Source organism: Oncorhynchus nerka, linkage group LG23, assembly GCF_034236695.1.
Source record: "Oncorhynchus nerka isolate Pitt River linkage group LG23, Oner_Uvic_2.0, whole genome shotgun sequence".
NCBI classification, from domain to species: domain Eukaryota; kingdom Metazoa; phylum Chordata; class Actinopteri; order Salmoniformes; family Salmonidae; genus Oncorhynchus; species Oncorhynchus nerka.
Window position 1 is genome coordinate 26,137,120 of NC_088418.1, and position 60,948 is coordinate 26,198,067.

The window sequence follows — 60,948 nt, forward strand, 5'->3', positions numbered from 1 at the left end:
AATAGCACACTAAAATAACAATAACAAGGCTATACTGGCTATAACAAGTCTATAACAAGGCTATACAGGAGTGAGTGTACGGCAGTACGAGGTAGTTGGGACGATTGAGGTAATGTGTAGATTTGGTTAGGTGATTGATTGATTGATAAAAGAAGAAAGTCCAGGGAGCCATTTAATGAACTGTTCAGCAGTTTTATGGCTTTGGGGTAGAATCTGTTCAGGAGCCTTATGGTCCCAGACTTGGAGCTCCGATACTGCTTGACGTGCAGGAGCAGAGAGAAAAGTCTGTGGCTTGAGTGGCTGGAGTATTTGACCATTTTTAGGGCCTTCCTCTGACACCACCTGGTATAGCAGGAAGCTTGGCCCAGATGTACTGGGCCGTACGCACTACCCTCTGTAGCGTCTTGCGGTCGATGCCGAGCAGTTGCCATACCAGGCGGTGATGCTTTCAATGGTGCAGCTGTATAACTTAATGAGGATATGTGGGCCCATGCCAAATCTTTTCAGCCTTCTGAGGGGGAAGAGGTGTTGTCATGTCCTCTTCGCGACTGTGTTTGGACCATGATAGGTCGTTAGTGATGTGGACACGGCAGTCTCTGCTACAGCACCATCGATGTGAATGGGGGCGTGCTCGGCCCTGCGTTTCCTGTAGTCCACGATCAGCTTCTTTGTAGACTCCTGGTATCATATGAACACACAAGTCGTGGACATTTTGTAGAATTGCAGGACATAAGCTTTAAAATGTCATTTTCTCTTTGCTCAATGGCATAATGTGTAGAATGGCAGAAAATGAGCTTCAAAACTGCTCATTTTTCTCTCTGCCATCAAGAAGGGTGTCTGGGGTTTGCCACCAAGGACATTTGTGTGACCGGATCATCTCAAATAGTACTTGAGTACCTCTGATATTTTTATATATTTTTTACCTTTATTTAACTAGACAAGTCAGTTAAGAGCAAATTCTTATTTACAATGCCGGCCTACCGGCGGGTGAACTGCCTCGTTCAGGGGCAGAATGACAGATTTTTACCTTGTCAGCTCGGGATTCTATCCAGCAACCTTTCGGTTACTGGCCCAATGCTCTAACCACTAGGCTACCTGCCGCTATAGGCCTACAACACATAAATGGCTCCTAGCCTCCCATGCATAAGGCTACTTTCTGTCCCAAACACTAAAAGTGAATATTAAATCATATTAAATAGAAATGTTTGAATGACATCTAGATAAATAAATAAAAAAATAGAAAAAACGAATAGAAAATCACAACTATAATAACCTTGTTGGGGATTAGAATGTTATGTGGATTCTTTTGGGTGCGTCCCATATATAATTTTGCCTCCGAGATAGCAATTTGTGACTAAGAATGGACACCAGGGGGCGCCATTTACAAATAGTTTCTTCATCCACTGTCACAATACTAAGCCTCCTTGTCACCAGTCTGGCCTCCACCCACTCTGAACAGAAAAGCATGTCACGTCCAAAACGCAGTATTTTTTCTTGAGTGGTATAGCTGATAATTTAACAAAAGGTTTTGTACATTTTTAGAGAGGTTTTGCTGAGTGTATCTGGATCTAGAAATGGCCTTCTTTCAAACTCCTTTTCCGTTTAATTATTAAAGTGTTGTGGTGAGGATGATGCACGGCTATGTGCTCTGACCGTCTGCCTGTGAATACCGCCCTGCACAGGCAGAAACACACACGTACACATGCTCATCGGAAACTCCTGTAACTGGAGCCGAACGGTACAGTAGCACTTGATCCTTACTTGACACCACATACATTAAAAATGTTAGTTATTTAGCAGACTCTTCTTTTTCGTACTGGTCCCCCGTGGGAATCGAACCAACAACCCTGGCGTTGCAAGCGCCATGTTCTACAAACTGAGCCACACGGGACAGGAACACGCAACAACACACTGTAAGATGGGCGTCGAGATCTATTAGGCATGCACGGGGAGAGAAAAAAACACCAAATATGACAGTCTCAGTATCCAGTTTGTGTCTGGATGATTCAAGGTAAACCCCTCAAGTGTGTGTAAATATATGAAAATAAACACTCAAATGATTGAGTGATCAATGATTGTTACTCTCTGTTTGTCCATATAGCTGAAGCCGGAGATGGAGAGGTATGAGTGGGTGGTGATCCGCCACCCGGAGCTGGCTTCCTCCATCAAGGCCCAGAGCAGTGAGGACCCTGCTGAGGACGAGGCTCCCACCGACGGGCAGAGCTCTGATGACAACAGCCTCCCCGTGGAGAGGCCGGCCGCTGACCCCTCCAACCGCCTGTCACCCTTCCTCTCGGCCCGACACTTCAACCTCAACTCCAGAAACACCTCCATGTTCATGGCCGGCAACGTTGACTCCATCATAGTGGGTGAGTGGAAATCAGTCCTTCTTAACCAGCGTCTCTTGTTCTTAATCAAACAGACTGTCCAGAGTGAGTAGATTGTCCTCATCAATGACTGATGTCGACCTGACAACGTTGCATTTAAACTAACATCTAGGAACTGAGGATCCCTGTGGCCCTTACCTGTGCCTCTCTTCTCCCTCAGCGTCTTTTTACATTTTTTATTCATCTCTCAGATCCAGTGCACTCGCCTAGATACAGCTCATTTTTCTGTCTTAACTCCTGCTGTTCTGTCTCCTGCCAGGGGGAGGAGAGGGCAACGCGCTGTACATCGACGGTGAACTGAACCACGGGCGCACAGCCCGCTGCACCACCTTCGACAACCCTCCGCTCTGCTCCACCGAGAGCTTCCAGGTGGCCCTGCTGGAGGTGTGGGGCTTCCAGGACGCCATGGCCTCAGATAGATAGACACATACACACACACACACACACAAACCCCACCAAAGGCCTGATGAAGGTACCTGCAATATCAGAACAAACCCCTTTCCATCCAGTAAATTAATTTATCCTTTGAATTCTATACATAAATGTGAAATATTTGTAATTATTAATGTAAAACAAGTATCGTATTCTGAAAGTATCTTTTATTTGTGGTAATTTTTTTTTTACAGATGTTTAATTGTTGTATTACTCTTTTTGTTGACTCATTCGGGGGATTATAAGGACGAAAAGCAGCTCTGTTGTTTTAAAAAGGCTTTGTCTGGTATTTTTATCAAATGCCATGGATTTACACACTCAAGTAACTTGTTTCATTTCTATAGTCACTTCATATCCACTCATTCATTTGTGCAATCTGGTTAGGCGCTTAACCAACTGCCAAAATCGTAGTTAGTAGGCCTGTAAGTCTAAGAACATATGCCGTTTACCCAGCTGTCAGAGAACTGGGGTCTATGAAAATGAATTGCACAAAGCGAAGTGTGTATTTGGTGAAGAATGTTGAATTGTGGGGTCTTTGCAATCAAAATAGCAGAGTTCAAGTAATGCAGTCGTGACCTAAGTCGTGCCAGGTTTCATTGTCTTTCATCAAGCCCCGTTGTGCTTTTCCCTCTGACTGTACATGTCTGGGAGTTATTACTCTATATCAGATTAACTGTGGTTCTGTTGGTGGATACTTGTGTAAACTTGACGTTTCAGTGTAGCCTGGTCCCAGATCTCATTGTGCCATCTTACTGAACCATCTCCTATGGTTATTCATTGTCGTAGCAAACATGACAATTGGCTATACGGTACAAACAGATCTGGGACCAGGCTAGTTTCAGTCTGGTTGTTGTGCAGACCATATTCTCGCCAGATGTACTCTTGCTTCTGCACACAGCAGTAAATTAGAAAAAAATACCCCTTTTAAAGTATGCGAATATCGTACTTTGATTGTTTTGTTTTTTTGATACTGTAAAAGTGTGCGACGAAGACCATATCCACGTCCCTCCCATTTAGGTTCACAACCTGTAGTTAAACTATGTGTCAGTAATGCAGCATTCATCTGTCTTTCTCTATCCGTCCCTCTCCTTTAACTCTGAAACGTTATCATCCAAAAAGGAGCAGAAAATGTCAGTTATTTGGCAGAGACTCAACTGTATATCATTGAATATCTTTGTCGTGTTGAAGTCCTCCAGTGAAGTATCGATAAAAATAAAAAAAATACAGATGTATCAAATATGTGAAAGTAATACACTTTGAAACAAGTAATATATGTCTGTCATGTTTTATTGTTCATTATTTTTCACTTTCATTGTTTTTTTTTGATAGCTTTGCACGCATGTGCCCCTACCCATTCGACTGTTCTTTCTCCATGACTTCGGGGTGAAAGGAGGGTAGTAGTCTTGAACCCTGTCACATAAATGTGTCAGTTGCCTTTCACAGTCCCAGAATCGAACCATTAGCCTAGCCTGACGACTCGCCCTCTATTCTGCCACTTCTCTGTGGTTCGCGACAGGCTTTAGTCTGAGACTGCCATCATTGAAGTCGTTTGTGGTGACGAGGGGTGTTGTACAAAAAAAAGTCAACAGCGACTGGATCAGCGCTAGCCAATAAGAATATCACAGCCAATGGTGAAATTTCAAACCGCTGCATTTACCCAAGTGTGTTCTGGCTCAACCCATCAGATTCTGGACCAATTAGGCAGCCCCGAATGTATTCACATTCGGTGAAGGGTCAGGGAGGTACTCAGATCCAGACACACTGGGCGAGTTTGCGTGGTAAGGCGGAAGTCGAATATAGTCAAAGGAAGGTATACGACAATGGCAGACATGTTGTTGGCCTTCTTTTATGCCGATGAAATTGATGCCAGTGAAATTCCACTTCTACACAAAGCTGAACGTGATCAACATGATCCAAGGAATGAATATCCTGATAAGGAAATTAGATACCAGCCCCAAGCTCTTTCACAAGTCTTGTTCTATATTTCTGTGATGGTTTTTCACAAAATATTACCTGGTAGTGAGTGCATAGGCTACTAGAATGAAAACATATCAGTATTTTTGCAGCATATGGGATTTGCTCTGTTTGTCATTACTTCATGCCCTTGTACCTTCCTCATTATTTGTGATTGTGCAACATGGAATTGTAACAGATGTCATTAAATGGAGTCCACAAAGCTTCTTACTGTATGGTAATTGATTGCATGTTAGCGTCACTACAGGCTGTAGTGTATTTCTTTCATTCTCAACATTTGTTGCTTTTGTCAGTAAGCATGTAAAGAACAGAATTTGATTCAATCACATATAGACAAAACACTCACTGTACAGAAAGGTATTAGACTACATGTACTGTACATCAGTTCACATAAGTTACTGGGTAAACAATATGCACTTGGTGTTGATTCCCTGGGGTACTTGCTCATTGATAGCCGATTTCCCGGACAGATTAAGCCCCTAAAATATTGTAGCCTACAATATGCATTCAATTTTATTCACACTTAATAGACAATCAACAAATTTGTTTGACATTATTACAAACCAGACAAATTGTAGGCTATAACATCTAGATTGTAACGAGTGCGCTGCGAGTCGGGAAGCAAGTTCAGGGAGTGAGTGTTTTAATAAATAAAAGAAACCATGAACATGAAACACACCGAAGTGAAAACAGAGTTGGTAACACCTGAGGAAAGAACCAAGGGGAGTGACGGATATAGGGAAGATATAGGATGTTGACATCAGCAAACCGCTCGCCCACACAACGCCATACACATGGTCTGTGGTTGTGAGGCCGGTTGGACATACTGCCAAATTCTCTAAAACAATGTTGGACGTGGCTTATGGTAGAGAAATGAACATTAAATTATCTGGTAACAGCTCTGGACATTCCTGCAGTCAGCATTCAAATTGTGCGCTCCTTCAAAACTTGAGGCATCTGTGGCATTGTGTTGTGTGACAAAACTACACATTTTAGAGTGGCCTTTTATTGCCTTTTATTGTCCCCAGCACAAGGTGTACATGTGTAATGATCATGCTGTTTAATCATCTTCTTAAATTTGCCACACCTGTCAGGTGGATGAATTATCTTGGCAAAGACGAAATGCACAACATTTGAGAGAATTAAGCTTTTTGTGCGAATGGAACATTTCTGGGATGTTTTATTTCAGCTCGTAAAACATGGGACCAACACTTTCCATGTTGCGTTTATATTTTTGTTCAGTGTACATTAGCTATATTGTCGCAAGTAGGATATTTCATTTATATATGTTAGAAATGTGGATCACATGTAGGTCTATGTAATCAGATTGGAAGGATGAAGATGTAGTTAAGATCTAAATAGTCATCCACCCAAAACAGTAAACATACATTGATAATAACCAGTGGTGACCTCAACCATTTATGAGCATGTAGCATATTTTTTTAAATGTATTTAACTAGGCAAGTCAGTTAAGAACAAATTCTTATTTACAATAATGGCCTACCCTGGCCAAACCCTAACCCGGACGACGCTGGGCCAATTGTGCGTCACCCTGTAGGACTCCCAATCATGGCCGGTTGTGATACAGCCTAGAATCGAACCAGGGTCTGTAGTGACAGCTCTAGCACTGAAATACAGTGCCTTAGACAGCTGCGCCACTCGGGAGCCCCAAAAAAACCTCCACAAAAAAACAGAAGGTTGCCTCCCCTAATGCCTTTGTTCCGACTTCAAGATGCAGTTGGCTAGGAGCAACTGCAGAAATTTTCAGTCGACTGCAAGCGAAAGTTTATGACCTTTGATCAGAGGGTTGTTGTAAAGTTCATGCAGTTATGTAGTCACAAGTTGGATCATTTTTATACCCATAATACAACACAATTTGAAAGGCGGTGACCAACGTTGGTCAACATCTTGACAAAAGGGATCTGCTCGAATGCGCCCATTGCGTAGCGTTTAGCCGGAGCAAGGAGTAAGGTTAGCCAGGCAACCATTAGCCCCTCTAAATATGAATGGTTATAACATACAGTCAAGAAACAGTCTTCTTCTAACATATTTGAGCAAAGTCTTAACTGAGTTTAAAAACAAATGTTCAACAGAAAACATTATTGTTGGGGGTCATTATGATGTTGCTCATGATGACTGGGTGGATAAATATCCAATTTGGCATCAGCCTATTGTTTTAACTTAATACTTTCTGCTCTAACTTTAAACGTTATGATATTTGGCAATCTCAGAATAAAACTTTATAACATTTGTGTTGGTTTAACTCTACAACTAGTAGAGACAATTCAAATCTCTAATTGATTATTGCTTGGTATCTTCCAATCCTCTGAATCTTGTCAGTGAATGTGATATTTCCTCAGCTCCGCTGACAGACCATTGTTCCATCCTTCTTTCTTTGGAGTTAATGATAAGAGCTTTTTTAAACCATACTGGAAATGTAACTATTTTCTTTCAAAGAATTAGTATTTCTGTTTACAGTCTAAAGATCTTATCAGTGAGATCGATCTCAATTCTGCACTTTCTGCTATTAGCAAATGGGTAATGATTAAATAAATAAATAAATGGTCTTGCCATCACTTATAAAATGCTAGCTCCAAACAGATTCTCCCAAACAGATGGATATTATTGTTGATATTAACAGGCTGAGCAATAAACTTGGTTAAAATGTAGATGAAAAAAACGAGCTTGCAAAACGCCAGTGTGAACTGGATTACATACAGTGCATTCGGAAAGTATTCAGACCCCTCGTCAATGTACACACAATACCTCATAATGACAAAGCAAAAAGCAAAAACGTTTTTTTAGAACATTTCGGAAATGTTCTAAAAATAAAAAACTGAAATATTACATTTACATAAGTATTCAGACCTTTTATTCAGTACTTTGTTGAAGCACCTTTGGCAGCGATTACAGCCTAGAGTCTTCTTGGGTATTACGCTACAAGCTTGTCCTTCTAGAAGGTTCTCCCATCTCCACAGTGGAACTCCGGAGCTCTGTCAGAGTGAACATCAGGTTTTTGGTCACCTCCCTAACCAAGGCCCTTCTCCCCCTATTGCTTAGTTTTGCCAGGCGGCCAGCTCTAGGAAGAGTCTTGGTGGTTCCAAACTTCTTTCATTTAAGAATGATGGATGCCACTGTGTTCTTGGGGACCTTCAATGATGCAGACATTTTTTGTTACCCTTTCCCACATCTGTGCCTCAACACAATCCTGTCTCGGGGCTCTACAGACAATTCCTTCAACTTCCTAGCTTGGTTTTTACTCTGACATGCACTGTCAAATCAAATCAAATGCTGTTAGTCACATGTGCCGAATACAACAGGTAGACCTTACAGTGAAATGCTTACTTACGAGCGCCTAATCAACAATGCAGTTTAAAAGAAATACGGATAAGAATAAGAGATAAAAGTAACAAGTAATTAAAGAGCAGCAGTAAAATAACAATAGCAAGACTATATACAGGGGGGTACCGATACTGAGTCAATGTGCGGGGGCACTGGTTAGTTGAAGTAGTATGTACATGCAGGTAGAATTATTAAAGTGACTATGCATAGATGACAAGGTCTCTGACCTCCTCCCTATAGGCTGTCTCGTCGTTGTTGGTGATCAGGCCTACCATTGTTGTGCCATCTGTAAAAGTAATGATGGTGTTGGAGTTGTGTCTGGCCGTGCAGTCATGAGTGAACAGAGAGTACAGGAGGGGACTGAGCACGCACCCCTGAGGGGCCCCTGTGTTGAGGATTAACGTGGCGGATGTGTTGTTACCTACTCTTACCACCTGGGGGCAGCACGTCAGGAAGTCCAGGAACCTGTTGCAGAGGGAGGTGTTTAGTCCCAGGGTCCTTAGCTTATTGATGAGCTTTGAGGGCACTATGGTGTTGAACGCTGAGCTGTAGTCAATGAATAGCATTCTCACATAGGTGTTCCTTTTGTCCAGGTGGGAAATGGCAGTGTGGAGTGCAATAGAGATTGCATCATCTGTGGATCTATTGGGGCGGTATGCAAATTGGAGTGGGTCTAGGGTTTCTGGGATGATGGTGTTGATGCGAACCATGACCAGCCTTTCAAAGCACTTTATGGCTACAGACGTGAGTGCTACAGGCCTGTAGTCATTTAGGCAGGTTACCTTAGTGTTCTTGGGCACAGAGACTATGGTGGTCTGCTTAAAACATTTTGGTAGTACAGACTGGCCCTGCGGCCTTATGAATGTTGACCTGTTTAAAAGTCTGTGGAGAGCGTGATCACACAGCCTTCTGGAACAGCTGGTGCTCTCATGCATGTTTCAGTGCTATTTGCTTCGAAGCGAGCACAGAAGTAGTTTAGCTCGTCTGGTAGACTCGTGTCACTGGGCAGCTCTTGGCTTTGCTTCCCTTTGTAGTCTGTGATGGTTTGCAAGCCCTGCCACATCCGACGAGCGTCAGAGCCGGTGTAGTACGATTCGATCTTAGTCCTGTATTGAGATGCTTTGCCTGTTTGATGGTTCATCGGAGGGCATAGCGGGATTTCTTATAAGCTTCCGGGTTATAAGAGTCCCGCTCCTTGAAAGCGGCAGCTCTAACCTTTAGCTCAATGTGGATGCTGCCTGTAATCCATGGCTTCTGGTTGGGGTATGTACGTACGGTCACTGTTGGGACGACGTCATCGATGCACTTATTGATGAAGCCAATGACTGATGTGGTGTACTCCTCAATGCCATCAGAGGAATCCCGGAACATATTCCAGTCTGTGCTAGCAAAACAGTCCTGTAGCTTAGCATCTGCTTCCTCTGACCACTTTTTTATTGATCTAGTCACTGGTGTTCCTGCTTTAATTCTTGCTTGTAAGCAGGAATCAGGCGGATAGAATTATGGTCAGTTTTGCCAAATGGAGGGCAAGGGATAGATTTGTATGCGTCTCTGTGTGTGGAGTATAGGTGGTCCAGAGTTCTTTTTCCTGTGGTTGCACATTTAACATGCTGATAGAAATTTAGTAAAACGGATTTAAGTTTCCATCAACTGTGGGACCTTTTTTAGACAGGTGTGTGCCTTTCCAAATCATTTCCAATCAATTGAATTGACCACAGGTGGACTCCAATCAAGTTGTAGAAACATCTCAATGATAATCAATGGAAACAGGATGCACCTGCGATCAAATTCGAGTCTCATAGCAAAGGGTCGTAATACTATGTAAATACGGTATTTCTGTTTCTTGTTTTTTATACATTTAAAAAATTCAAAAAAACGTTTTTTCGCTTTGTCATTATGGGGTATTGTGTGTAGATTGATGAGGGAAAAAAATGTATTTAATCCATTTTAGAATAGGGCTGTAACAACAAAATATGGAAAAAAGGGAAGGGGTCTGAATACTTTCCGAATGCACCGTATTGATATAATTAATCTTGTCCTAGAGAGATTTACACGGTTATCAAAACGTCACACCAGGGTAAGCTTGCACAAAAAAACAGCTCTTATTTTAAGTATTACTAAAATCACCTATGGGAAAAATGAATGGCGGAAAAACTATTACCACCATTTCCCTTACCGCTAGGTTTTATGGGTATAATGACTCATACTGTGGTATTGTATGATTGCTTTGGTTTATCAACAACCTTGTGGCTATTGTAATCTTTTGACTGTAGAAAAACAGGGATATCTAAAGTTTTCCCTGGTGAGGCAGACAGCGTGTGAGTGAGGGTCAACTGTGCAGGTGCCTTGTCTATTTGGTCTGGAACTGAATACCCATACATGCATTCTAAATAGTAGGCCTTTTGGGTATGTAAAAATAGAACATTTTATAAGTATGTGAAACTTCGAAAGTTGAGTATGCTTTAAAGATCTAATGCCTCTCCTTGATGACCTTTTACCCTTTTCAAAAGGAGGCGAGAAAAGACAGAGGAGAGAGGAAGCAGGTATTGAGCAAACCAATTGAGAAAAGGACAGCGATTGGATTCTACCTCTCTGGTTAGGTACTCTTGTACTTCCTCGGCGGGAGAAGGCTATCGAGGACCTAAGGACACCTCTTGGTTGAGTATTTTGTTGTCTGTAATGTGTCTGTATCTACAGCTGAAGTCGGAAGTTTACATACACCTTAGCCAAATACATTTAAACAAATTTTTTCACAATTTCTGACATTTAATCCTAGTAAAAATTCCCTGTCTTATGTCAGTTAAGATCACCACTTTATTTTAAGAAGGTGAAATGTCAGAATAATAGTAGAGAGAATGATTTATTTCAGCTTTTATTTCTTTCATCACATTCCCAGTGGGTCAGAAGTTTACATACACTCAATTAGCATTTGGTAGCATTGCCTTTAAATTGTTTAACTTGGGTCAAATGTGTCAGGTAGCCTTCCACAAGCTTCCCACAATAAGTTGGGTGAATTTTGGCCCATTCCTCCTGACAAAGCTGGTGTAACTGAGTCAGGTTTGTAAGCCTCCTTGCTCGCACACGCTTTTTCAGTTCTGCCCACACATTTTCTATGGGATTGAGGTCAGGGCTTTGTGATGGCCACTCCAATACCTTGACTTGGTTGTCCTTAAGCCATTTTCCACAACTTTTGAAGTTTGGAAGACTAATTTGCGACCAAGCTTTAACTTCCTGACTGAGGTCTTGAGATGTTGCTTCAATATATCCACATCATTTTCCTACCTCATGATGTCATCTATTTTGTGAAGTGCACCAGTCCCTCCTACAGCAAAGCACCCCCACAACATGATGCTGCCACCCCGTGCTTCATGGTTGGGATGGTGTTCTTTGGCCTGCAAGCCTCCTCCTTTTTGCTCCAAACATAATGATTGTCATTATGGCCAAACAGTTCTAGTTTTGTTTCATCAGACCAGACAAAATTTCTCCAAAAAGTACGATCTTTGTCCCCATGTGCAGTTGCAAACAGTAGTCTGGCTTTTTATGGCGGTTTTGGAGCAGTGGCTTCTTCCTTGCTGAGCGGCCTTTCAGGTTGTGTTGATATAGGACTTATTTTACTGTGGATATAGATACTTTTGTACCTGTTTCCTCCAGCATCTTCACAAGGTCCTTTGCTGTTGTTCTGGGATTGATTTGCACTTTCGCACCAAAGTACGTTCATCTCTAGGAGACAGAACGAGTCTCCTTCCTGAGCGTTATGAGGGCTACATGGTCCCATGGTGTTTATACTTACGTACTATTGTTTGTACAGATGAACGTGGTACATTCAGACGTTTGGAAATTGCTCCCAATGATGAACCAGACTTGTGGAGGTCTACAATTATTTTTCAGAGGTCTTGGCTGATTTCTTTAGATTTTCCCATGATGTCAAGCAAAAGGCACTTAGTTTGAAGGTATGCCTTGAAATACATCCACAGGTACACCTCCAATTGACTCAAATGATGTCAATTAGCCTATCAGAAGCTTCTAAAGCCATGACATAATTTTCTGGAATTTTCCAAGCTGTTTAAAGGCACAGTAAAGTTCATGTATGTAAACTTCTGACCCACTGTAATTGTGATACAGTGAATCATAAGTGAAATAATCTGTTAAGTCTGTTAACAATTGTTGGAAAAATTACTTGGGTCATGCGCAAAGTAGATGTCCTAACCGACATGCCAAAACTATAGTCTGTTAACAAGAAATTGGTGGAGTGGTTGAAAAACGAGTTTTAATGACTCCAACCTAAGTGTATGTTAACTTACGACTTCAAATGTATGTAATGGTATATGTATCTATGTAAAGAAAATAGGGACAACAATGGAAATACACTACATGAGAAAAAATACGTGGACACCCCTTCTATTTTGTGGATTCAGCTATTTCAGCCACACCCATTGCTGACAGGTGTACAAAATCGAGCATACAACTATGCAATTTCCATAGATAAATATTGGCTGCAAAATGGCCCGTACGGTGACTTTCAAAGTGGCATCGTCATAGGATGCAGTGCCACTTTGAAAGTCACTGCTAGAGCTGCCCCGGTCAACTCTAAGTGCTGTTTTTGCTCATGGAAACGTCTAGGAGCAACAACAGCTCAGCCGCGAAGTGGTAGGCCACACCAGATCACAGAACGGGACCAACGAGTGCTGAAGCATGTTGCGATTAAAAATGGTCTGTCCTGTTGCAACACTCACTACCCAGTTCCAAACTCATTGGCTGGAGTGGTGTAATGCTTGCCTGCTATTGGACACTGGTACAGTGGAAACAAACTGTCTGGAGTGATGAATCATATGCTTCACCATCTGGCAGTCCGACAGACGATTCTGGGTTTGTTGGATGCCAGGAGAACGCTACCTGCCCCAATGCATAGTGCCAATTGTTAAGTTTGGTGGAGGAGGAATAATGGTCTGGTGCTGTTTTTCATGGTTTGGGCTAGGCCCCTTAGTTCCAGTGAAGGGAAATCTTAAAGCTACAGCATACAATGACATTGTAGACGATTCTCATTTTGGAAATGAGATGTTTGACGAGCAGGCGGTAGGGAGGGATGTATTTTCTGTTTGCCAAGATTGACATAGTCTATTTATTGTTGTGTTGGTAACACAAACCATGGTATTGAAGTCCCCGAAGTCAGTACGCTTTGTTCATTGGTTGTGTGATTTATTGGCACAGAAACCTGTTAGTGGAAAATTTGTTGCATATATTTTATATATTTAAAAATATGGAATCAAAATGTTGAAAATCTGATTTCCACCTAGCTGATCATTGTCTGCAGCCGGCTCTGAATGTAGTGCAATGAAACGGGCAGGGAGAGTGAGCTCGTCTGTGGTGGTCGGCGAATGCTCAACCCGTAGCCCTGCGTGGCATGGTCTGTGCCACAAAAGCATGCTAAAGAGGCAAAGACAATATCCACGTTTAGAAACACAGGGTTGCTAAAGTTATTGTTATTTGTGGTCATAAACATTATTTTTTAGCTAATTCTATGTGGGGGGGGTGTTCAATGAATTTCCTCCCAGTACATTTTGTTCTGGCCCTAATTGGTGCAATATCAGCTGACGCTAGAAGTTAGTCATAGGACTCACTGACAGTGTATTGAATCTATTTTCTATTTTTAATCTGTCTCGTGTGGACTGTCATGACAATGCCCTTTATGTCTGGAAAATTACATGTGGTGAAAATGAGTAAGATGGAACAGTTATACATTTGAACTAAAATTATATCAATACTCACTGTTCAATAGCCTGTGAGTCTAGGCTATGCCTATGATACAATTAGTACTTCATCCAAAATGTAAATATTATTAGGATGGATTCACAAATATAAAATCAAGTGGGTATTGACAATTGTCAAGGTTTTATATTTTTAAAAAGAGAGAAGAGGCCACTGCTGAAGAATACAACATAAAATGTCACATTTTAAAAGCTTTCCGGTTTAACACACAGAATCAATTCAAACCGTCACCCCATACAAAATGCATCACAATCCATTTGTTTTCAATGGGTGGAGTTCTTTTTAAACATCCAGAGGGGAAAGACAGACAGACAGACAGACAGACAGACAGACAGACAGACAGACAGACAGACAGACAGACAGACAGTATGTAGTAGAGTTTAAGTAAGTCTTTCCCTAAGTGGCATTGACTTCCCCTTCTTGGCAAGGCCATGCTGTTCATTCAGGATTCTCACCCTACTAATCGCACATGCACTCCTATTTTTAGCCCCTCCTTTGGGTGTTGGACGGTGCGGATCCTGAAATTCACGCTTTCCAGCCTCAACCAACCAGTAAGACAGATAAGACGCTTAAGTGTTTAACACTACACTGTGTCTGTCTCCATGGCTGCTGCCCAGGCCCCTCCCCTAGACGAGGAGTGGATGAGGGATTAACGTCCAAACCAAGGGGTCTGTCAGATATGTGTTTTGGCTCACAGGGAGAGACAGTGTTACAGGCGTGTTTCCGTTTTCCATGGATGCCTTTTGTCAATAATAAATTGCATCACTAACTGTGCTTTTGCTGTTTTGTTTTATCAGTAATATGAGTTCTGATAACTGGTATATTTGGTATAACCAGAGTCCTTGATTAGCCCATATGGTGCTACTGAAATAGAAATAAATAGAAAAGCAAAGGTAAGGCTACTGTACTATACTTAGACTGTACTCAAATGCACTGTGCAGATACAAATATTCTACTGTCACTCTCAGTTGCGTGAATACAATAAACCACATCCTGAAAGGATGAAATCTCATAGATTTGAAAGAAGGGACGTTTCGTCTTAAACATCTATTTTATGAAATGTGAGTAATTTTTACTGCCCCCAGTGGCATTATTGGATTGTATGAGGGATATATTTTGGGTTGCATTCTCACACTAACCCAACATTCACAACGGATCAACACAGCACTGTTTTTTTTAAATTCCACCTTCCCCTGTTTCTGTAAGGATGCAGACTGTGTGAGGGGATGACATAGATTCGCCTTATAAGACACTGTTTAATGATTACTAATGGTGGTCTTAGGCTCTTATAGCTGCCAAAGCATCACCCAGGTGGGTACTACACTTTCGGTGTTGGATGTTCCAGCCTACCTACAGAGGAGGAGTAGCCGTGATCTTCCTAGACAGAGGTTCCTGATGAAAAGCCTGTCTGATTGATGTTCTCCCTCCTGGCTGTACCATTGACGCCACCACTCAATTGAACTCCTATATTGAACTGCATTATCATGTAGGTGTGGAAGACCTTCTTCCATGAACTGTCAGCTCCCTGAATTCGCTATTTTTTGTTTTTCAAAGCGCTAAATAAATAAATACATAATTATTATTTATGGGCCAGGTGCTAAACCTGAGAAGCTTAGCTCAGCTACTTCCTTAACATTATGTTTACAGTCCTGAAATTGCCTCTTGCGTTATAGTATCAAAAATAAAAATATGCACATCCTTTGTGCAAATTAATCTACCCAATCAAAAGGCATTTAAAATGTCACATGCACCGAACACAACAAGTGTAGATTTTAACGTGAAGTGTTTACGTACGAGCCCTTTCCCAACAATGCAGTTAAAAAGTACGAAGTACGAGGATATATATAGTACAGGCTATACACAAGGAGTACCAGTACCGAGTCAGTGTACTGGGGTACAAGGTAGTTGGGGTGATTGATTGAGGCAATATGTACTTGTAGGTTTGGTTAGGTGATTGATTGATTGATTGATTGATTGAAGTACTATGTACATGTAGGTAGGGGGTGAAAAGCAGAAAGTCCAGCTAGCCATTTAATCAACTGTTCAGCAGTCTTATGGCTTTGGGGTAGAGCCTTTTGGTCCCAGACTTAGCACTCTGGTACCACTTCCTGTGCGCATAGCAGAGAGAACAGTCTGTGACTTGGGTGGCTGGAGTCTTTGACAATTTTTAGGGCCTTCCTCTTACACCGCCTGGTATTGAGGTCCTGGATGGCATGGAGCTCGGCCCCAGTGATGTACTGGGCCGTACGCACTGCCCTCTGTAGCGCCTTGCGGTCGGATGCCGAGCAGTTTCCATACTAAGTGGTGATGCAGTCAGTCAAGATGCTCTCAATGGTGCAGCTGTATAACTTTGGCCCATGCCAAATCTTTTCAGCCTTCTGAGGGGCAAGAGGCCCTCTTCACGACTGTGGTGTTGTGTTTAGACCATGATAGGTCCTTAGTGATGTGGACACAGAGGAACTTGAAGTTCTGTCTCCACTACATCCCCATTGATGTGAATGGGGGTGTGCCTGGCCCTTCATTTCCCATAGTCCACAATCAGCTCCTTTATCTTGCTGATGTTGAGGGAGAAGTTGTTGTCCTGGCACCACACTTCCAAGTCTCTTACCACCTCCCTGTAGGCTGTCTCATCGTCGTAGGCTGTCTCATCGTCGTTGGTGACCACCGTCGTGTCATCAGCAAACTTAATGATGGTGTTGGAGTCATGTGTGGCCTCGCAGTCGTGGGTGAACAGGGAGTACGGGAGGGGGCTAAGCACACACCCCTGAGGGGGCCCCGTGTTCCGATGTGTTGTTGTTGCCTACCCTCACCACCTGGGGGTGGCCCTCCAGAGTCCAGTATCCAATTTCAGAGGGAGGTGTTTAATCCCAGGGTCCTTAGTTTAGTTATGAGATTGGAGGGCACTATGGTGTTGAACCCTGAACTGTAGTCAATGAACAGCATTCTCACATAGGTGTTTGTTTTGTCCAGGTGGGAAAGGGCAGTGCGGAGTGCAATAGAGATTGCGTCATCTGTGGATCTGTTGGGGCAGTATGCAAATTGGAGTGGGTCCAGGGTGTCTGGGATGATGGTGTTGACGTGAGCCATGACCAGCCTTTCAAAGCATTTCATGGCTACAGATGTGAGTGCTACGGGGCAATAGTCATTTAGACAGGTTACTGTGGTGTTCTTGGGCACGGGGACTATGGTGGTCTGCTTGAAAAATGTGGGTATTACAGACGGGGTCAGGGAGAGGTTGGAAATGTCAGTGAAGACACTTGCTAGCTGGTCAGCGCATGCTCTGAGTACACGTCCTGGTAACCCATCTGGCCCAGCAGCCTTGTGAATATTAACCTGTTTAAAGGTCTTACTCATATCGGCTACGGCGAGCGTAATCAGACAGTCGTCCGGAACAGCTGGTGCTCTCATGCATAGTTCGCTTGAAGCGAGCATAGAATTAATTTAGCTTGTCTGGTAGGCTCACATCACTGGGCAGCTTACGGCTGGGGTTCCATTTGTAATCTTCTGTCTTCAAGAGAGCGAGAGTTGCACCCCTTCTGAAAAAACCTACACTCGATCCCTCCGATGTCAACAACTACAGACCAGTATCCCTTCTTTCTTTTCTCTCCAAAACTCTTGAACGTGCCGTCCTTGGCCAGCTCTCCCGCTATCTCTCTCAGAATGACCTTCTTGATCCAAATCAGTCAGGTTTCAAGACTAGTCATTCAACTGAGACTGCTCTTCTCTGTATCACGGAGGCCCTCCGCACTGCTAAAGCTAACTCTCTCTCCTCTGCTCTCATCCTTCTAGACCTATCGGCTGCCTTCGATACTGTGAACCATCAGATCCTCCTCTCCACCCTCTCCGAGTTGGGCATCTCCGGCGCGGCCCACGCTTGGATTGCGTCCTACCTGACAGGTCGCTCCTACCAGGTGGCGTGGCGAGAATCTGTCTCCTCACCACGCGCTCTCACCACTGGCGTCCCCAGGGCTCTGTTCTAGGCCCTCTCCTATTCTCGCTATACACCAAGTCACTTGGCTCTGTCATAACCTCACATGGTCTCTCCTATCATTGCTATGCAGACGACACACAATTAATCTTCTCCTTTCCCCCTTCTGATGACCAGGTGGCGAATCGCATCTCTGCATGTCTGGCAGACATATCAGTGTGGATGACGGATCACCACCTCAAGCTGAACCTCGGCAAGACGGAGCTGCTCTTCCTCCCGGGAAGGACTGCCCGTTCCATGATCTCGCCATCACGGTTGACAACTCCATTGTGTCCTCCTCCCAGAGCGCTAAGAACCTTGGCGTGATCCTGGACAACACCCTGTCGTTCTCAACTAACATCAAGGCGGTGGCCCGTTCTTGTAGGTTCATGCTCTACAACATCCGCAGAGTACGACCCTGCCTCACACAGGAAGCAGCGCAGGTCCTAATCCAGGCACTTGTCATCTCCCGTCTGGATTACTGCAACTCGCTGTTGGCTGGGCTCCCTGCCTGTGCCATTAAACCCCTACAACTCATCCAGAACGCCGCAGCCCGTCTGGTGTTCAACCTTCCCAAGTACTCTCACGTCACCCCGCTCCTCCGCTCTCTCCACTGGCTTCCAGTTGAAGCTCGCATCCGCTACAAGACCATGGTGCTTGCCTACGGAGCTGTGAGGGGAACGGCACCTCAGTACCTCCAGGCTCTGATCAGGCCCTACACCCAAACAAGGGCACTGCGTTCATCCACCTCTGGCCTGCTCGCCTCCCTACCACTGAGGAAGTACAGTTCCCGCGCAGCCCAGTCAAAACTGTTCGCTGCTCTGGCCCCCCAATGGTGGAACAAACTCCCTCACGACGCCAGGACAGCGGAGTCAATCACCACCTTCCGGAGACACCTGAAACCCCACCTCTTTCAGGAATACCTAGGATAGGATAAAGTAATCCTTCTCACCCCCCCTTAAAAGATTTAGATGCACTATTGTAAAGTGGCTGTTCCACTGGATGTCTTAAGGTGAACGCACCAATTTGTAAGTCGCTCTGGATAAGAGCGTCTGCTAAATGACTTAAATGTAAATGTAAATGTAATCCGTGATAGTTTGCAAGCACTGCCACATCCAACGAGCATCAGAGTCGGATGATTTGTCGGAGGGCGTAACAGGATTTTTTTAAGCGTCCGGATTTGTGTCCCGCTCCTTGAAAGTGGCGGCAGCTAAATGAGGAGGTTACTTGTAATCCATGGCTTCTGGTTGGGATATGTACGTACGGTCACTGTGGGGACTACGTTGTCGATGCACTTATTAATGAAACCGGTGACTGATGTGGTAAACCCCTCAATGCCATAGGATGAATCCCGGAACATATTCCAATCTGTTCTTGCGAAACAGTCCTATAGATTAGCGTTCACTTCATCGGACCACTTTCCTTATTGAGCGCATTTCTGGTACTTCCAGTTTGAAAATGTGCTTGTAAACGGAGGATGCCAAATCTGATCATAAGAGAGCTTTGAGAGCTTTGTATGTGCTTTGTATGTGTGTAGAGTAGAGGTAATCTAGAGTTTTTTCGCCTCCAGTTGAGACATGTCGGTAGAAATGAAGTAAAATGGATTTGGATTTCAGTTTCCCTGCATTAAAATCCTTGTCAGCTAGGAGCACCGCATCTGGGTGAGAATTTTCTTGTTTGCTTATGGACTTATACAGCTAGTTGAGTGTCAGCATTGGTTTGTGGTGGTAAATAAACAGCTAAGAAAAATATACATGAAAACTCTCTTGGTAAATCGTGATGTATACAGCTTATTATGAGGTATTCTAACTAAGGCGAGCAGGACCTCGAGACTTCCTTAATATTAGAGATTGCGCACCAACTGTTGTTGATAAAGAGTCACACCGCCCCTCCCCTCAGCTTACCGGGCGCATCTGTTCTGTCCTGCCGATGTTTAGAAACAATAATTTCCCATGGGGCGGCAGGATAGCGTAGTGGTTAGAGCGTTGGACTAGTAACCGGAAGGTTGCAAGTTCAAACCCCTGAGCTGACAAGGTCGTTCTGTCGTTCTGCCGCTGAACAGGCAGTTAACTCACTCTTCCTAGGCTGTCATTGAAAATAAGAATTTGTTCTTAACTGGCTTGCCTAGTTAAAGAAAGGTAAAAAAAATAAAAAATTCCTTGTTCAGCCACGACTCTGTGAAACATAGGATATTACGGTTCTTCAGATCACGTTGATAGGATAGTCTCGAACGGAGCACAGTCACTTTGAATCATGCCCTTGTGAGAATGTTTCACATGGTTCCCTATTTTGCGAGTTCCCCCTATCCATGAAAGTCACTGTCTTTTCTCTGATTAATCTCTACTGTCAGAGACGCTCGATGAACGTGGATCCACCAATCCTGACATTCACCAACACACACATGTGAGCGTGAGTTCATATGACAAAATGTTCAGGCAGGGAGTTGCTGAGTATGCATCACAGATATGCTATCGTGATAAACCTGCCTTAATGGGGGAGAGGTTACCTTTAGCTGCCTCATCAAACATCACAGTAATGAGATTCCTGGATCAATATCTGTTCAGTCACCCGTGAGAAAATAAAACAGGACACAAATCATATCCATTCAACTATGACCTTTATGTTTTTGATGCATCCTCTTCGTGTGCATCTGTAGCACAAAATAATGTATTTCTCTGCAAGATAATGATCATTGTGAACCTCAAATATGTCAGGTAGCATATGGGCCTATAGTATGATGCCAGTCGAGGAAAACGTAAACTAGAGAGAGGCCTGTGATGCTGGTGTAGAAATGACATCACGGGTAAAGGGGCTTGGTGGGGGGAGGGGTTGCTCTGACAGCCTGCCTGCCTGTGAGGAGAATGGGGATGTAGAGGGGGATGGATGGAGGGATGGAGGAAGGAGGTGGGACTCTGCACAATCTCTCTCTGACTCACACACTCAGCGTCACTCCCTTGCTGTGTCCTCTTGCTGTCCCTGGCTCTCTGAGCCTGCAGTTGCTGGGAGCGATATAGTGGGATTCTCGGCTCCCTCCCCCACCACACAATCTCTGACACTCACGCTCCACATGACTTCTGCATATCACAGCTTACTGTAAACGACCATCTCCTGCATGTTAACCAGGTGCAAAATGAACAAATTAATTCACAACGGAATTATACGTCTTGAATTTGTGTTATTGTATCATGTGCAAATAACTTTAAGAAATGCATGATTTCAAATACATTATGTCTGTTTTGGAATTTAGTCACTCAATATCTAGGCTACTCTTAATGAATACAAAATGCATTGAGCCTCACTTCCAACAATGCAAATAAGAAGCATATTGTTGTTGAGCAATAGTGAGATGTATTTCACTTAATTTTCAAGGAGAAAGGCATAACCCCTGAGCATCCACACCCTTCTTCCACTCATTTCATTCCTCATTTTGAAGGAGGGTGAATGCCTAGATAGCAAAGGGAAAGGGTGCGTTCCTCGGCCCAGGCGTTGCTGGCGTATGCCAGATCTTACGACGCCTGGATAGGTATTTTACGCTTCAGCTAAATAGATCACAGGCTATAGCAGTCTGTCAGTCGATGACACCAGTGATGACGTGCATGCAACCGTTGGTTGAAGCATGCAACTTCTGAGCATGGGAACGCGACGGTTGTCACTAGTTACCACAGCCACAAAGTCAACATTTCTATCACATTTTTGGTCGGCATTTAATGTTAAGGTTAGGCATAAGTTTAGAAGTGTGGTTCAGGTAAGGTTATGTTTAAAATCAGATTTTCAGAAGGTAAATTGTAGAAATATGCGGGGTTTAGACATTTGTGGCTGTGGTAACTAGTGACGACCGAACGCCACCAAAGCCTGCAGCGGAGCACACCAAAAGAGATTAAAATAGGGGATGACCTTCAAAAAATGAAATACAGAATCTGGAGATAAACCATTTACTTTGCATGGGTTTAGTCGTAAATGTATACAATTGTTTTTGTCATTTTAATTATGTTAGATTTGTTTGTTGTTGTAATTTTAATTATGTTTGATTTGCTGCAGTAAATCATTATTAGAGTTACTTGTGAGCGCCTCCCCTACACACAGTTGATGATGGGTTTTATCCATATGACCAGTCAGGTGATCTTTTCCACTTCGCCATTTTGTGCTGCTGCTACGCCGGGTATTTATCTGAAGATTCGTGACTAGTCCATTTACATTGCTAGTTAGCTAGGTGTTATTGTACCTTTCCCAGTTTACAGCTAAAGACCGTTGCCTTCGATAGGTTTAGTACCTAAACCATTGGGAAACATAGTAATAGCCGTTTTGTATTATTTAGTTTACTGTGTGAGAAAGAATGTCGTCCGAAAGCCCCGAATACTCTCCGTTCTTCGCAGTGATGGGTGCCTCTGCGGCTATGGTTTTCAGCGGTAATTATCACACAATTCAAATACTATCTTTATTAGCTAGCTGCATTTAAATTATACATTGTATGTGTAATTTGTCAATTTTAACAGCATAATTCTCGTTATTGCTTGAAACCAGCTAACGTTAAAGGAGCCCAGGCATAAACTGTCATTGACGTAACGTTATTTGACATTTTAATTAACTTTAGCTAACTAATATACTTGTCCAGTATTTTGCTAAACTGTCATTACCAATAACCACACCTTCAGATCAACGCATTTGAAGTGAGAGTTCGTTCTTTCTCAATTTTGGGCGCTTTTCGTTTTACGCTTTGCGACATGCGCCACACTAAGACACTACCAGATTTGAGCGTAACGTTACTGGCATCTTCGGCGAGTTGGTCATTATGAAGGCAGGAGGCCTATTGATGGTGAATATTGACCATCCGTGTCAGATGTTGAGTATAAACAACTGATACTATGAAGAATACCAGCTCAAATTGGTTATAGATTTGTGCAATGTAACGTTAGGCATAACCAGCAGGGGAGCACGCTCATGCGATGACAACCTAGGGAATGGAATGCCATCGTTTTGTCCACGTCATACGAACAATTCCATGTATATTCGGGTGATTTTAAAAGTCCACTGCATAGGAATTGGGCGCTTGTGGACCAATTCATGTGTATAGGCCTCAGATAATTGAAATGGAAATAAACTGCACGAGACACCTTAGATTCAAGGAAAATGGCATTTGCATCAATATCACATGACAATCACACGATTGGACTTGTGATTTGGAATGTTAAAGTAGCAAAGGATTTAGGAAGTGCACTTGTGGTGTAGACCTATAAACAATATACCACTATAACATCATTAATATAGAACATTTAATCAGATTTATGATACATTTGCATGTCTAAGAATACAAATTGGCAACTAAGTGCAATAATTTGATCTCTGGCTCATGTTCTGGATGGCCTCAGGTCCAAGTGAAGGTGTAGAAACGACGGTCTAGTGATCTCTCATGACAAATGAGAACAGGGAAGACGATGATGTATCAGTATGGTCTTAGGATTTGTTTTATTGTCCTGTTATGTCTGATGTGTTCACTCAAGCATTTTGCATAATATACTTCCTAACAGCATACAATTACCAACCAACTGTGCCATTGACTGCAATATACATGGTTTGGACTATCACTAGGCCAAAATTAGCAATCAATGTTTAAACATCCACTCCAGCAATCTTTAAAAAAAAAAATCCAGTGGAAAAACAATATGGCACTAAATACAGTAATGTACACACTTAGACATGTTCTTATCACCTCCTGCTATGATCTGTAAGTGTTAATGTGTAGCTCATACATGCAGAATTACTGTCTCACCTCAATTAGCCACAATCTCTAGTTTGAGAACAACAGTTTTTCTGGAAGCTGTGGTGCCATTTCCCCCCCCCCCCCCAATGTGGGCCCAGCCCCCTAGCAGTTCGAGTTCAAGCAATGAGCTTCAACCTCTCGCCATATGAGTGACAGCTAGCAAGATGCACGTTGCACCCACAGCAGAGCGAGACAGGTCAATGATGTAGTTCAAAGTATCACTTTTGTACTAAATAATTATGTGGACACCCCTTCAAATTAGTGGCTTCGGCTAGTTCAGCCACACCCGTTGCTGAACGGTGTATAAAATCGAGCACACGGCCATGCAATCTCCATAGACAAACATTTGCAATGGCCTTACTGAAGAGCTCAGTGACTTCCAATGTCGGACCGTCATAAGATGCCACCTTTCCAACAAGTCAGTTTGTCAATTTTTTTGCCCTGCTAGAGCTGCCCGGTCAACTGCAAATGCAGTTCATGTGAAGTGGAAACATTTAGGAGCAGCAACCTTACAGAACGGGACTGTTGAAGCGCATAGCAAGTAAAAATGGTCTGTTCTCAGTTGCAACACTCAGTACCGAGTTCCAAACTGCCCCTGGAAGCAACGTCAGGACAATAACTGTTCTTCGGGAGCTTCATGAAATGGGTTTCCATGGCCGAGTAGCCGCACACAAGCCTAAGATCACAATGCCAAGCGTCGGCTGGAGTGGTGTAAAGCTCGCAACCATTGGACTCTGGAGCAATGGAAACACGTTCTCTGGAGTGATGAATCTCGCCTCACCATCTGGCAGTCCGACAGACGAATCTTGGTTTAGTGGATGCTACCTGGGCTCGAGCCAGGAACACATCGACAACAGCCACACTTGAAGCAGCTTTACCCATCGCTCCACAAAAGCCGTGGCCCTTGCAGAGCAAGGGGAACAACCACTCCAAGCATCAGAGCGAGTGACGTTTGAAACGCTATTAGCGCGCACCCCGCTAACTAGCTAGCCATTTCACATCGGTTACACCAGCCATTAGGCTGATAGGCTTCAAGTCATAAACAGCGCTGTGCTTGCGAAGAGCTGCTGGCAAAACGCACTATAGTGCTGATTGAATGAATGCTTACGAGGCTGCTGCTGCCTACCATTGCTCAGACTGCTCTATCAAATCATAGACTTAATTATAACATAACACACAGAAATACAAGCCTTTGGTCATTAATATGGTTGAATTGGGGAAACTATTTCAGTGAAATACGGAACCGTTCTGTATTTTATTTAACGGGTGGCATCTGTAAGTCTAAATATTCTTGTTACATTGCACAACCTTCAATGTTGTGTCATAATTACGTAACATTCTGGCAAATTAGTTCGCAATGAGCCAGGCTATCCAAACTGTTGCATATACCCTGACTCTGCGTGCAATGAATGCAAGAGAAGTGACACAATTTCACCTGGTTAATATTGCCTGCTAAACTGAATTTATTTTAGCAAAATATGCAGGTTTAAAAATATACTTCTGTGTATTGATTTTAAGAAAGGCATTGGTGTTTATGGTTAGGGACAGTCGTCCAACGATTGTTCTTTTTTTCGCAAATGCGCTTTTGTTAAATCATCCCGCAGCGTTGCATCGATTATATGCAACGCAGAACATGCTAGATAAACTAGTAATATCATCAACCATGTGTAGTTATAACTAGTGATTATGATTGATTGTTTTTTTTATAAGATACGTTTAATGCTAATTAGCAACTTACCTTGGCTTCTACTGCATTCGCGTAACAGGCAGACTCCTCGTGGAGTTCAATTAGAGGCAGGTGGTTATAGCGTTGGACTAGTTTGAATCCCCCGAGCTGACAAGGTGAAACTCTGTCGTTCTGCCCCTGAACAAGGCAGTTAACCCACCGTTCATAGGCCATCATTGAAAATAAGAACGTTTTCTTAACTGGCTTGCCTAGTTAAATAAAGGTATAACAAATTAAATAATCTGCGCCCAAAAATACAGTTTTCCCGATTGTTATGAAAACTTGAAATCGGCCCTAATTAATCGGCCATTCCAATGAATCGATCAACCTTTAGTTCCAACATCTAGTGGAAAGCATTTGCAGGACAGTGGAGGCGGTTAAAGCAGTGACAGGGGGACCAACTCTATATTAATGCCCATGATTTTGGAATGAGATGTTTGATGAGCAGGTGTCCCCATACTTTTGGTCATATAGTGTAGGTGATGTAGTACTCCATTTTCGGGGACCACTTTAGGCTCGTGAGCTTTTTCAGAACTACTGACTAAAGTATACGAAAGTACCAGAGAAATGTAAGGATAAAAACATGTTTTGAGCATTTGTATTTTTATTTCATTTCAAGGAGTAGGCCATTCAAGTCGTTGGTCTGATGGTGCCTTCTGTTATCGGCCTTCCTCTTGTTTGCGGGAACAATAGAGAACCCCCCCCACACACACACACACACTAAATTAGGTGAAAAGCAGACACTAGTAGGACTTTAAATTAGACTATTTCACAAAGTACTGTTTCTCCTTTTTATAAGTTTTTGTGCCCTTTATCAAATGACATTGTGTTCTTTTAGCAAGGCTTAGGCTGCATGTGGCAAAGCTGATTTTGGACTGATGCAGCATGTTCTAGAAATAATTGACTCTGCTAAATTGTCATGTTATATAGGGCATGACCTAGTGGGGATTTTAAATCATGCAGCTTTTGCTAGTAGGGCTGGCACATGGTTATGGATGAAGACGGTCGTGAAAATAATAAGTCTTAACCGTTAAAATAATATAGATGAGTTTTTAAAAAAAAAATTACCAACTGCTGACTGAAGACAGGACAGCCAGGCATTAGTGCTGTTGAGTCTGTTTCTGCTGTATCATGGATTCTTAATGTGATAACTTTGTTGTGTCCTGCTGAAACAAGCAACAAATTATTATTTTCATGACGGTCTTCATCCATAACCCCCCCCCCCCCAACAATGTAGCAGCTCACTGATGTGTAATGAATAGAACAGGCTCAGCGGTCTAAGGCACTGCATCTCAGTGCTAGAGGTGTCACTACAGACTCTGGTTCGATTCCAGGCTGTATCACAACCGGCCGTAATTGGGAGTCCCATAGGGCAGCGCACAATTGGCCCAGTATTGTTAGGGTTTGGCCGGGGTAGGCCGTCATTTTAAATAAGAATTTGTTCTTACCCTAGAGAGGTTATGTGGGACGCCAGCGTCCCATCTGGCCAACATCCAGTGAGATTGCAGAGTGCCAAATTCAAATACAGAAAATTCAGAAAACAAAACATTTTTTACATAGGTTTAAAGATAAACTTCTTGTGAATCCAACCACGGTGTCAGTATTTTAAAATGCTTTACGGCGAAAGCATACCTTATGATTATTTGAGAACCTAGCCCAGTTGACAAATTATTACTAACAGTAACCAGCCAAGCAGAAGCTTTACAAAACTCAGAAATAGAGAGAAAATGAATCCCTTACCTTTGATCTTCATATGGTGGCACTCAGAAGACATTCATTTACTCTAAATGTTCCTTTTGTTTGATAGTCTCTTTATATCCAAAAACCTCCATTTTGTTCCCGTTTTCTTCAGTTATCCACAGGCTCAAACGCAGTCAAAACAGGCAGACAAAAAATCCAAATTGTATCTGTAAAGTTCATAGAAACATGTCAAATGATGTTTATATTCAATCCTCAGGTTGTTTTTAGCCTAAATGATCTATAATATTTCAACCGGACAATGTCATCAATATAAAAGGTAAACAAGAAATGCACTCTCTCGGGATTGCGCATGGAAAAGCTCTGACATGTCAGGGTCCACTCATTCAGACTGGTCTTACTCCCTCATTTATAAGAATACAAGCCTGAAACCATTTCTAAAGACTATTGACATCTATTGGAAGGCATAGGAACTGCAAATTGAGTCCTAAGTCAGTGGATACTGTTAATGGCATGGAATAGAAAACTACTAAACCCCCCCAAAAAACTTCCTGAATGTTTTTAGAGTTTTCTATCCAAATAAGCATATAACTGGTGGATATCTTCTGGGCCCGAGTAGCAGGCCGTTTAATTTGGGCATGCTTTTCATCCAAAATTCCGAATGCTGCCCCCTACCCTAGAGGTTAACTGACTTTCCAAGTTAAATAAAATGAAATGGAATGTATTTTTTTTTTGTAATGTCAGTTGAGTTGAATGAACAGCTGATGAAGTCACTGCACTGGCAGTGGTGACCGATGTCCTTGCATGTCAGATAGCACAGTGATGCCATCTGACGTAAGACAATGACAAGTCACAGCACTTATTGACGTGTACACTTCCTGCTTTTACTTCCTGCTTTAACTTCATTCTTTGCACCTTCTGGGTACTCTCGCAATGGCTGCCTTCATTGACTTGAATGGGGATGCCTATTATATTTATTATTATAATTATATCATTCCGGAGACCATTTGGCTGGCCAATTACCTTCATCCAAAATTCAATTCTGTCAAAGCCCTAACTGCTAGTAGCTGGAGGGTATTGCCTTCATCTAAAATTCAATTTCTGTCACCTTCCAGCTACTAGCAGTTAGGGCTGTATGTGGCACTATTGGCTCCTGTACTGTGTGGTGGGGTGGCATGATGCCACCTGTCTGTCAACCTGGGCATTTGTATTGAGTAATAACCAGCATCTTAACCATTTAGGCCTAACTGCACAATTGAGAGCAGGTGTATGACAGCTCATATTTGGGGAAATGTTGTCTTTTTTTATTTTTTCACAACCAAAGTGAATTGGTGACTCGAGCCTTACTGGCTGTATTGTAGTTCAGCTTTGGTATTGAAAATGAAGCCATGGCCTTTAGAAAACATGGTTCTGTAATAATGTGGATGAAGGGTGGCCTCAGTTATACTCCTGTCTAGTGCATTAAGTAAGTCTACTTGTACTCCTTTTCGCAGCCCCAAAGTTCAGAAATGTGTATGACCCTCTCACCTAATGTTTCTGTCAACACTCCATACATGTGGAAACTGATTGCCCTCAAATAGACCATAACAAATATGTGTAGGTTTGTAGGAAGCACACTGGCTAGAGGCTAACCTAACTGGAGTCGTAAACATGTTTAGTGCTGACTCTGTGCTCCTATGGATAGTGACGGCACAGGGCAGTGCGGGTAGTGCGTGATCTGTGACGGGCAGGGTGGGAAGGAGTGACAGATGGGGAATTAGCCAGCTGAGAGGGCTGCTGGTGGGTGGCGCACCCAGTGGAGGGGGCTGATTAGGGACACCGGTGATAATGGCCCAGCAGCATTAAGCATCTTACAAGGTTTATATCCTACAGGAAACGTGAGCCTGCCATCTTGTGGTGTCTGCACCATACTTGACCATACTGCACTAGAGATTGAGAAACAATATGTAAATAGACATTTTATCTATTGATTTTAAATGTGTTTTTGATCTACTGGTTTGTGTTTGTAAACCATTGCCTATATTGTGCTTCATGATCATTTTAAAGTGCATGCAGCAGCGTCTGAAGACCGTCTCACACTTATTTCACTGTTGCCGTTCCCAGTTATTTTCTTTCATGTCTTAACTCTGTGTGAAGGGTCTGCTTTGGCACGGTGGAAGCACGATGAATGAATCCAAAATATTGGTTAGAAGTCTCACTTGTAACAGAGGCATCATGAACAGCCTTAGAACATCACCACCATGAGTTGTACTGTAGCATTTTAACAATCGATAGCCTAATTTAATAACTGGTTGTTGTGGCTATTTTTCATTAAACGACTTGTTACTTTCTGGTGATAAACTGAGGTCGCTGCATAGGGCTCTGACGATCATGGAATTTTGGATGACTATAATTGGCCAGTCAAATGACCGGTCTGTAATAACCGTTCAAATAGCATACACATTTTAAATGCAGATTTTCTCCTTTCCATGTGCTGCCATAGGAGGAGATTGGGCGTCAAGTCAATGATGACATGATGGGTGGACTGGCGACCATTGAGTGTACCCATAGGCGCAAAGAAGGAATTGGACTAATGGGTTTACTAGTTGAATTGCCATGGTTAGAGGTTCCAAGCCCATTCTATTCATCGTTTGCTACTACACCGTGCTCATTTCGGCAAGGGACAACAAAGTTTAATCACAGAAATTGTCTCAACTGCACTAATACCCGGCTGTCCCGTCTTCAGTCAGATGTTCGTTCCCAAAAAATAAACGGTTATTTTATTTTCATGATGGTCAGTTGTACTGTCATTGTGCCAGCCCTAGTGGCTGTTCCAAGTTGCTCGTCCTCAGTTACGCTTGCGTCATATCGACTGGTTAGTAGCGTTTTGGGCTGTTATGTCTGCAGCCTTCACTGCTTGAGGCCTCTGCTCTTGGTTGGTAGTCAGTACAGGCTCTGACTGGCTGTGACGAGCATGATAGCGATATCCTTCAATGGCACTGGCTGACCCAGTCTACCATAGTGAGCTGTGCTGTACATTATCTCAGTGCACACCCTAACCCTCCTAACAACTACTAGCTTGTTCATGGCACTGGAGGAGATGCTTGACTTCAGAATTTATAGTGTTACATAGCCCAAAGTAGGAGCATAAGCGTAATTTTAAAATGCTTGACTATTGCAGACGACGAGTTAAAATTTAGCCTTGTTATCTACTGGTGTATCTCCTAAAAGCCTGGTGTTGTATAAAAGTCATCCTTTTTAACTGAGGTGGATTGTGTCCTCCCTACTCTCAAAGCTAATCTTTTTGTGTAATGAGTCAACCTATTTTGATTATTTACTAGCATTTTTGTTGTCTAGTTTTGTTCTATTACTGCTCAAATGGCATTTTCTGTCGGTTGGTTCAATAGATTTAGGAGTAGCTTTATATTTTTCCATAACATCATGGAGAGTACATTATTCTAATGGTCTTATTTACTCCATTTGACCATTTTTGATCCCTCACATCACTACTAAACCCAGATTCAGCTCCACCACATTTTGTTCAGTGTCTATAGACATAGTTTAGGGATTGTTTGCTCAAAATATTTAATTAGATGGACCAGTATGTTCTCTTTATTTATTTTTTAGGCTAAATAAATGGGTGCTATATTGCAAAGCAGATGTAGATGCTTGGGCAATATCCATGGCTTCACTGCAATACTGTCCACTACGGTTTCATCAAGGTAGTTTACAGTTAATGTGCTGTTTAAGACTAAGAGTTGGCTATATTATGCTTCGTATTAAAGTACTGATAAAGGGCTGTTTGAGCATATTTTTCACTGAACATCAGTTTGATTACTTCCGTCTCCACAGTATCTTTACATTGCAGAGCGTCTGAGGACTCAGAGTGTAGTAACATTAATGAGTGATCTGGAGGGGGGAGAAAAAAAAGAAAGCTCTTTACCTCTGCAGAGGATTAGGATTAAAGCACAGGGGTTGTCTCATGCCACCCATTGCAGCAGTCCTCAAACGCAACATTTAATCTTCAGAGAATAAAGCCATGGGACCTGGTCTCCACTAACCTGCATGTTTATTTACATTTTTTTATTTACATTTTTACCTTCATTTAACTAGGCAAGTCAGTTAAGAACGTTCTTATTGTCAATGACGGCCTAGGAACAGTGGGTTAACTGCCTTGTTCAGGGGCAGAACAACAGATTTTTTTTTTTTTACCTCGTCAGCTCGGGGATTCGATCTTGCAACCTTTCGGTCCAACGCTCTAACCACTAGGCTACCTGTAGATCTGGGTCGTGTTCAGTAAAGCACACCATAGCAAAAAAAAAATCAAGCTCCCCAATTCGAACACTGATTGTAGTTTACTAATTCTCTAATTTCACTCAACTATTTCTCTACTGAACACGACACTGGTGGGTATAGTCTCTCGATCTACGGTTGTGTTGGTCTTCCTTAATCAAAGAGCGGGCATAAGGGCCAGCTGTTTGGAGAGGGTAATTCATTGTGCTTCAACATGGAAGTCATTACATTAACCATACACCACCTCAGGTCAGAGTGGGAGCTGCAAGATGGTGCTTTAGTGGTTGTGGCATGAATGATCTACTGTATAGAACCGTTCAGCGGTTGGAAGTGGTCTTGTCTTGGTCTCTGAGGTGCTGTTGTAACATAAAGCCCTTCTGTCTATAGAGTTCCCTCTCAAGTGAAATTGAGAAGTGCTTGGCTATTTCGTAAAACCAATCACCAAGACACATTTAATGGGGAAACTCGAAACCAATATGCAGTAAATGCATTTGGGTATTGGTACTACCTTGTCTTAGAAATTGGCTAGTGTGCGGCACTGGCTGACCTTTCGAATTTTGTAAATTGTTTCTGGTTTGACATTCTGAACATGACTGAATGCCTCACTCTGCTATCAGAGATGTAGGTCCAGACAGCATCTACTTTAAGTCACTCATACTCAGGGGCTGAACAACTCTTCTCTATATGGCCTGAGTGATTAAACCTTGCATCGACGGCGTCAGTCTTGTGATGAATAAGTGAATGTAGAGGGAGTAGTGGCCTGACAGGTGGCTGACTGCCATGTGCACATTTTAAGGATTGGCCAGCCACTTCCTCCTCTCTAGAGATTATATCCACTTCCTCATTCTTTCCCGTTGTCGCATAGAGATGTATAGAGGTCACAATGTTGTATCTGTCCTATTAGGGTGTCTGAGCGCACGGGCAGTGCCATTGAGATGGATGCATCATTTGCGATCTCTATGCTACAAAGGGGAAAGAATGAGGGAGTGGATAGAATCTTGTTTTTATGATTATCAGTGAAATTTATAAAATGTTGGTTACTATGTATGCAAGACTATAACTGACCAAACACCCAGCTTTTGAGGAGCTGGTTACTGCACTGGCAGACTTCCAGCAATTGTGCTAAGCTAATGATATGCTAACGTCACACTCAACTGCATGCAGAGACACATTGTATCCATGAGTTTGTCTGACTCTGAGATTTAGGTAATTTATCTACTTTCCCAATCTTGCAGTATTTTTTTTTTATATGCACCATTGCATTAATAGTGAAATGTCCATATGGCTCTCTGCCTCATGGTCTGTCGTCACGCGCCGCCTGTCTGTGCTGACTGCGTTCTGCGGGGCCCCTACCGGTTAGTGCTGTCATAGAAATAGAATGGACAGACTCAATTTCTATGATTGGTGCTGGTTTGTGTCCCTTCTGCTGCTGGTTGCCTCTGGAGGGATGTGGCATCCTGCTGTCCTCTGATGTCAGAAGCTTCCTGTGTGAAGAGCCTAATGAGTTTTTCAGGCAGGGAGGCGGTGTGATTTAGAACACTGCAGCTCTGGCACAGAGCCATGAAAGGGGTTAAACTGAACTCCATTCCCTGTTGGGCGCTACGGGTTGAGGCGAGTAGAATTAGCCTGAACCGTAGCTGTAAAGGGGAATGGCTGGTTTGAGAACCGCAGTCGAGCACATCAGTGGCAAGCTACTATTTTGGGGGGGAAAACGTTATGCTGGTAATTTCGTCATACACAGGCAGAATTTCCCAGTTTGTAGCCATGTTGACCTTGTTTGTAAAGGGAACAGAAACTTCAATTTCAGTTCCTCATGTTGCTCAACCCTGTATTCTACTGTATTTGTACATTGATCTAATCACAGAATGAAGTAGAACACTGCATTATATCTAATACTCTACCTCCTTTCCCCTCCACCAGCCTTAGGAGCAGCCTATGGGACGGCTAAGAGTGGCACAGGGATCGCTGCCATGTCGGTGATGAGGCCGGAGCTCATCATGAAGTCGATCATCCCCGTGGTCATGGCGGGTATCATAGCCATCTACGGCCTAGTAGTAGCGGTGCTCATTGCCAACAACATCTCCGAGAAGGTCACCCTCTACAAGTAAGCCTAACTTCTCATGACATCTCTTATATCTAGAAATGTGCTTGAGTTGCATTTCCTCTTTCCCAATACTACAATGTGAGGAACTTAGAACAGGTTGGGAGGCAACTGGTCCGTCAATCCATAACACCTGACATTGACATAAGATCAAATCTTTATACTGTTTTATTGCCAAATGTCTTATTGAAAACATCTCTGCTTGCTTTTGTCATTGTTCATTCTGCATCACATAGTAACCCTGTAAATTGTATTGATCCTATTGTAATCCTCTCTCTGCTGTAGGAGTTTCCTCCACCTGGGTGCTGGCCTGAGTGTGGGCTTGAGCGGGCTGGCAGCTGGCTTTGCCATCGGCATCGTAGGTGACGCAGGCGTGAGGGGCACGGCCCAGCAGCCCCGGCTTTTTGTGGGCATGATCCTCATCTTGATCTTCGCCGAGGTCCTCGGACTCTACGGTCTCATTGTGGCCCTCATCCTGTCCACGAAATAAACCACCAACTTCTCCACCAAAATATGTCCTATATGTTGCTGCTGGAGAAAAGAGTAAAAACAGAAATAAAATGTAAAGGAAAAAAAAAAGGAAAATGTATGACAAAGTTTAAAAAAGAGACGAATGTGGAAAATAATTACATAATTAAAAATGGCTCCGTAAATATGGTCTTATCTCTACAATGTGTACAGTCCAGATTTGATAGTCAAACTTCTTGTAAATGCGCAATGTAGTGATTTTGTCTGTCGTGTGTGTAAATGTATGGAGATTCTTCCTCCCCCCTGGTTTAACGACATTCAGGTGCGCCAGGTTTCTTGCTGGTTTCTGCCTCGTCTTAGATCCTCACCAAAGGGCCCCACTGCATTTTTATTCTCCGCATTCAGTTGGGAGTTCACATGATTTCTGTGTTGTCTATGGGGATCTATTTGTAAAGAGAATTGTATGGACTTAGCTTTGTTTTTTGTTTTTCCACTGGTTTTATTTATAAAGAATTGTTCAATGAATCTGTTTTTAAATGGAGCAAAAATGTTATTCCCTAGAAGATATATATATATATATATATATACACATACATACAAATATCTATAGATTTAATGCACTGTGGGTTAATTGTGATAAGTGGTTGGAATTCCTCGATGTATTAACGTACTTGGTTTAAAATTAAGATTGCCTTTAGTGTGTGACTGGTGGAGTGGGAGTTGTGTAGTTTAATCATTACAAACATTCTTGAAACACTTCAATGTTTTCCTGTAGTACTGCTGTTTTGATTGCATTAAAGGTGTGTGTGTGACCCGTGTTGGGTCTCACAAGTGTAATTTCCAAAACTGTCATCTCCAGCTTCTTCATCCACCTCATCTGTAGATGTATGCATTCTCACCACAACTCTCCCATTAAACGTGCATGGAGCTATGGTTTTTGGTCCAATTCCTTGTACGTCGCCATACTCGCTGTGCCATCGTGTAATTCAAATAGGTAGCCAGGTTGTTTAATTGTAGAAATGTCACAAGTATCGCAGGTGAATTTCCTTGATTTGGGTTATTTTAAAGGTGATTGTTAATGTAACTCCAATGTGCTACACTGAACAAAAATATAGATGCAACATGCAATTTAAAATATTTTACTGAGTTACAGTTCATAAGAATTGGTCAATTGAAAGTCAATAGGCCCTAATCTAAGGATTTCACATGACTGGGGAAACCGATGCCTCTGGTCACATAGTGGTTTAAAAATACAAACTCCTTTGCATAGTTCATTGTGCCCTGCGGGACGTTGTCCCACTCTTCAATGGCTGCGAAGTTGCTGGATATGGGTGGGAACTAGAACATGCTGTTCACATCAATCCAGAGCATCCCAAACATGTTTAATTGGTGACATGTCGGGTGAGTATGCAGGCCATGGAAGAACTGGGACATTTTCAGCATTCAGATCCTTGCGACGTGTGGCGGATGAATGGCACGACAATGGGCCTCAGGATCTCGCCACGGTATTTCTGTGCATTCAAATTGCCATAGATCAAATGCAATTGTGTTTGTTGTCCATAGTTTATGCCTGCCCATACCATAATCCCACCACCACGGGGCACTCCGTTGACATCAGCAAACCTGCTCGCCCACACGACGCTGTCCGCCATCTGTCCAGTAGATTTGGAAATCGGGCTTCATCTGTGAAGCGCACTGCTCCAGTGGCCATCGAAAGTGAGCATTTGCACACTGAAGTCGGGTCAAGACCTTGGTGAGGACGAAGGGCACGGAGATGAGCTTCACTGAGACGGTTTCAGACCGTTTGCGGAAATATTTTGGTTGTGCAAACCCAGTTTCATCAGCTGTCAGGGTGGCTGGTCTCAAATGAGGTCATGGGCTGGTTACACGTGGTCTGCGATTGTGTGGCCGGTTGAACCTATTGCCAAATTCTTTAAAACAATGTTGGTTAATAACATGGTAAATAAATGAACATTCCATTTTCTGGCAACAGTTCTGGTGGACACTCCTGCAGTCAGCATGCCAATTGCACCCTCCAAACTTGAGACAACTGTGGCATTGTGTTGTGTGACAAAACTGCACATTTTAAAATGGCCTTTCATTATCCCCAGCACAAGGTGCCCCTGTGTAATGATCATGTTTCTTGATATGCCACCTGATAGGTGGCTGGATTATTTTGGCAAATGAGAAATGCTCACTGACAGGGATGTAAATAAATAACATTTTTGTGCTTTTGGAACAATTCTGGGGATTTTTTTGTTAACACATGAAACCAACACTTTACATGTTGCGTTTATATTTCTGTCCAGTGTAATTAGAAATCCGTTAATGGATTGTTTTGGCTCTTTCTATTATAAATTGTATGTTCGAATTCATGCTAGTGAATGATCAAAGATGCCCTTTTATTTATAGGAAAAACACTTGCGCAACTGACCGTGTACATAAAACTATCCGGTGGCCGTCCTTTTGCCTCTGACCCGAAGATCGGCTGTCAATTTCAGTTTATCGACAATCTTACATATGTTGAATCGCTGCCGTTCGTCAAAACCCAGACGTTTATCACTAACAGACCGCTGTCTGTCACCCGCAGTTTCCAGCCGTTCGTCTTTCTGGTGCGTTTCCTCATGAAGACAGAAACGCACTCGTATGCACAAACAGGATTTGGGTAATTAATTGGCGACTCGGCTGCTTAGAACGGAAAAACCTAATCATGTTAATTGAAGTTTGTCTATAGTGGAACAGAATTTAGTAATCGGATTTATGGTTGTCTAGACAGAGAATGTTCAGCTGTCCATTCGTTTACCATAACCTAAATGTCTGCTGGCAGCCAGGTAGTGGTGAAGCGGATTTCACTCAGTTCTGCTCTCAATTAAATATCAGCCCACTTTATTACATTTGTGAAGTATTACATGTGGGTAGTTTTCTGAAGCTTACATACCAGTAGTATATGACAAGATAGATGCAATGTAAAAATGTCTTGTGTGGTTGTGTGTGCCTGCGTGTGATAATATATATATATATCAACATGATTTTACAAAGGCTAAATACTACAATACTGTATTGCTATTGAATATGCTCAGGGATTCTGTATGCTTGTTAGGAGGGTCTGTGCAATGCTGTTGATGGCACTGAAGGTGGCGCTGTCTGGGAATGTCTGGATGAAGTCTTTGCCCTCCTCTATACTGGTAGTGAGCAGAGGGTCCAGGGGCACAGAGCCTGAAATGGGAAACACACAATCTGAGGCCTTCGCAACCCTTGAAAACAATATACACACACAAGCAGCTAACACACTGGCCTACTTTAGAAAACAAGACACTATGGTGTCTTTTGAGGTCAAAACTTGAAGATCAAATGCTGTTAACATTACATGCAAAGGCTGTGTTCACGCAGGCAGCCCAATTCTGATATTTTGCCAATAATATGGTATTTTGACCAACCGGATCAGATCTTTTGCTAGTAACCGCGAAATATCAGAATTGTCTGCCTGTATAAACGCAGCCATAGTCTACTACATACAGCTACCCCAGGGCTCTCCAACCCTCTTCCTGGAGAGCTAGCCTCCTGTAGCTTTTCACTCCAACCCCAGCTGTAACCAACCTGACTCAGCTTATTAAGCAGCTAATTATTAGATTCAGGTGTGCTAGATCAGGGTTGGAGCAAAAACGTGCAGGACGGTAGCTCTCCAGGAACAGGGATGGAGACCCCTGGTAGACCCAGTAGTCTTCACACAGTCTACATCAATGGTACACAGTTCTCTCAAAACCTCTCCATCCACAGCCATAGCAGTACTGCAGTTGGCTGAGAACAGTGCTGTACCCTTAAATATGGCTTCTCACCGCTCTGGGCTTTAGCTACATTACCCGCTTCATTACTCACAGATTGGTTTCCACTCTTACAAAGCATATGGTCGTTGAGTGTTAATGGTGAAATGGTCAATAATATACCACTTAGATTGATCCCCATCGCTTTGACTGAAATGTATCAGCTCTAACCCCAAAATTTTACAAGCACTCCACTGCAATGAAGACCAACCATTTTATCAGTGCAGCTCTGCTGTAAAATGCCTGCTAAATGGCGACAAGCAGTTTCAGAGTGCTGGAGTCGGTTGGGTTAGAGTGACATCTAGTGGCTGTTTAATAAAATACCCATCATATCCCTAAAAGCCGATTCGGAGGCTCCGTACGGAGGGTGTGAAGAGCCACATTTTTGAACAATGCGGAGGGCTCCGTATAGCTCTGCATTGATATGATTGGACAGTAGGTGCGGGCTGTACATCCTGTATAAACACAAACACACTTCCTTGACAACTTCCTTCACATAAGCTCTGCGAAGTGTAAGATGTATGAATGCCCAGACTTCTGCAGAGGCCGCATCGCAGGAAATGCTGTACGGCCAATGCAGACGCCGGAATGACCATAAAAAAACACACACACAAAAAAATGTATTTTACCCAAATATACTGATCCTGTCAACTTGGCCAGCTCCTCTCCTCCTCCCTTGGAGAAGATATTACTGCATTCCTGTCAGCAAACACATTACATTAGAATGGTCAGAACTGGCATATGCTGAGATTCTAATATGACAAAATAGTGACACTATACATTTTTAAATGACACCGCTTCAGACTGACGATTGTGTCCAGCGAAATAATGCACATGAAGCTAATCTAAAACTAACTGGAGACCTGTTTGCAACAAGCACAGATGGTGTGTGTGTGTCCATGCATATTGGAGTACTCACAGAGCAGTGTGGACACACAAATCCACTCATGTTCTCTACAATCCCCAGGATGCGCAAGCCTGTCTTCTTACAGAACGTTATCTCTCTCCTGACGTCCCCCGTCGATACTGCCTGCACAGAATAACAGCATATCTAAGTACAATATAATGTAATTAATACAATGGATCAACCAGGGGGAGTACAAGTGCGCACTTCAGGAGAAGGGTCGATATTTATCAGAACAAAAGGTTTCCTGTTGCCAACATTTAAGACCCACCACAGCGAAAGCTATTTTGTTTCTCTTCTAGAGAGGAGGCTGATCACTGATTAAACGCGGAGCGCAGGAGTTGACACAACTTCCAATCTTTCCTTGTACTGTACCTGCGGTGTAGTGATCAGAATGGCGCCGTCCACTTTGTGCTGCTTCTTCAGGTTTTCCAGGACGGCCAGGTGTTCGTCTGACGTCCCCGGGGGGGTGTCCACCAGGAGCACGTCCAGTTCCCCCCACGCCACGTCAGACACAAACTGGCCAATCAGAGCTGGGACGTGACCATACGGCAGGTGGTGGGGGAGAGAGAGCCAGAGAACGTGAGAGGATATTGATGAGACACCACAGTCCCACCCAGTAAGCCCCTACACTCTTCATGTTGATCAAGGGGCGGTATACTTCAAGCGTCTCAAAGGAAGAGTGCTGATCCTGTGATCTAAACTTTTTTTTTTTTTTACTGTGGAAGCTCCACCTTGGCCTCTAATAGTCCGATGTAGACTGAGCATACCTGTTTTCTTTGGACCCCTCCAGACAACTGCTTCGTCTGGGTCCTCCAGCAGGAAGCCTATGGACATGAGCGCCAGGCTCTTCTGGGCATCTGTGTAGACGGGCACCCAGCCCGAGTCACACTGGTGCACCTCTGGCTTGCCCACACTCAGCATGCGGGGGATACTGGGACCACACAAGTCCACGTCCAGGATCCCAACCTGATACATACATACATACATACATACAGACATACAGACAGACGAGACAGAGACATAAACAGGACAGAGACCACACATGTAGGCATGTGTGAACATGCACATAGTTATGTGGGCTCAATATTCCACACAGGTCCAAAATACCAACCTGAGAAAAAGATACTGTACAGTCTCACACATACATGGTTGGACAGATAACTAGGAAATGTGTAATCAGTAACCGATACATTTACAAGACAATAAAGGTAATTAGTAACAAAATCCACTTGATTACTCAAAATGAATAGCGTAATCTGGTATTGGTATTTTCTTAGTATCCCCATTAGCTGTTGCGAAAGCAGCAGCCACACTCGTTTGGCAGTTAAGTAATCGTGAAAATAATTGGCAACATCAAATGGTTTTGTGATGAATAAGCCATCTGAGTTGAATTTGTCTTTCTGTCCATAATTTCATTTAAAGTAGTTTTTTTCCCTCCATCATTCTTTATATAATTGATCTTGGCTTCATAATACTGTTTTCTTTTTGTTGAGTTTCTGCAGTAAGTCAGCCAGTCAGATGTGCAGCCAGACAATCCAGCCAACTTGACAACTGTGAGAAGCATTGGAGCCAACATGGGCCAGCATCCCTGTGGAACACTTTCGACACCTTGTAGAATCCATGTCCCGACAAATAGAGGCTGTTCTGAAAAGGGTTAGGGTTCCCACATGGCCATATTTCCATGTTACTGCGCTTATTTAGAGAAAACAGATGGAAGACTACCTGTGCTAATTAGCTATCTGAACATGTAACAGTATAACTTTACGTCCGTCCCCTCGCCCGACCTGGGCGCAAACCGGGGACGCTCTGCACACGTCAACAGTTACCCATCGCTCCACAAAAATCACGGCCCTTGCAGAGCAAGGGGAACCACTACTTCAAGGTCTCAAAGCGAGTGACGTCACCGACTGAAATGCTATTAGCGCGCACCACCGCTAACTAGCTAGCCATTTCACATCCGTTACACAAAGACACATCTTTCCCCAGCACAGCGGCTATGGCTGGGCCAAATACCCATGTTTTCGTTCAAACAATTTCTCTCAAAAGCAACTGCGGATCTGGGCTTTAGCATAACAGAATGGAGCTGTGTTGACCCATCAAAAATGTCCATTTGATACAAAGATCCTGATGACACACACACACACACACACACACACACGAATGTTATGTCTCCCACCTTCTTGCCTGCGTGTCTTAGGGCCAGGGCTAGCTCTGTGGTGAGGGTGCTCTTGCCCACCCCTCCTTTTCCAGACAGGATCAACACCACATGTTGGACCTGGGCCAAGTTCCCACCTTCTGTGGAGAAACAAGTTAGTGAAATATATGGACATGAATGTGTAACAGTATAACTTTAGACCATCCCCTCGCGCGAACCAGGGACCCTCTGCACACATCAACAACAGTCACCCACGAAGCATCGTTACCCATCGCTCCACAAAAGCCATTGCAGAGCAAGGGGAACCACTACTTCAAGGTCTCAGAGCAAGTGACTTCACCAATTGAAACGCTATTCAGCGCACCACCGCTAACTAGTTAGCAGTTTCACATCCGTTACAAATGCACGAACAAATACACAGAGAGGGTATGTTCAAGTCCTATTACTGTGAAAGCAGCATTTACTAATTATATCCATTAAATCTCTCATTACTGTGTGTTCACTGACACTGAAAGATTCTAAGGACCCAGTCACGTTTTATCATGCAGGTTGAAGTTCATTGTCATGAGTCTTGTCCTGGAGGCAGAACTGAGCGATGTCCCCTTTCAGAATGTGAATATGTGCATGAGCTCGGCAAGTATGCATGTCTCTCGTGCATATATTTTTATATTTTGAGCATGCTTCAGGAAATCTGAACGCACTACCAGCGCTTTGAAAAGTTTGTAAGTATACTTTCATGTGGATATATTGTATCACATTCCTACCGAAAAAAAAGTACCAACCAGTAAAGTACATTAAAATATAATTTTATTCAACATTCTGGCTTGTAGAGGTCGTGAGAGGAAACTTTTCTGATTCAAATGCCTATTTCTGCCCAACGAATAATTTAATACAATTCAACATCATGTTTCCAGGCAAAGCCGGCTGCAAAGTCAAAAATGTGTTATTAATTTTTTTAATGAAAACTAAAAAAATGTTTTCTAGTCTTAATTTAAGGTTAGGGTTAACAGTGTCATTAGGGTTCAATTTAAAAGCAGATGTTTAGACTTAGTGGCTGTGCCAGCTAGTGATCACTCTGCATAGCTGCCTCCAGAACAAAGATTAATGACGAAAAACGCTAACCTGCTGTCCATACACATTTTAACTAGTCAAGTGAACGTATTGCTTTGCCAGATAACGAATTGCACCATTAGCCTAGCAAAAATTCGACTTGAAGGTAACTAGCTAGCTAACAGCAGCTACTGAACTTCAAGTCGAGTTTTGGCTAAGCACTGCCACTAGACTTGTACATGACAGCTTCTCGAGCACATTAACCCACTTATGTATAAATATTACGGTATTTAGCTAGTTATCGAACAGATTAGAGCTAGTTGTTAGCTAATTACCTAGATAGAAGCTAACGTTAGCAATGTGAAAACAACATGTGACAGTTTCTCGTTCTGAAACTCATAATAGAAATATGCCTTATTTTCAAAGAAGGAAGCTATATACACATGCATATTAACTGGCAGCGTAATATGGTTTTCATACCATTGTTTTCTTCCATATTTGCTTTATATATCACTTTTTTTGTTGTTGCACTGTTGTTGGAGTGTTCCGTATACTTCCGCACTTCGTCACATGAGCACCAAATATCCAATGGAACGAATGGGATTGCGTGTTGCGCTCGCCTCCAAAAATAAGCAAACAATCAGTTGCCTTTACGTCTAATCTGTTATGTGCGCAACCGTACCGCAAGCGATGCGTTTTGAAGTTCAGGACTCTGAACAAAACTCCTGGATCGAAAGATACCTTTTCTTGAATATATGCTAGAGTTAGCTAGTGTCTATGAATAGGCTAGTCCTTGATCATGACTCTCAGTTCTATTACATTATGCAGTGCATTCGGAAAGTATTCAGACCCCTTCCCTTGTTCCACATTTTGTTACATTACAGCCTTATTCTCAAATCGATTATAAAAAATGTTTCCTTATCAATCTACACACAATACCCCATAATGTTAAAGCAATAAACGGGTTTTTAGATTTTTTTTTGCTAATAAAAACCCCCAGAGACATTATTTACATAAGTATTCAGACCCTTTGCTATGAGACTCGAAATTGCGTTCAGGTGATTCTTGTTTCCATTGATTATCCCTGAAATGTTTTTACAACTTGATTAGAGTCCACCTGTGGTAAATTCAACTGATTGGACATGATTTGGAAAGGCACACACCTGTCTGTATAAGGTCCCAGAGTTGACAGTACAAGTCAGAGCAAAAAAAATAAGCCATGAGGTCGAAATAATTATCCGTAGTGCTCTGAGACTAGATTGTATCGAGGCACAAATCTGGGGAAGTGTACTGAATCATGTCTGCAGCAATGAAGGTCCCCAATAACACAGTGGCCTCCATCAATCTTCAATGGAAGAAGTTTGGAATCGCCAAGACTCTTCCTGGAGCTGGATGCCCGGTCAAACCTAGCAGGGCCCTGGTCAGGGAGGTGACCAAGAACCCGATGGTCACTCTGACAGAGTTCCAGAGTTCCTCTGTGGAGATAGGAGAACCTTCCAGAAGGACAACGATTTCTGCAGCACTCCACCAATCAGCTCTTTATGATAGAGTGGCCAGACGGAAGACACTCCTCATTAAAATGCACATGACAGCCCGCTTGGTGTTTGCCAAAAGGCACCTAAAGGACTCTGACTATGAGAAACAAGATTCTCTGGTCTGATGAAACCAATATTGAAATCTATGGCCCCAATGCCAAGCGTCAAATCTGGAAAAATCTTGGCACCATCCCTACAGTGAAGCATGGTGGTGGCAGCATCATGAAGTGGGGATATTTTTTCAGAGGCAGGGACTGGGAGACTTGTCGAGGGAAAGATGAACGGAGCAAAGTACAGAGACATCCTTGATGAAAACCTGCATCTGAGCACTCAGGACCCAGACTAGGGAAAGGTTTACTTTCCAACAGGACGACGATCCTAAGCACACAGCCAAGACAATGCAGGAGTGGCTTCGGGACAAGTCTCTGAATGTTCTTGAGTGGTCCTGACTTGAACCCGATCGAACATCGCTGGAGAGACCTTAAAATAACTGTGCAGCGACGCTCCCTATCCAACCTGACAGAGCTGGAAAGGATCTACAGAGAAGAATAGGAGGAACTCCCCCAATACAGGTTTGCCAAGCTTGTAACATCACACCCAGACTTGAGGCCGTCATCACTGCCAAAGGTGCTTCAACAAAGTCCTGATTAAAGGGTCTGAATACTTATGTAAATGTGATATTTCCGGGGTATTGTGTGTAGATTGATGAGGGGAAAAAATGTAATCAATTTTATAATGAGGCTGTAATGTAACAAAATGTTGGAAAAGTCTAGGTCTGAATACTTTCCAAATGCACTATACAGTTGAAGTCGGAAGTTTACATACACCTTAGCGAAATACATTTAAACTCAGTTTTTCACATTTCCTGACATTTAATCCTAGTAACAATTCCCTGTCTTGGGTCAGTTAGGATCACCACTTTATTTTAAGGATGTGAACTGTCAGAATAATAGTTGAGAGAAATGATTAATTTCAGCTTTTATTTCTTTCATCACATTCCCAGTGGGTCAGAAGTTAACATACACTCAATTCGCATTTCGTAGCATTGCCTTTAAATTGTTTGACTTGGGTCAAATGTTTTGAGTAGCCTCCCACAAGATTCCCACAATAAGTTTCGTAAATTTTGGCCCATTGCTCCTGACAGAGCTGGTGTAACTGGGTCAGGTTTGTAGGCCTCCTTGCTTGCACATGCTTTTTCAGTTCTGCCCACAAATTGTCAATTGGATTGAGATCAGGGCTTTGTGATGGCCACTCCAATACCTTGACTTTGATGAACCAGACTTGTGGTCTACACTGTTTTTTCTGAGGTACTGAGTTTGAAGGTAGGCATTGAAATACATCAACAGGTACACCTCCAATAGGCTAATTGACATCATTTGAGTCAATCAGAAGCTTCTAAAGCCATGACATAATTTTCTGGAATTGACCAAGCTGTTTAAAGGCACAGTCAACTTAGTGTATGTAAACTTCTGACCCACTGGAATTGTGATACAGTGAATTATATGTTAAATAATCTGTCTGTTAACAATTGTTGGAAAAATGACTTGTCATGCACAAAGTAGATGTCCTAACCGACTTGGCAAAACTATAGTTTGTTAACAAGAAATTGGTGGAGTGGTTGAAACACTTAGGTTGGAGTCATTAAAACTTGTTTATGTAAACGTCTGACTTCAACTGTATATAAGAGTCATTGGAAGAAGGCATGATTTTGGAAGCATAAGGACATTATCTTTCATATCTGTCATGCCCTGACCTTAGAGAGCCTTTTTATGTCTCTATTTTCATTTGGTCAGGGTGTGATTTGGGTGGGCATTCTATGTTCTGATTTCTATGTTTTGGCCGGGTATGATTCTCAATCAGGGACAGCTGTCTATCGTTGTTTCTGATTGGGAATCATACTTAGGCAGCCTTTTCCAACCTGTGTTTTGTGGGTAGTTGTTTTGTGTCTGCACCAGACAGAACTGTTTCGTTTTGTTCCACTTTTATTTTGTTTCAGTGTTCAGTTTGAATAAATTATCATGAACACGTACCACGCTGCGCTTTGGTCCTCTTCTTCAGACGAGCATTACAATGTCAGTGAGAAATAAAACAATTTAAGTTTAAATTGATACACATCTTTTTATAGGGTTAGGGTTCCCACACAGCCATATCTTCATGTTACAACGCTTGTTAACGGAAAACAATAGGCGACCACCTGTGCTAATTAGCCATCTAGCATGCTCCGAACACCTGTGTGTAAGCGTAACACAGGAAATGTTTCAGGTTTTTGCCTTTGGGTGCACAGGGTGTATGAGCATAGCATGGAAACTACTTGATGCTGTTAAGGAAGCTTTGAAGCCACATACTACAAGGGAAGTCATGCAGCCTTGGCCTCTATTGAATTTCGCAATTATGATTTCTGTACCTACCCTAGAACCCTTTCCCCCACTCACGTGTGAATTTTAATGACTTGCATTTTCTCTAAAACAAATGTTTAAATGTCGCTTATGCTTTGGCCCTTGACGTTCAGGAATGCCACCTTTCTCATTTTGGCTATAAAGGTAATTCATTTCCCTTGCATATTTCCTGATGTTCATAAACTTTAACAAATATATTTTTGTAATAGTATCAAATTTGGACAATGTTATCAAATTAATATTTACTGTCTGTTCCGAATTCTCATGCTTTATGTAACCAGGGCAATGAGAACATGCATCAATAAGTAAAGCCTGTTAATACTGACACAAATGACACCTACATAAAGCCACAATACAATTTCTACCAGAATTGTACATCTACCCTATTTAGATAGGGAAATTAGCATAGACTCCTCCCTTTTAGCACACTTATCCAATCAGTGTTAGGTGTGGGCGTGTAAGGGTATTGTTGATGTCTGGCGTGCAGGGAACTAGGTCATAGAGCAAGTTGCACCTGTCACACTCAGGAGTCTGGTATAGAAGTCCTAACATGCAAGATAGTTCATAAGAAGACAACTATAAGGTAGGAATCTTTTCCTAGTTTAATGAAAGTAGGGGGGCAGGTAGCCTAGCGGTTAAGAGCATTGGACAAGGCACTTAACAATAATTGCTCTGGATAAGTCCATCTGCTAAATGACTGAAATTTAAATGGCTATTGTGTTATATATTTGACAGTCCTTAGATATCAGTTAAGTATAGCCAGCCTATGGCTTTTATGTGAATCAAAAATGTCAACTTTAACAGTGTACAATGACAAATTGCACTTTTTTTTCAACTAACTGTATTACTATGTAATGAATAGATAGGACATCATTAGGGACTTATGGATTGGGAAAACCAATATTTACTTAAATTCAGGGGGAAACTACTTACATATAAATGTTTACTAAATAACCCATTGCATCTTGGACATAAGGAAGTAAGCTAAGCAATTCAAACTTGGCTCTGAATAAAAAATGTATTAAGAAAATAAACTATGTGTTTGGTGCTCATGCATAAAAAAGAAATGGGTTGAGCTTGTATCCAGATAATATTACATTAGATTTTGATTGACGTGGAGCTATGGATGCAGCCTGAGTTACTCAGATGACGGTGATAGAGTATATAGGCTAAGCACTGTTAAAGTGAGGCGCATCAGACTCCCTTATCTAAACCATTGGCAATTATCTGGTGCACCTGTTTGGACAGCAGTCTACCCAGCTGCTACCTGTTTTCTGTGGAAACATTAGGCCTAAGCAAGGCGTGCCATCAGCTGCAGATTCCATGTCAGCTCAACTCCGCTGAGCATATATTATTTGACCCCCAAATTAAATCCTTAGCATAGGGACATAAGTGGGCCTCCATCCCCATCCCATCCCCCCCAACTCCACCCAGGGGCTTCATAATTTATGATCACATCACTCGATGCAGTCAGTGGGTCAAAAAAACATTATCGCTGTTGATCTCGTGAACCGGCTCACAGACTGCAGACTCGCTGCCAAAGTGGCACACTAGAAGGCAGGTCGGATTGAAAGGTCAAACTTACATGTGGAAACAGTCCATATGGCGCAACAGTACTTCAACCTCAGACAAGGGAGAATATAGGTTAGCAACTCCAGAGTTCAGTTTGTGTGTTGTTCTGTGGAGCCTATATGTTTCAAGCAGGCTAGGGGTCAGTTCTATTTAAATTCAGGAAGCTAACTGAAATTCCATTTCAAATCAGTTAAATTCTTATTTCAGACATTCTAAACTTTCCATAGTTAAATCAACGTTGACTTCACTGTAAAAACGGACTTTTGCACAAATCAGCTGTTTTGACCACTTCCCCAACAAGTTAAACAAAAACTTAGAGCACATGAAATCTTTACCTATTATTTTCTACTATTCAAATCTGGAATCGGATTAGAGAAATATAATGCAAATCCAGAGGTTACTTCAACCAACAAACACTGTTTTATTCCCTCAGACATCATTACACATCATGCACATGCGATAGAACAGCAGAGTATGTACTACAATGTTTTTGTTTTATTATGTAAACGCGCGTGATTCATTGGTAAATGATGTCGGAGTGTTTTAATGTGGCCCTGGCTATCCGTAAAAAAACTTTTGAAATATTTAAAACCAAATAATTTTAGCCTTACTCAAGTAGTATTTTACTGGGTGATTTTCACCTTGAGTCATTTTCTATCAGGGTAGGTTTATACGACTAAAGTGGTATAGTGAAATAAGTGGTGTGTATATATAGGGTACTTTTTCCACCTCTGTACTGCAGTCACTAATTCTGCTGTTACTTTCCCACCACACTAGCCTCCAACAACTTCTACAAAAAATACTTTTGGACAGCTGAAGCAAGTCACACAATTTTTCTTGAAAAATTACCCTTTTCTAGCTTGTTTAATTCCTGAATTGAAATGGTATTGACCCCAAACCTTTATTTCAGTGCTGTCTCAAGGACTGGTTTTGGGCTCCCGAGTGGCGCAGCGGTCTAAGGCACTGCGGTCTAAGGCAGTGCAAGAGGAATCACTATAGTACTTGGTTTGAATCCAGGCTGTATCACATCTGGCCGTGATTGGGAGTCCCATAGGGCGGCGCACAATTGGTCCAGCGTCGTCTAGGTTTGGCCGGAGTAGGCCGTCATTGTTAATAAGAATTTGTGCTTAACTGACTTGCCTAGTTAAATAAAGGTTAAATAAAAATAGTTGGCATCTTGTATTGCCCATAGAGGGTAAGGGGGTAGGGATGAAAGAGGATACAATCGACCTAGTTTGTGAGAGAGTTGAAATGAGCACTTGCTCAGTATTTGAAAAACAATCTTGTGTCATTTCTTATGCCAAATGACATCCCTATCTGGATCATGTAAACCAAATAAACCAATAAAATCACCGTTGTTTCCAAATGTAATATATTTTATTAGATGCTACATCAATGCCAATGATATTTCAACTTCCCCACTACATGTGACTGAGTATTTTAACTGATCATATCGTTCCCACCAGCAGGGCATATAAATGATTCAAGTTCAAATAGCTTTGTCAAGTTGAACGTGTGTGGTGTGATCTTCGAAACATATTTAGCCTAGTTTCAAGTAGGGCAATGGGATGCACATGTCTGCCAACATAAGTTCACCATGCTGAAATTGTGGGATATTGGTTATACAATTATATTACTAAGGTTTTATGACATCCTTTGTATTGTGTATTATGTATGTGATATTTCATTTATTTGTGATTTTGCCTTCCTGTCCCTTTAGAGCAGCCATGCTACGGAGAAGCAGGAACAGCCGAGCGCCGCACTACGTGTGGAGTGACATCCGACGAGACATTGACGCCGTGGTACTGGTGAATGACAGAGAAGAGTGGGGCAACGAACACACACAGGTGAGAACCGGGAGAAGGGGGACGGATGGAAGTGGGGGAGAGAGAGAGAGTAGGTTATCTTTACCATTGTAAATACAACCTATATTTATGTTTATTTATTTTCCCTTTGGTACTTTAACTATTTGCACATCATTACAACACTGTACATAGACATAATATGACATTTGATATGTCTTTATTCTTCTGGACATTTTGTAGGTGTAATGTTTACTGCTCATTTTTTATTGTTCATTTCACTTTTGTTTAGTATCTATTTCACTTGCTTTGGCAATGTAAACACATGTTTCCCATGCCAATAAAGCCTTTATATTGAATTGAGAGGAAGTGGGGGAATGAGAGGGAGTGGGGTAGTGAGAAAGATTGAGTGGGGGAGTGATAGAGATGGGGAGAGAGAGAGAGAGAGAGACAGAGGGAGGAGTGGGGGATGGAGAAAGGAGGAGTGCAGTGGTGAGATGTTTTAGGAGGGAGGAGTGGCGCGAGGACTACAGGTGGTTCGAAATAATAAATAGAAAGGGTGGAGTGATGAAAGGTAAGAGTGTGGAAGTGTGTGTTTGGGGCAGACCCAGAGAGGAGTTTGGGTAGAGAGGGGGTGATAAGAGTTGAAAGAGCAATGGGAGAATGCTGAGACAGAGAGAACACGAGGCCGCGGCATGATCTAAAATATGACCTGGCTAGAGCTGGTAGTTTTCCATGGTGGATTCAACTGTCTCAAAATGGCTGTCTCTACTGAATGGGGACTCCTAAGGCATGGATGGTCTGTATTTTTGGCACAGGTCTATTTTTAAATGTTGGCATACCCTGCTTGCGCTTCAATGGGAATGCAAGGGCCTCTCTTTAGGGAAAGGGTCAACCTATAGAAGCTTTAAAGAACCTGAACAAGCTCGGTGCTTTAGTTGAGGTAACCGACTGAGGAGAGGTTGCAGTGCACAGTATTTCCAGACGTTTCTCAAACAGGACCTACTAAGCTAGTTTTTGGGTTTGTCTTCATTTAAGCCAAGCTAATCGGTTTTTGTTTTGTATTTCTTTCTTTTTCTTTCTTTCTGAAAGCGCTCCGATTGTGAATTCCTCAGATTCTCACAGATTAGTCTTCTCAAGTGTGGTTCAGTCTACCTGTTCTCTCAGTTAAAACGAGGGACATTCTCAAATGGTCAAAGGCGAATGAGTTGGACATCTCTGTCTATCCCATGTGCGTCAATCAGATCAGCGACTCGGACTCAGAAGTGGATTACCTGGCCGTCACCCCGGAGGTGACAGACGTTGTGCCCGACACGGTGCCTGTGACAGGGGAGTCCTACTGTCACTGTGACGCCCAGGAGGAAACAAGCCCTGGGGCTCAGCTGCAGGGCTTCCAGCCCCTCAATGACTGCCTGTGTGGAGAGGAGGACCAGGGTGTGTAGTGGGAAGGATCGGAACAGGGTTGGGGAACTATGGATCTGTGTATGTCTTTCAACTTAGTCTGGTCAGTGTTTACTGTATAAGGTGAATGAATAATTGTCTCCTCTTTGTACTGTCAAGCAATGTCAGTTTCTGTGTTTTGACTCCGACTGGATGTGGGCTGTGTGCGCAGTGTGTGCGCGCATGCACTTGTATGTCCACGTTTTGAATGGATGTGGAGCTATTATGTATATGAGCATGCACCGTATAGCTTAAACAGTGTACCTGGGAAATGTAGCAGGTGTTATCAATGGATGGGTCATGAATTAGTGTGGATAACCATCATATTGTCTCTCTGCAGGTTTCGACTGGGTGTGGGACGAGGGCGTCAAGTCCAATGCAGCGCTCCTGAGCTGTGACAACCGCAAGGTGAGCTTCCACTCTGAGTACAGCTGTGGCACAGCCGCCATCCGCGGCACCAAGGAGCTGACAGATGGACAGCACTTCTGGGAGATCAAGATGACGTCACCCGTCTATGGCACAGACATGGTACGTACGCAAAAAACCATCCAGGTCAGGAATTACCCTAAGTGGGTTAACCTTAGCCCTTACATGTTTACAGATACTGTAGGCCCATAGTATAGCTACAGTGTAGACAGGGGTCGATTTGTTAAGTTAACAAGTGTCGTGGAAATTCAACGAAAGTCTGTAGGACTGTTGAACCTGTAGAGACTTGTTAACTAAACGTAAGGCTACACGTTATTGTACTCCCAATGGCGTCCTCATTGATATCCCAAATGATTCTAAACCGAATATTCAACCACTCCCCGAGACTGAGTCAGAAACTGGCTCTATTTCCCAGTCCATCCCATCCCATCTCAGGTGAGACTTATTATGGACAGAGTACTCCATCTACAGTGGACTGATAGACATTGCCAGCCCAGTTATAATACACGTTGATGCCAGAAAGTTTCTCTCTTCCCTTCTCAATTGGCCGATGTGTTGTATAAATTTGCCGCATTACATGCTAATCTTAAAATAAGAGGCATTTAATAAGTGTGAAGCAGAAAGTGAATATCCGACAGAAATTGGAAATACATACATAGAGTAACATTGTTAGTGTAGCCTAAAATGAAAACAATGCCTTCCAATATGGAGAAAGTTACCATGTTTGTATTTAAACCTTACAATAGGGGTAAAAGCAGAACATTGTTTGAGAGTGATCCGTGTGTATTAGCAGTAGTGAATGAGGGATGTCAGCGGGGCATTCCCATTATACTGTTACTTGCCCTCACTGCTGTACCCAGGGAGGAGGAAGCTAGGGGGATCCTGGGGCATTTGTTTTGTAAAAGCAGTTAGTTGGTCAATTCTGAGCATCCCTGGGAGGCTTAGGCCTATGACCATTCAGAGCGGTTGGGTTGAATGCAGTCAGTTGTGCAACTGACTAGGTATCCCCTTTCCCTATTTTAATCCCACTTTGTAATTTTGTTTCCTGAAATTCATGACATCTTTAAGGTAGGCTGTTTCATGATACATAATTAAATAGGGGGGACATAAAGTAGACTATTTTCACAAATGTTATTCCCCTAATAAATATGTTATAATATTGTAATTTATTTGAACTATCAATCTTATTTTTCGGAAAGTGATTAGCTCTATTGATAGCGAGAGTCACAGACATGACTTCCCAAGCAGTGTTCTTCTTTTTTCTTTACTCCTCGACATTAGAAAAACATAGCTCAGCCTCTGAATATTACAGAGACGACCCAAAGATATCCCCATGTGCATCAGAAGCATATCTTCCTTGTGAAAGCTTGATTCTAGCCTAAAGCGTCATTATAGATCCCTGTATATAATCAGGATACATTTTTCCCCTTTAAAATCTTAAGCTAACAAGGGGGTATGGCATTTCTTTCACAAGGTGTGTAATTCGAGCAAGGCAAGGCCAGCCAGGCAGACAAACAAGGCCAGCCAGGCAGGCAGACAAACAAACAAGGCCAGCCAGGCAGGCAGACAAACAAACAAGGCCAGCCAGGCAGGCAGACAAACAAACAAGGCCAGCCAACCAGGCAGACAAACAAACAAGGCCAGCCAACCAGGCAGACAAACAAACAAGGCCAGCCAACCAGGCAGACAAACAAGGCCAGCCAACCAGGCAGACAAACAAGGCCAGCCAACCAGGCAGACAAACAACATTGTTACCTACCATTGTATGTTTTGTCTTCTATGTAGATGGTGGGCATCGGGACCGCTGAGGTCAACCTGGACAAGTTCCAACACAGTTTTTGCAGTATGCTGGGGATGGATGAGGACAGCTGGGGACTTTCCTACACAGGTGAGGAAGTGACACATAAATGTTATGAATAGGCATGCCTTGTGGCTATGACGTTTTATACATAGTAATTCACTAATTTGCCTCCGGTTTTTATTAATTTCCTATTCAAGGTATGCTTCAGCACAAAGGGGACAAGGTGAATTTCTCGTCCCGTTTTGGCCAAGGCTCCATCATAGGGCTGCACCTTGACACGTGGCATGGAACCCTTACCTTCTATAAGAACCGCCGCTGTATAGGTGAGGATCCCTGACATTTTCCATACGCACAAATTTGTTTACATCCCAGTTAGTGAGCATTTCTCATTTGCCAAGATAATCCATCCACTAGACAGGTGTGGCATATCAAGAAGCTGACTAAACAGCATGATCATTACACAGGTGCATCTTGTGCTGTGGAGAATAAAAGGCCACTCTGAAATGTGCAGTTTTGTCACACGACACATCGCCACAGATGTCTCAAGTTGTGGGAGCGTGCAATTGGACTGCTGACTGCAGGAATTTCCACCAGAGCTGTTGCCAGAGAATTGAATGTTCATTTCTCTCCTCGTTTTAGAGAAATTGGTAGTACGTCCAACCGGCCTCACAACTGCAGACCACATGTAAACACATGCCAGCTCAGGACCTCCACATCTGGCTTCTTCACCTGCGGGATGGTCTGAGACCAGCCACCCAGAAAGCTGATGAAACTGTGGGTTTGCGCAACCAAAGAATTTCTACACAAACTGTCAGAAACCGTCTCAGGGAAGCTCATCTGGGTGCTTGTCGTCCTCACCAGGTCCTTGACCTGACCGGCAGTTCGGCGTCTTAACCTACTTCTTCAGTAGGAAAATGCTCCCCTTCGATGGCCACGTGCACTCTGAAGTGTGCTCTTCACAGATGAACCCCGGTTTCAACTCTACCGGGCAGATGGCGTCGTGTGGGCGAGCGGATTTCTGCCATCAAAGTTGTGAACAGAGTGCCCCATGGTGGCGGTGGGGTTATGGTATGGGCAGGCATAAGCTATGGACAATGAACACAACCTCATTTTACCGAGGGCAATTTGAATGCACAGAGATACAGTGACAAGATCCTGAGGCCCGTTGTCGTGCCATTCTTCCGCCACCATCACCTCAAGGTTCAGGATCTGTACACAATTCCTGGAAGCTGAAAATGGCCTGCATACTCACCAGACATGTCACCCATTGAACATGTTTGGGATGCTCTGGATCTTCGTGTACAATAGCGTGTTCCAGTTCCCGCAAACATCCAGCAACTTCGCACAGCCATTGAAGAGGAGTGGGACAACACTCCACCGGCCACAATCAGCCTGATCAACTCTATGCGAAGGAGATGTGTCGCGCTGCATGAGGCAAATGGTGGTCACACCAGATGCTGACTGGTTTTCTGATTCACGCACCTACCTTATGCATCTGTTGGTTTTATATATATATATATATATATATATATATATCTGTATCCCCAATCATGTGAAATCCATAGATTAAGGCCTAATGAATTTATTTCAATTGACTGATTTTCCTTTTATGAACCGTATATTTTTGTTCACTTTAGATTGTTCAGATGGCTGACGTATCCTACCTCAACTGTAAGGGTAACATTTGCTCTAGATTTACATGTGACCATGTGCCTAATGTCTCGGTCTCTTCCCTTCTTCCTGTTCCTCAGGTGTGGCCGCCACCAGGCTGCAGAATAAGAAGTTCTACCCTGTGGTGTGCTCCACTGCAGCCAAGAGCAGTATGAAGGTGATCCGGTCCTGCTACACGCCCACCTCCCTGCAGTACCTCTCTTGCTCTCGCTTGCGCCAGCAGCGGCCCGACCGCCCTGACATCCTGAACGTGCTGCCCCTGCCCCCGGGCCTGCGCCACCTCCTCCACAACCAGCTTGGCTGGGTGTTCACCCTCAGTAACGGCGCCCCCGAGCAGTCTGAGGACTTGATGGAGGACTTGAATGAAGACTTCTTTGATGACTTTGCAGTGGAGTTGCCTGATGACTTGCCTGAGGAGTCTAGTCCATGCCCGAGCCCCTGTCTCAGCCAGGTGCCCACCCTAAGTGCCTGCTCCTTCCCTAGCCCTGTACCCAATCATGCCAATGCCCCTGCCTCCTCTCGTCCAGTTCCCAGCCCTGCCTCTCCCTGTGCCCCTGCCTCCTCTCGTCCAGTTCCCAGCCCTGCCTCTCCCTGTGCCCCTGCCTCCTCTCATCCAGTTCCCAGCCCTGCCTCTCCCTGTGCCCCTGCCTCCTCTCGTCCAGTTCTCAGCCCTGCCTCTCCCTGTGCCCCTGCCTCCTCTCGTCCAGTTCCCAGCCCTGCCTCTCCCTGTGCCCCTGCCTCCTCTCTTCCAGTTCCCAGCCCTGCCTCTCCCTGTGCCCCTGCCTCCTCTCGTCCAGTTCCCAGCCCTGCCTCTCCCTGCACCCCTGCCTCTCCCTGCGCCCCTGCCTCTCCCTGCGCCCCTGCCTCCTCTCGTCCAGTTCCCAGCCCTGCCTCTCCCTGTGCCCCTGCCTCCTCTCGTCCAGTTCCCAGCCCTGCCTCTCCCTGTGCCCCTGCCTCCTCTCTTCCAGTTCCCAGACCTGCCTCTCCCTGTGCCCCTGCCTCCTCTCGTCCAGTTCCCAGCCCTGCCTCTCCCTGTGCCCCTGCCTCCTCTCGTCCAGTTCCCAGCCCTGCCTCTCCCTGTGCCCCTGCCTCCTCTCGTCCAGTTCCCAGCCCTGCCTCTCCCTGTGCCCCTGCCTCCTCTCGTCCAGTTCCCAGCCCTGCCTCTCCCTGTGCCCCTGCCTCCTCTCTTCCAGTTCCCAGCCCTGCCTCTCCCTGTGCCCCTGCCTGCCCACCCTTCCAGGGAGCAACTCAGACAGTGGGGACATGACTTTTCTTTTCAAATATCCACTCAGAAATGTTAGATAAAGTTGGCACTTTATCTCTTCTGAACCTTTCTATAAATGCCATTACCATCTACTTGTGGAAAAGTCCACAAGAGTGGAAGAGTTTTATCTTAGCTCAGATTTCTATGCACTTTAAGAGTGGAATGCTCGCTCACCCTCGAGACTGTCCTTACAAACTCTCCCCAGTTTGCCTGGCTGAAGGGAAGGGGAAGACAGCCACCCCGGATATCCACTACCCCGTTCAAGTCAGATGACTTAGTTCTAAATCTAATGTTATCTACTGTATGTACACTCCCTATACTGAATGATTGGATCCCTTGATAAAGATGAGCAAAAAATACACTATAAAATATAATACAAAATACTGTGCTATATTGTATGCTACATTTATTTATTTTTTACAATATTATTTTATACTAATACTTTTGCTCAGAGAAAGAGATTATATTTAACAAGTAATAAAAAGAAATCTCTAATAGATAGCGGTCAAAATGATTGGATCCTGTTTTCCATGCTGAATCTTTCCAAGATCCTTGATATCCTTCGTCTGCGCTTATGGACTGCTCTCTTCAACTCAAACCACAGGTTTTCAATGAGGTTCAATTCCGGAGACTGAGACGGCCATTGAAAAATGCGTGCTTGGGGTTATTGTCTTGCCGGAAGATCCACTTGCAGCCAAGTTTCAGCCTCCTGGCAGAGGGAACCAGTTTTTTGGAGGGGCTAAAATGTCCTGGTACTTGATAAAGTTCATGATGCTGTTGACCTTAACAAGGACTCCAGGACCAGTGGATGCAAAATAGCTCCATAACAAAGATCCACCACCATATTTTACATTAGGGATGAGGTATTTTCTGCATATGCATTGTTCTTTTGAAAGTCAAACCCACCGCAGTTGTGCGTGGCCAAAGACTTTGGTGTCAGGTGACCATTATAGCACTGGTTCCAATCCAAGTGCCAATGCCATTTAGCTGAATCCAGGAGGTGCTATGGTCAGATGACATGAAAATAGGTATTTGGCCACACACACACACCAATGGTGGGTTTGGCCTTCGAAAGAACAATGCCGACATACAATTAACATTATCTAAATGTTTTATACTGCGCATTGGTGGCCATGTTCTCTAATAGCGCTTTGCTCTCCATGTTTTTCTGATCATTTGCAGTTTATCTGACTCATGCTTTACTTATAGTAGCTTATAGTCACCAAGTAAGATGTTTTTCTTTTCTTGCCAATTTGTATAACCTTTCATGCTGAACGCAAATGAATAGTAAAAAAATAAATGTAAAACATTGTGTTAAACATTTAATCGTAATTTACTATTTTTTTCATATACAAATCTATTGCCATTCTCTCTTAAATATACAAAGTGCTACAGTACTATACTTCACTCATTTTGATGATCACCCCATGTGCAACCAAGGCCATAACTTTAACTTATGTAAACGTAAAAGTTCTGCATCTATTCAAGTGGTTAGAAAAGTTGTACACCCAAACCCAAACTGACCCCAGGCCTGAGGCACTTAGAATGATTAATTCGCTCAGGTCTATCTAAGGTTAAAGATGGAGTTCCACAGGGTTCGGTCCTTAGGCCATTATTGTTCTGATATGCTCCATCCAGCCCATCAAAGCGCAATAGATATTACTAATACTGCTGATGCCTAGACCTACACAACATGCCAAAGGGACAATTAGGAATTCATTAGGTATCAATTAGTTACACTGACGCCAGAATGGTCAACTAGTCCAGGACCAGCTGGGGGTTTTGAGCTGTGAGGGAACGGTAGACTCTGGCTGAGATTTCAGGTCCGATGCGTCTCTCCTTCCCTCCAGTCTTCACTAGTAGGCCTGCCAGCAGCCCCCTCTTCTCTTCCTCAGACTCTAAGCTACTGTAGGCCTGAAGGTGAAACATTAAACAAGTAAACTATCCACATTCAAGACAGACCTGTGTCAAATATAGATTGACATACTTTTATACTGTATATATTTAATTTATGCAGTTTGTTGATATCATGTCAGTGATGTGGCCATGTCATACGCCAAACAAATTTCAACCTGATCCCAAAGAAAACCCATAACTTCTGGTCATCTACTGTACCAACCTCCTATAGTTGTTTTGCCCTTATATGCAATGAAAGTCAACCCATTATATAAGAGCCATATAAATGATTGGTAATGCTAAACATATAGCCTGCAGGTATAGGCCATTGTGGTACATTTATAATGAATTGTAGGACTTACATTGGTCATAAATGCTTATGTTATGTCAATGATCCTGACTAAACAGACACGTAGATCGATTCCTACCTGCAGTAGTATCTGCGGTGAGGGGTAAGCTGTGGTCAAAGTGGAGGCCACTGCAGGGCTGACCCTGTTGAGCTGTGTGATCTGCCTGCTCCACACCTCACCCAGCCCAGCTCCATCCCGCTCCACACGCACCCCACTGGCCCATGAGCCATCCACACAGAACGGCAACTCGCACCGCTCCGTCAGCAGTCTGCAGTGGCGTAGAAAGGCGTGACCACAGTTTAAAGATTGTGCTCTACAGCAATGGACTGCTCACCAAGCCACGTCAACCCTGGACAGCTACAGGGTTTGCAGGATTAAGTTTCAGCCTAGCTCAAACACACATTAGAATCGAAATCATGAAGTCGATCTGTATCTCAGGTTTGGTAGTGCTGGGCAGGAGCAAAAGCTTGCATGCTTTGTAGTTTCCCCACTGTATCCAGCACAAAAGTTGGTTACCAGACTTAGTGTTCAATCACAGTAAAGAAAGTAAGCTAGCGGTGCTCAAAGCCTGTCCTCATGGCATGGCAGTAAATGAATTCCAACTGATAAGATTCCTAAGTGGAATAATTCTTAATGATGTGGAATATGAAGAGTTCACTGGGTTCATACTTGTAGGGCCGTTTGGACAGGGCCTTGGTGACGGCACACACGTGGTCTGTGACATCCTGCCAGCCGTCCAGGAAGACCACAGTAATGTTCCGGTACAGTTGCAGGAAAACCAATACCTGAGGACAGATGAAGACATTTTAGGTGAAAACCACCGAGCTCCATGACACGATGGGTAGGAACCGTTCGAGGAGCCAAGTACAAAAAGCAGCTTGAAATGGTTCATTTATGCACGACACTGGAAACGGAAAAACCAGCCACTACAAATGCATGTGTTGAGAAGAGAGATTGTATAGTATATCAGAAAGAGACCTTACCTCCTCAATGTCCAGATCCTCCATTCCCAACTGAGATCTTTGGCTCAACTCGGGTACATCCCATGTCCCAGTCCTGGTGACAGACCAACATATACATCCAGTCTCTTCTCATACAGGGTGTCTCAAGGACCAAGGTTCAGAGACGCATTCTTAAAACAGATCTCATACGAACCAGCTATTTGTGTTGGATCCCATCACTAAAACAGTAACCGCCATCTTGGCATCTCGGTTGAGGCACTCGGACAAAAGCTTGAAGAAAGACTCCACTGCCGATTCCTCCCCGTTGCCATGCAGTGTCTGGGTGAACAGAAAATGTGAACGTTCGCTTTGCACACACTGGTGGAGACACCAGGGAATTTGTTGAGGTTTAAAGGGCACTCACCTGTTTGACTGACACCACCATGCCCATGAAGTCAGTCAGACCCAACACCAGCAGAACCTGCTCCTCCTCCAGTGGTCCACTGCTGTCTTTCTCCTGACAACACCAAGGCATTATCTAGTCAACCTGAGGGGCCGAGACAACAAGCCCAGCGTTGTGGCGCTCGTATTGTCTGTGTGTGATGGTACGTTACCGGCGGAAGATCTCTGGTCCAAGTGATGCTGTGAGGGAGCTGCTGTGTCTCAATGCTGCTCCTCCACTCAAATGCAGACAGAGTTCCCAGCAACACATCCGATCCATCATCCTGCAATAGAGCTGGGGAGTGGAAACACACATTTAAAAATGTCCACCATCCTTTAGTTGTGTCGGTGGTCCTCTGATGTCACATCTTACTTACAGTGTGCCTTTGACACGGAGGAGGCTGGTGGGAGGAGCTATAGGAGGACAGGCTCATTGCAATGGCTGAAATTCTATAAATGGATCGGTATCAAACATATGGCCCACCCACCAGCCTCCTCTGCTTCAACGCCATCTGAACCCCTTCCACCTACATTCACAAAGGACCAATTACCTGGATCAATACAGACAGTCAGGCACTTCAAACAGTTCTCAGGTCTGAGGCTCTTTTGACGCTCTGCAGCTTCTTTTCTCCTTTGTTGATCTTCTCTCCTCTCCTCTTTCTCTTCGGCCCTCACCCTCTTGAGTTTCTCTCTGGCCTCCTTCCTCTCCTCAACTCTCTGTCTGTCTGCCTCTATCTCCTCTTTGGTTCGGCGTTTTCTCCCCGGACTTGCGGTACCGGACCTAACGGGTCGTGGAGCCACCAATGTGTCACTTGGTTCGGTTTTGGCTGTTGACTTGCAATCTGTGTTGTGGTCTTTGTTGTCCTGTTCGAGACTGTCAGTAGGACTATTGGCCGTCGCTGTTTCATTGTTATCGTCACCCTGATCGGTAAATGCAATGCATTTGATTGAAGGTTTAGTTTCAGCATCGCTTTCGCCTTCAGATTCAGATATCTCCCATGTTTTGGCTCTTTTCAATACGGACATATTTCTATCCAAAACAAAATAATGGAATGCCTTTTCATAACGGAATGCAATATTACACAAACCAAATCTAAGACAGTAGAAGAAACCTAGCAATAACGGAATACACCAGCCTTAGTTTGAACTTCACTGTTTTCAAACTGGTTACATTTATAATGCGGGTTGCAGCTTCTGGCAACAACGTATCACCTTCTGGACGGAGTGATACGAGGTACAAACATCAAATCGTTCTCCGTGCACAATTTCGTAGTCCCTCATTTGTAGTCCGCCATAATATCCCAAATCATGGTGACCAACTGACTGTCAGTCAGGGAGGCTGGTGGGCGGAGCTACAGGAGGACGGGATTATTGTAATGGCTAGAATGGAATGATGGAATGGTTGGACTCAAACATTTGTTTTCCATATGTTTGATGTATTTGATACCATTTATTTATTCCATCCTAACCATTACAATGAAGCCGTCCTCCTATAGCTCCTCCAACCAGCCTCCTCTGCTGTCAGTATTTAACGTTCTATTTCTAATGGTTAATCCTACAGCTATACTGCACGTGCCGTGTGTGTAGGT

The 60,948-nt window shown here is 43.4% G+C and overlaps 5 protein-coding genes across 9 annotated transcripts in view; 3 read left to right on the forward strand and 2 right to left on the reverse strand.

Annotated features, from left to right (window-relative positions):
- tbc1d24 (TBC1 domain family, member 24) overlaps nucleotides 1–4,999 on the forward strand; it is a 14,550-nt gene extending 9,551 nt beyond the window's left edge. For all 4 annotated transcript variants that reach the window (XM_029629473.2, XM_065007995.1, XM_065007993.1 and 1 more), the window contains 2 exons: nucleotides 2,102–2,369; nucleotides 2,647–4,999. In XM_029629473.2, coding sequence (XP_029485333.1) covers nucleotides 2,102–2,369; nucleotides 2,647–2,810 — 432 coding nt within the window. In that variant the 3' untranslated portion in view covers nucleotides 2,811–4,999. The remainder of the gene's footprint in view (nucleotides 1–2,101; nucleotides 2,370–2,646) is intronic.
- Nucleotides 5,000–21,992: 16,993 nt separating this feature from the next.
- On the forward strand, nucleotides 21,993–34,824 carry LOC115106595 (V-type proton ATPase 16 kDa proteolipid subunit c-like). The gene is made up of 3 exons (XM_029629474.2): nucleotides 21,993–22,274; nucleotides 33,243–33,426; nucleotides 33,709–34,824. The coding sequence occupies exons 1-3, from the start codon at nucleotides 22,202–22,204 to the stop codon at nucleotides 33,911–33,913; spliced, it is 462 nt and encodes a 153-aa protein (XP_029485334.1). The 5' UTR covers nucleotides 21,993–22,201; the 3' UTR covers nucleotides 33,914–34,824.
- Nucleotides 34,825–36,760: 1,936 nt separating this feature from the next.
- nubp2 (nucleotide binding protein 2 (MinD homolog, E. coli)) lies at nucleotides 36,761–42,414 on the reverse strand. Its single transcript, XM_029629477.2, has 7 exons — nucleotides 42,305–42,414; nucleotides 40,796–40,914; nucleotides 39,387–39,585; nucleotides 38,992–39,149; nucleotides 38,632–38,742; nucleotides 38,342–38,411; nucleotides 36,761–37,107 (listed from the first exon to the last, which is right to left on the reverse strand). Exons 1-7 carry the CDS (start codon nucleotides 42,318–42,320, stop codon nucleotides 36,968–36,970), a joined length of 813 nt encoding a protein of 270 aa, XP_029485337.1. The 5' UTR covers nucleotides 42,321–42,414; the 3' UTR covers nucleotides 36,761–36,967.
- LOC115106596 (SPRY domain-containing SOCS box protein 3-like) lies at nucleotides 41,287–56,126 on the forward strand. 2 transcript variants are annotated; one of them, XM_029629476.2, is made up of 7 exons: nucleotides 41,287–41,496; nucleotides 49,048–49,174; nucleotides 50,374–50,563; nucleotides 50,910–51,097; nucleotides 52,781–52,883; nucleotides 52,994–53,119; nucleotides 54,548–56,126. In XM_029629476.2, exons 2-7 carry the CDS (start codon nucleotides 49,055–49,057, stop codon nucleotides 55,732–55,734), a joined length of 1,914 nt encoding a protein of 637 aa, XP_029485336.2. In that variant the 5' UTR covers nucleotides 41,287–41,496; nucleotides 49,048–49,054; the 3' UTR covers nucleotides 55,735–56,126. The 2 variants fall into 2 exon arrangements, with proteins under 2 accessions (XP_029485336.2, XP_029485335.2); XM_029629475.2 differs by lacking the exon at nucleotides 41,287–41,496 and adding an exon at nucleotides 46,260–46,338.
- On the reverse strand, nucleotides 56,121–60,653 carry LOC115106598 (probable crossover junction endonuclease EME2). The gene is made up of 8 exons (XM_029629478.2): nucleotides 59,911–60,653; nucleotides 59,533–59,654; nucleotides 59,343–59,435; nucleotides 59,133–59,257; nucleotides 58,961–59,033; nucleotides 58,647–58,762; nucleotides 58,056–58,245; nucleotides 56,121–57,645 (listed from the first exon to the last, which is right to left on the reverse strand). Exons 1-8 carry the CDS (start codon nucleotides 60,383–60,385, stop codon nucleotides 57,490–57,492), a joined length of 1,350 nt encoding a protein of 449 aa, XP_029485338.1. The 5' UTR covers nucleotides 60,386–60,653; the 3' UTR covers nucleotides 56,121–57,489.
- Between the last annotated feature and the right edge of the window lie 295 nt (nucleotides 60,654–60,948).

What these genes read in the sequence shown, in the direction of transcription:
- LOC115106596 (XM_029629476.2), top strand. Translation starts at nt 49,055, where the DNA reads ATGCTACGGAGAAGCAGGAACAGCCGAGCGCCGCACTACGTGTGGAGT. An exon ending in GTGTGGAGAGGAGGACCAGG is followed by an intron (nt 50,564 to 50,909) that starts GTGTGTAGTGGG and finishes GTCTCTCTGCAG; the next exon opens with GTTTCGACTGGGTGTGGGAC. An exon ending in TAAGAACCGCCGCTGTATAG is followed by an intron (nt 53,120 to 54,547) that starts GTGAGGATCCCT and finishes CCTGTTCCTCAG; the next exon opens with GTGTGGCCGCCACCAGGCTG.
- nubp2 (XM_029629477.2), bottom strand. An exon ending in GAGGGGTCCAAAGAAAACAG is followed by an intron (nt 39,150 to 39,386) that starts GTATGCTCAGTC and finishes GTCACGTCCCAG; the next exon opens with CTCTGATTGGCCAGTTTGTG. An exon ending in TTGTGTGTCCACACTGCTCT is followed by an intron (nt 38,412 to 38,631) that starts GTGAGTACTCCA and finishes GTTTGCTGACAG; the next exon opens with GAATGCAGTAATATCTTCTC.
- LOC115106598 (XM_029629478.2), bottom strand. Translation starts at nt 60,385, where the DNA reads ATGTCCGTATTGAAAAGAGCCAAAACATGGGAGATATCTGAATCTGAA. An exon ending in TGGTGGTGTCAGTCAAACAG is followed by an intron (nt 59,258 to 59,342) that starts GTGAGTGCCCTT and finishes CTGTTCACCCAG; the next exon opens with ACACTGCATGGCAACGGGGA. An exon ending in CTGTCCAAACGGCCCTACAA is followed by an intron (nt 58,246 to 58,646) that starts GTATGAACCCAG and finishes ACGCCACTGCAG; the next exon opens with ACTGCTGACGGAGCGGTGCG.
- LOC115106595 (XM_029629474.2), top strand. Translation starts at nt 22,202, where the DNA reads ATGTCGTCCGAAAGCCCCGAATACTCTCCGTTCTTCGCAGTGATGGGT. An exon ending in TGCGGCTATGGTTTTCAGCG is followed by an intron (nt 22,275 to 33,242) that starts GTAATTATCACA and finishes CCCCTCCACCAG; the next exon opens with CCTTAGGAGCAGCCTATGGG. An exon ending in GAGAAGGTCACCCTCTACAA is followed by an intron (nt 33,427 to 33,708) that starts GTAAGCCTAACT and finishes TCTCTGCTGTAG; the next exon opens with GAGTTTCCTCCACCTGGGTG.